The 72,089-nt window shown below is 48.9% G+C and overlaps 1 protein-coding gene across 2 annotated transcripts; it reads right to left on the bottom strand.

The window, feature by feature from the left end:
* Positions 1-9,508: 9,508 nt before the first annotated feature.
* On the bottom strand, positions 9,509-45,581 carry LOC116956500 (G-protein coupled receptor 20-like). 2 transcript variants are annotated; one of them, XM_032978173.2, is made up of 2 exons: positions 45,444-45,581; positions 9,509-15,131 (listed from the first exon to the last, which is right to left on the bottom strand). In XM_032978173.2, exon 2 carries the CDS (start codon positions 15,122-15,124, stop codon positions 14,033-14,035), a length of 1,092 nt encoding a protein of 363 aa, XP_032834064.2. In that variant the 5' UTR covers positions 15,125-15,131; positions 45,444-45,581; the 3' UTR covers positions 9,509-14,032. The 2 variants fall into 2 exon arrangements, with proteins under 2 accessions (XP_032834064.2, XP_075910372.1); XM_076054257.1 differs by lacking the exon at positions 45,444-45,581 and adding an exon at positions 45,359-45,377.
* Positions 45,582-72,089: the final 26,508 nt, after the last annotated feature.

Consider the following 72,089-nt stretch of genomic DNA (forward strand, 5'->3'; position numbering starts at 1 on the left):
CATCCACAGAGGCACCCCTTGACAATGGGCTCCCCCCTATCTCCGGTTGTAGCCAACGTATTCATGGAAAAAATTGAAACTGACGCCATCCAGACTGCCACTCTACGCCCGACCTTATGGAAGAGGTACGTGGATGACACCTTTGTCATCTGGCCACATGGCCAGCCTGCTCTAGACCAATTCCGCGACCACATCAATTCCATACACCCAGCCATCAGATTTACCATGGAGGTCGAAAAAGAAAAAAGATGGCAAACTACCCTTTTTGGATGTCTTAATTAAAAGGAGACATGATGGTTCAATGAGCCACTCTGTCTACAGGAAAGCCACCCATAAAGATGCTTACTTGAAACCGTTAATAAAAAACGCCACTTTCTTGCTGTGGTTTTCACACCTGATGATAATTGCTTGTGTTGCAGTCGAAACGTCGTGAGAATGTTATTGTTTTATATTTTTATCATTTTATTGTTTCCCTTCTACGTGACTTTACCGAAAGAACCAAGAATATGAATCCCTGCAGTCACGAAAGCTTTAAATCAATTGCCCATAGACTTACCATTACCCGTAGACTTAACATTACCCATAGACTTAACATTACCCATAGACTTAACATTACCCATAGACTTAACATTATCCATAGACTTAACATTACTAGTAGACAACCTCGATGTCACGCTCTGTTGCTGCTGCTGGCCACCGCGAGAGGGCATCATCATCATCATCAGAGAGAGTGTCATGTCGCTGTTCCGCCTCCTCCGTTGAAGTAGCGTAGAACACAGTGGGTTCACTGTGCCGTCCCTATGGGTCTCTACGTATCTCTATTGGTGTCTCTATGAGTCTCTGTGTGACTCTGTGGGTTTACTGTGGGGTCAGTAGCGTTGGTGGCATGGCCACACTCGCACCGCTGTGTCTGTCTTTAATACATATATGTATGTATCTATTGGGCTTTATATACTCTCTATGTACTCCGATGCGTTTCTATATGTATAGATGAGTCTGGCAGTTCTATGGGTCTGTATGTGTCTCTGTGTGTGTCTGTGGGTTCGCTAAGTCGTCCATAGTTTGGGTTTCATGGCCACAGTGGCACTATTGTAGCTGTTGGGTCTCTATGTATTTATATGGGTCTCTATGTATCTCTATGGGTCTCTATGTATCTCTATGGGTCCCTTTGCATCTCTGTGGGTCTCTGAGTATCTCTATGGGTCTCTATGTATCTCTATGGGTCTCTTTGTATCTCTATGGGTCTCTATGTATCTCCATAGGTCTTTATGTATCTCTATGGGTCCCTTTGCATCTCTGTGGGTATCTTAGTATCTATATGGGTCTCTATGTATCTATATGGGTCTCTATGTATCTCTATAGGTCTCTATGTATCTCTATGGGTCCCTATGGGTCTGTATGGGGTCACTCGCATGGCCACAATCGCACCACTTTGGTTTGTTTTTAATGCATCTCTATGTATCTCTATGGGTCTATATGATTCTCTATGGGTCTCTTTATATATCTATGTATCTCTATGGATCTCTGTATCCCTATGGGTCTCTATGGGTTCACTGTGCGGGTTGCATGGACACAATCGCACCACTTTGGTTTGTATTTGATGCATCTCTATCCATCTCTAAGCGTCTAAACTGTATATATATCTCTCTATGGGGACATGTGTGTCTCTCATACAGTATGTGCCTATGCATCTGTTGATTATGTCGTTTATTGTGAAAATTCGGTCACAGTTCCTATGATCACTGTTACATTGCTTTTATGGCTTTATTTTGGTGATTTCGTTTTTTGGTTTGGCCATGTTTGTTGTAGTACAGAGTTAGTCTGATGGCCTTAATCTAAGTTGTCTTGTGGTTGTTGTTTGACTTGCATCCCTCTGGGATTTTTGCACACAGCGTTGGTGTATGGTGCTTTTTCAGGAATATTTTGCTGTTTTTTTCCTGGATTTTCTGTTTGCCTAGTCACACATAGTCACTTTAAGATGTTTTCTTGTTCATGTTTTTTGTTTGTTGCGGTTGCATCCGATTCAAGAGCCGAATGGCTCACAGGGCTATACCAAATAAATGAAAACTGAAACTGAAATCTCTGCGCGTGGCTATGCATTCCAACGGGCCACGTGCCGCTCGGTTTATCCGCGTGTCATCATCGGTTCGCCACGTGATCGCCACGTGGTCGCCGCGTGATCGCCACGTGGTCGCCACGGTGTGACTTGTGGTCGCGTCGATTTGACCCCTTCGCGATGGGAGGCCGTTTTGCGTATCGGCGGCTTCTTGACGATGCTCCCCGCGGCCAGAAGTTAAAAAAAAAACAACAACCTCACCGTCCTAGACACGAGAGTGCTTTATTGTTGAATATCAAATACGGTGAAACACGCACACACATACACACACGTGCAACATGTATATGTTATATACCAGTAGTTTTCAACCTGGGGTGCATCTCCCCAGGGGGTGGGGAGGGTGAGAGAAGTGGCCAGGTTTGAAGGTAAATCATCGAAAACACAAATTAAGCACGGCCACGTCAGGACACAACTTTATTGATGTCATTTGTAAAAAAAATAATATACGATTGAGAACCAAAGGCGTGCAAGACTGCAGTGAAGGTTAAGAGCCACTGGTCTATAGAGTGTGTGTGATCTATAGTGTAGTGTATAGTGTAGTTTCTAGTGTAGTGTATAGTGTAGTCTATAGTGCAGTCTATCGTCTATAGTGTAGTCTATAGTGTAGTCTATAGTATTGTCTATAGAGTGTGTGATCTATAGTATAGTGTATAGTGTAGTCTCTAGTGTAGTCTATAGTGTAGTCTATAGTATTGTCTATAGAGTGCACCTTGTGAGTGAGCTACACTTGTGGGTGAGGCAAGCGCACTGTGTTTGTAGTCTATAGTGTAGTGTATAGTGTAGTCTATAGTGTAGTGTATAGTATAGTATATAGTGTAGTGTATAGTGTAGTCTGTAGACTATAGTGCTGTGTATAGTGTAGTGTATAGTGTAGTGTATAGTGTAGTCTATAGTGGAGTGTATAGTGTAGTCTATAGTGTAGTCTATAGTGTAGTGTATAGTGTAGTCTATAGTGTAGTCTATAGTCTATAGTGTAGTCTATAGTGTAGTCTATAGTGTAGTGTATAGTGTAGTCTATAGTGTAGTCTATAGTCTATAGTGTAGTCTATAGTGTAGTCTATAGTATTGTCTATAGAGTGCACCTTGTGAGTGAGCTACACTTGCGGGTGAGGCAAGCGCACTGTGTTTGTAGTCTATAGTGTAGTGTATAGTGTAGTCTGTAGACTATAGTGCTGTGTATAGTGTAGTGTATAGTGTAGTGTATAGTGTAGTCTATAGTGGAGTGTATAGTGTAGTCTATAGTGTAGTCTACAGTGTAGTGTATAGTGTAGTCTATAGTGTAGTCTATAGTCTATAGTGTAGTCTATAGTGTAGTCTATAGTGTAGTGTATAGTGTAGTCTATAGTGTAGTCTATAGTGTAGTCTATAGTGTAGTCTATAGTATTGTCTATAGAGTGCACCTTGTGAGTGAGCTACACTTGCAGGTGAGGCAAGCGCACTGTGTTTGTAGTCTATAGTGTAGTGTATAGTGTAGTCTATAGTGTAGTGTATAGTGTAGTGTGTAGTGTAGTGTGTAGTGTAGTATATAGTGTAGTGTATAGTGTAGTGTATAGTGTAGTCTGTAGACTATAGTGTAGTCTGTAGACTATAGTGTAGTGTATAGTGTAGTGTATAGTGTAGTCTATAGTGTAGTGTAGTCTATGGTGTAGTCTATAGTGTATTGTATAGTGTAGTCTATAGTGTAGTGTATACTGTAATGTATAGTGTAGTATATAGTGTAGTGTATAGTTTAGTGTGTAGACTATAGTGTAGTCTATAGTGTAGTGTATAGTGTAGTCCATAGTGTAGTCTATAGAGTAGTCTATAGTGTAGTGTATAGTGTAGTCTATAGTGTAGTCTATAGTGTAGTCTATAGTCTATAACAGTGGCTCTTAACATGGGGTGCGAAAAGCCCTTTCTGGGGGGTTGTGCGAGACATGGCCGACATTTTGTTTTAGAAGGCAAATAATCGAAAGCAAATTAATCACGGGGCAAGGTAAGTACACAACTTACTTCGTTTCATCAACACCCTCGACGCTAGTTATTAACATTGTGCCTTTTTTTACCATTGAGAACCAAAGGGATGCAAGGCCTCAGCAAAAGGTCAAGAACCACTGGAGCCGACATCTATTTATAGCCACGTGTGAGCGTGCGTCCTACACAACACGCAGCTGTAACAGGCCCGACGCAATGCCAAGTACCGACATCGCGAATGAATGGACACAGCGTGCCGATTTTGAATCGGCGACATGTTAAAGAGGGGAGGGGGGGGGGCACTGATAGCCCCTGCAACTGCCCCGCTCACACCAGGAGACCCCCCTAACAGACGCAGCCAATCACCATCCACACGTCTGAAATGCCCCAACCACCATTCCCATGTCTGGAATGCCCCAACCACCATCCACACCTCTGGAATGCCCCAACCACCATTCCCATGTCTGGAATGCCCCAACCACCATTCCCATGTCTGGAATGCCCCAACCACCATCCACACGTCTGGAATGCCCCATCCACCATTCCCACGTCTGGAATGCCCCAACCACCATCCACGCCTCTGGAATGCCCCAACCACCATCCACGCCTCTGGCATGCCCCAAACACCATCCCCACGTCTGGAATGCCCCAACCACATCCCCATGTCTGGAATGCCCCAACCTCCATCCCCACCTCTAGAAATGCCCCAACCACCATCCACACCTCTGGAATGCCCCAACCACCATCCACACCTCTGGAATGCCCCAACCACCATTCCCATGTCTGGAATGCCCCAACCACCATCCACATGTCTGGAATGCCCCAACCACCATCCACACCTCTGGAATGCCCCAACCACCATCCACACCTCTGGAATGCCCCAACCACCATTCCCATGTCTGGAATGCCCCAACCACCATCCACATGTCTGGAATGCCCCAACCACCATCCACACCTCTGGAATGCCCCAACCACCATCCACACCTCTGGAATGCCCCGACCACCATTCCCATGTCTGGAATGCCCCAACCACCATCCACATGTCTGTAATGCCCCATCCACCATTCCCATGTCTGGAATGCCCCAATCACTATCGCAACCTCTGGAAATGCCCCAACTACCATCCACACGTCTGGAATGCCCCAACCACCATCCACATGTCTAGAATGCCCCAACCACCATCCACGCCTCTGGCATGCCCCAAACACCATCCCCACGTCTGGAATGCCCCAACCACCATCCCCATGTCTGGAATGCCCCAACCTCCATCTCCACCTCTAGAAATGCCCCAACCACCATCCCCATGTCTGGAATGCCCCAACCACCATCCCCACGTCTGGAATGCCCCAATCACTATCGCCACCTCTGGAAATGCCCCAACCACCATCCCCACGTCTGGAAATGCCCCAACCACCATCCACACCGCCTCGACAGACGGTAATTTGGCAGACAATGTTACAGGGTGACCTACAACGTCCCCTTTGCATGCAATGGTGGTTGTTTGTCGTTTGTTGTTGTTGTTGTTTTTGTCAGGTTTCTTTTGGCTTCGGATCGGATCCCAATCATCCCAATCCATTGTCCACTCCCAATTCCTGATCTGAGCGGACAATCCACTGACCAGGCCACGAGCAGAGTTCGATTCCCGTCCTCGGCCATCACCAAACCTAGGTCGACTCAGCCTCAAATGAGTACCCTGGTTACGGGGTGTAAACACCGCCACTGGGGGGGGGGGGGGGGAGACAAAGGCGGCCGGGGCTCGGTGGTTCTGGCCACCCAGGTTGACCGTGCCAGCCCTTCACATGGAGTGGGTCGCGACTCGCGAACGGCACTCGCTCAAGTATGAACACAAATCAGGAACAGGGAAACGGGAAGTGTGTTATGATTATCAAACACCAAATAGATTCCTCTTGCAGGGAATAAAGTTACTGCATTGAGCAACACGGTATTTGTGGTGAGCATGCAAACAAACATGCTCTGACGATATCGTGTGTGTTGTGCATTTGTCTTTGAAACTGATCGGCCTGCGCCAGAGACAGCCCGTTGTTGACACTTCACCAGCGGTGTCAAGATCGGCCTCTGTGGAGGAGGAGGCTCGTGAAGGACGCTGCTGCTGCTGGGCAGGTGGAGGCAGTCGCCCCTCCAGCAACAACGGAGGGCGGAGGGAGCGACGCTCACAACAACGAGGGGGAGCGCCGGGCGGCTAAAACCCAGCTAATTGGGCACGGTAGGGGAGGCACAGGGTGGTGCATCTGCCCAGTCAACTCAGTCAGTCGACCTGTGACACCTGCTGCGTCTGCCCCGTGACCTCCTGGTGCACCTAGCCTGGCACAGTAGGGGGACACAGGTGGTGGATTTGCCCAGTCATCTCAGTCAGTCGACACGTGGCACCTGCTGGGTCTGCCCCGTGACCTCCTGGTGCACCTAGCCTGGCACAGTAGGGGGGCACAGGGTGGTGCATCTACCCAGTCATCTCAGTCAGTCGACCCGTGGCACCTGCTGGGTCTGCTCCGTGACCTCCTGGTGCACCTAGCCTGGCACAGTAGGGGAGGCACAGGTGGTGCATCTGCCCAGTCATCTCAGTCAGTCGACCTGTGGCACCTGCTGCGTCTGCCCCGTGACCTCCTGGTGCACCTAGCCTGGCACAGTAGGGGAGGCACAGGTGGTGCATCTGCCCAGTCATCTCAGTCAGTCGACCTGTGGCACCTGCTGCGTCTGCCCCGTGACCTCCTGGTGCACCTAGCCTGGCACAGTAGGGGAGGCACAGGGTGGTGTATCTGCCCAGTCATCTCAGTCAGTCGACACGTGGCATCTGCTGGGTCTGTCTCGTAGACGTCCTGGTGCACCTAGCCTGGCACAGTAGGGGGACACAGGGTGGTGCATCTGCTCAGTCAACTCAGTCAGTCGACCCGTGGCACCTGCTGCGTCTGCCCCGTGACCTCCTGGTGCACCTAGCCTGGCACAGTAGGGGAGGCACAGGTGGTGCATCTGCCCAGTCATCTCAGTCAGTCGACACGTGGCACCTGCTGGGTCTGTCTCGTAGACGTCCTGGTGCACCTAGCCTGGCACAGTAGGGGAGGCACAGGGTGATGCATCTGTCCAGTCATCTCAGTCGACACGTGGCACCTGCTGGGTCTGCCCCGTGACCTCCTGGTGCACCTAGCCTGGCACAGTAAGGGAGGCACAGGGTGGTGCATCTGCCCAGTCATCTCAGTCAGTCGACAGGTGGCACTTGCTGGGTCTGCCCCGTGACCTCCTGGTGCACCTAGCCTGGCACAGTAGGGGGATACAGGTGGTGCCATCTGCCCAGTCATCTCAGTCAGTCGACACGTGGCACCTGCTGGGTCTGCCCCGTGACCTCCTGGTGCACCTAGCCTGGCACAGTAGGGGGACACAGGGTTGTGCATCTGCCCAGTCATCTCAGTCGACCCGTGGCACTTGCTGGGTCTGCTCCGTGACCTCCTGGTGCACCTAGCCTGGCACAGTAGGGGAGGCATAGGGTGGTGCATCTGCCCAGTCATCTCAGTCGACACGTGGCACCTGCTGGGTCTGCCCCGTGACCTCCTGGTGCACCTAGCCTGGCACAGTAGGGGGACACAGGGTAGTGCATCTGCCCAGTCATCTCAGTCAGTCGACCCGTGGCACTTGCTGGGTCTGCCCCGTGACCTCCTGGTGCACCTAGCCTGGCACAGAAGGGGGACACAGGGTGGTGCATCGGGCCAGTCATCTCAGTCAGTGGACACGTGGCACTTACTGGGTCTGTCCCGTGACCTCTTGGTGCACCTAGCCTGGCACAGTAGGGGAGGCACAGGGTGGTGCATCTGCCCAGTCATCTCAGTCAGTCGACACGTGGCACCTGCTGGGTCTGTCTCGTAGACGTCCTGGTGCACCTAGCCTGGCACAGTAGGGGGACACAGGGTGGTGCACCTGCCCAGTCATCTCAGTCAGTCGACCCGTGGCACTTGCTGGGTCTGCCCCGTGACCTCCTGGTGCACCTAGCCTGGCACAGTAGGGGGACACAGGGTGGTGCACCTGCCCAGTCTTCTCAGTCGACACGTGGCACCTGCTGGGTCTGCCCCGTGACCTCCTGGTGCACCTAGCCTGGCACAGTCGGGGAGGCACAGGTGGTGCATCTGCCCAGTCATCTCAGTCAGTCGACACGTGGCACCTGCTGGGTCTGCCCCGTGACCTCCTGGTGCACCTAGCCTGGCACAATAGGGGGACACAGGGTGGTGCATCTGCGCAGTCAACTCAGTCAGTCGACCCGTGGCACCTGCTGCGTCTGCCCCGTGACCTCCTGGTGCACCTAGCCTGGCACAGTAGGGGAGGCACAGGTGGTGCATCTGCCCAGTCATCTCAGTCATTCGACCCGTGGCACTTTCTGGGTCTGCTCCGTGACCTCCTGGTGCACCTAGCCTGGCATAGTAGGGGGACACAGAGTGGTGCATCTGCGCAGTCATCTCAGTCGACACGTGGCACCTGCTGGGTCTGCCCCGTGACCTCCTGGTGCACCTAGCCTGGCACAGTATGGGGACACAGGTGGTGCACTGCCCAGTCATCTCAGTCAGTCGACACCTGGCACCTGCTGGGTCTGCCCCGTGACCTCCTGGTGCACCTAGCCTGGCACAGTAGGGGAGGCACAGGGTGGTGCCATCTGCCCAGTCATCTCAGGCGACACGTGGCACCTGCTGGGTCTGCCCCGTGACCTCCTGGTGCACCCAGCCTGGCACAGTAGGGGGGCACAGGGTGGTGTATCTGCCCAGTCATCTCAGTCAGTCGACACGTGGCACCGGTTGGGTCTGTCTCGTGACCTCCTGGTGCACCTAGCCTGGCACAGTAGGGGAGGCACAGGGTGGTGCCATCTGCCCAGTCATCTCAGGCGACACATGGCACCTGCTGGGTCTGCCCCGTGACCTTCTGGTGCACCTAGCCTGGCACAGTAGGGGTGCACAGGGTGGTGCATCTGCCCAGTCATCTCAGTCAGTCGACACGTGGCACCTGCTGGGTCTGCCCCGTGACCTCCTGGTGCACCTAGCCTGGCACAGTAGGGGAGGCACAGGTGGTGCATCTGCCCAGTCATCTCAGTCAGTCGATACGTGGCACCTGCTGGGTCTGTCCCGTGACCTCCTGGTGCACCTAGCCTGGCACAGTAGAAGTTGCCCACGCTTCACCCTTCACCCACACCACCGTTGGCACTGCCACGCGCTGTCCCACCGAACTCTTCTGCTGCCGCGTGGTTTGGAGAGGCGCTAAGAACCTGGCACGGGTTTCAGCTGCCGCGCCCGGAGATCGACGGGGGGGGTGACCGATCGCTGGCAAGGGCAGTGTTGTGTTTAATCCGTTACACCTCAGCAGCACTTTCATACACGTATATATATAAAAAAACACACAATATTTATCGTGGAGGAATCCGATGATCCATTAAGCTCTTTGTCACAGATGTCCAGGAGGGTGAATTTAATTTCCCGAGCAAGAACAACAACAACAACAGCAGCAGCAACAACAACAACAGCAGCAGCAACAACAACAACAGCCGTTCGCCACTCAGTGTCGGTGACGTCTGTCACGGCGCTTGTGCCAAGGCTAGGTGCACTTCGAGGCGGTCACGTGGAGTTTCGAAGGCTCTAGCTGGCTGGCAAGAGGTCACGGGACAGACTCGGTTGTCATGGGTTGACCGACGGACGCGCGTGGCATTTTATCCGCCCGGCGCTCCGCTCGTTGTTGTGAGCGTCGCTCCCTCCGCCCTCCGTTGTTGTTGTTGTTTGGAGGGGCGACTGCCTCCAACTGCGCATCAGCAGCAGCAGCAGCAGCGTCCTTCACGAGCCTCCTCCTCCTCCACAGAGGCCGATCTTGACACCGCTGGTGCCACGGTCATCGGCAAGTCCACTCAGCTCCACGTCCTCCTGAACCCGCACCAGCTCCCATCTCTTCTCTAGCCCCGTGGCGCTGGGGGCATGCGGGCTACGTGACCCAAGCCAACACCGGGGAGCCATGAGATATGCTTCACACAAACAATGTAGCGGCAACACATTGTGCTTGTTGGCTGACGTTCCATGCTGCGGCGAAGCGTTCAAGATGAGTGACGATGCCTCGATTACAATGTTATTGTTCTGGTTTGATTCGAGCGCGTGTAGCGCGTGTTGTATTATAATGTCCGTGCGTGTGACCCCGACAGACAATATGAGGCCGTCCATAAATGACGTCACGCACCTAGGGTGGGCGGGCGGGGGGGTCAGACATTTGTGACGATCACGTATGTAGAAATACAATAAAATTATATTAAAACATACGTGACTTTACCGAAAAAAAAAAGAATGAGTAATTTTATGCAGTCACGAAAGCTTTAATACTTTATTATTTGTGACGATGTGTGACGAGGAGGGGGGTGAGAAATGTGACGTCACATCGAAATGCGCAACTTTAAATAAATATAGAATTGTTATAACAACACTCCTACAACATCAGAGTGCAGCGCCGCATTAAATACGCTCAACAATGACGATAGTTTAACGCGATTTGAAGCATGTTTTATTTTCAAAATGGAAATGTGGTTTGGGGGGGGGGGGGGGTCAGAGCTTTGTGACGTCATATTTGAGGGGTCTTACTTTTTGTGACGCCGTGTGACGAGGGGGGGGGGTCAAAATCGTCCAAAATCGCGTGACGTCATTTATGGACGGCCCTTATAGGCCGCTACGTTCAGCAGGAATGTTATTACAAAATAATATTATCACAGTATATATAAAAACAAGATCAATTGTGCAATGGTTACGAAATCATGACGAAGCCACGTGGCTGGGCGCGAGTAGGGTGGGGGTTGTACAGAGCTCGGATTAAACTACACACAGAGTGAACACACTACTACACAGCGTGAACACACTAGGGTTAAACTACACACAACGTGAACACACTACACACAGGGTGAACACACTAGGGTTAAACTACACACAGCGTGAACACACTACACACAGCGTGAACACACTAGGGTTAAACTACACACAGCGTGAACACACTACACACAGGGTGAACACACTAGGGTTAAACTACACACACCGTGAACACACTACACACACGGTGAACACACTAGGGTTAAACTACACACACCGTGAACACACTAGGGTTAAACTACACACAACGTGAACACACTACACACAGGGTGAACACACTAGGGTTAAACTACACACAGCGTGAACACACTACACACAGCGTGAACACACTAGGGTTAAACTACACACAGCGTGAACACACTACACACAGGGTGAACACACTAGGGTTAAACTACACACACCGTGAACACACTACACACACGGTGAACACACTAGGGTTAAACTACACACACCGTGAACACACTACACACACCGTGAACACACTACACACACGGTGAACACACTAGGGTTAAACTACACACACCGTGAACACACTACACACAGGGTGAACACACTAGGGTTAAACTACACACAACGTGAACACACTACACACAGCGTGAACACACTAGGGTTAAACTACACACAACGTGAACACACTACACACAGGGTGAACACACTAGGGTTAAACTACACACAGCATGAACACGCTACTACACAGCGTGAACACATATGGGTTAAACTACACACAACGTGAACACACTACACACAGCGTGAACACACTACTACACAGCGTGAACACACTAGGGTTAAACTACACACAGCGTGAACACACTACACACAGGGTGAACACACTAGGGTTAAACTACACACAGCGTGAACACACTAGGGTTAAACTACACACAACGTGAACACACTAGGGTTAAACTACACACAACGTGAACACACTACACACAGCGTGAACACACTAGGGTTAAACTACACACAACGTGAACACACTACACACAGGGTGAACACACTAGGGTTAAACTACACACAACGTGAACACACTACTACACAGTGTGAACACACTAGGGTTAAACTACACACACCGTGAACACACTACTACACAGGGTGAACACACTAGGGTTAAACTACACACAGCATGAACACACTACACACACCGTGAACACACTAGGGTTAAACTACACACACCGTGAACACACTACACACAGGGTGAACACACTAGGGTTAAACTACACACAGCGTGAACACACTACTACACAGGGTGAACACACTAGTGTTAAACTACACACAGCGTGAACATACTACACACAGTGTGAACACACTAGGGTTAAACTACACACAGCATGAACATACTACACACACCGTGAACACACTAGGGTTAAACTACACACACCGTGAACACACTACACACAGGGTGAACACACTAGGGTTAAACTACACACAGCGTGAACACACTACTACACAGCGTGAACACACTAGGGTTAAACTACACACAACGTGTGGAGTAGCCAAGGGGGTTCATGTGGAGTAGCCAAGGGGGTTCATGTGGAATAACCAAGGGGGTTCATGTGGAGTACCCAAGGGGGTTCATGTGGAGTAGCTAAGGGGGTTCATGTGGAATACCCAAGGGGGTTCATGTGGAGTACCCAAGGGGGTTCATGTGGAGTAGCTAAGGGGGTTCATGTGGAATACCCAAGGGGGTTCATGTGGAGTAGCTAAGGGGGTTCATGTGGAGTAGCCAAGGGGGTTCATTTGGAGTAGCTAAGGGGGTTCATGTGGAGTAGCCAAGGGGTTTCATGTGGAGTAGCCAAGGGGGTTCATGTGGAGTACCCAAGGGGGTTCATGTGGAGTAGCCAAGGGGGTTCATGTGGAGTAGCCAAGGGGGTTCATGTGGAGTAGCCAAGGGGGTTCATGTGGAGTACCCAAGGGGGTTCATGTGGAGTAGCCAAGGGGGTTCATGTGGAGTACCCAAGGGGGTTCATGTGGAGTAGCCAAGGGGGTTCATGTGGAGTAGCCAAGGGGGTTCATGTGGAGTAGCCAAGGGGGTTAATGTGGAGTAGCCAAGGGGGTTCATGTGAACGCTGTTGAGGGGACCTCAGCATTGAACCAGGGCCCTACGCTCTCCTCGTGCCCGTTAGTGCTGCTGTGGTGCTGGTGGTGTGGTGGTGGTGGTGTGGTGGTGGTGTGGTGGTGGTGGTGGTGTGGTGGTGGTGTGGTGGCGCTTTGGTGCTGGTGGTGTGGTGGTGGTGTGGTGGTGCTGTGGTGCTGGTGGTGTGGTGGTGGTGGTGTGGTGGTGTGGTGGTGGTGTGGTGGTGTGGTGGTGGTGCTGGTGTGGTGGCGGTGTGGTGGTGTGGTGGTGGTTATAGCGTGGTGCTGGTGGTGTGGTGGTGGTGGTGTGGTGGTGTGGTGGTGGTGTGGTGGTGCTGGTCTGGTGGCGGTGTGGTGGTGTGGTGGTGGTGTGGTGGTGGTGTGGTGGTGGTTATAGCGTGGTGCTGGTGGTGTGGTGGTGGTGGTGTGGTGGTGTGGTGGTGGTGTGGTGGTGGTGGTGGTTATAGTGTGGTGCTGGTGGTGTGGTGTCTGTAGTGGTGTGGTGGTGGTGCTGGTGTGGTGGTGTGGTGGTGGTACTGGTGTGGTACTGGTGTGGTGGTGGTGTGGTGGTGGTGCTGGTGTGATGCTGAATTGGTGCTGGTGGTGTGATGGTGGTGCTGGTGTGGTGGTTGTTGTGGTGTGGTGGCGTGGTGGTGTGGTGGTGCTACTTCCTGTCCTACCGCACGGCTCTCTCCAACCCTACTCGCTCGCTCCTCCTCCTCCTCCACCTCACACGGCCCTCGCCTTTGCTCCGATTCATCCTCTTGCCTCCTTCCTGTCTTCCTCCTCCTCCACGTCATCTCTCCTCCTCTCTCCTCCTCCGTGTCCTCTCCTCCTCCTCTTTCCTCCTCCTTCTCCTCTCTCCTCCTCCTCCTCCTCCGTGTCCTCTCTCCTCCTCCTCTGTCCTCCTCTTTCCTCCTCTCTCTCCTCTCTCTCTCCTCCTCTCTCATCCTTCTCTCTCCCTCCTCCTCTGCCTCTCCCCCTAACCCACACCCACCCACACCGCGAGGCATCACATATCCGTCTCGGACGTCGCCTGCCCGCGACTGACGTCCGTCGCGGTGACGCCGGTCGCCTCGCCGGCGACGGTCCCCTGCGCCGCGTCCTTCTCGACCGTCGCAGCCGAAGCCCCCCCGCGTTTGGGGCCGCGGGCGAACAGCGAGCGCAGCGCCGCGCGCGACCGCTTCGTCACGAAGCAGTAGACGACGGGGTCCAGGACGCAGTTGAAGCTGCTCAGCGTGAGCGTCACGTGGTAGGCGACGAGCGCCGTGGACTCGTCGACGGCGTCGTGGCCGAAGAGGACCACCTGGCGCACGTGGAATGGCACGAAGCAGACGGCGAAGACGACGAAGACGGCGGCGAGGAGGCGCACGGCGCGCCTCAGCTTCTCACGGGAGCCCGCGGAGCCGCCGACGCCGCCGCCGCGTCGGAGGGCGCACAGCATGCGCGCCGTCACGAACGCCGTGACGGCGAACGGGAGGAAGAACTCGAAGAGCGACAGCATGAAGAGCTTGAAGTAGCAGCAGGCGGAGAACTTGATGGCCATGGTGAGGACCGAGGTGGTGATGACCGTGGCGAGGGTCCAGAGGACCGCGCTCAGCGCGACGGCGAAGAGCGGCCGCCGCCAACGCTTCGAGGCGAGCGGGTGGACGATGGCCATGTAGCGGTCGACGCCGATGCAGGTGAGGAAGAAGACGCTCGCGTACATGTTCACGAAGTAGACGAACACGTGCGCGTGCGAGCAGGCGAGGCAGCGGCCGCGGCTCGCGTACATGAGGACGCGCGCCGGGATGGCGAGGCTCAGCAGGAGGTCGGCGGCGACGAGGTTCAGCGTGTAGATGACCGGCGCCGTCTTGGAGCGCGTGCGGCAGCTGAACACCCAGAGGGCGGCCGAGTTGGCCGCGAGGCCCGCGAGGCTCACGACGACGCTCACGGCGAGCAGCGTGAGCCACAGGGCGTGGTACTCGTCGAAGAGCTCCTCGTCCAGGTGGGCCAGCTTGTGCATGTAGGGGCGCTTGATGAGGGCCGTGCTGTTGGCGCGCGCGCCCGGCGGGGCCGCCAGCCAGCTGGCGTTCGACGGCGGCGACTCGCTGTGGATGCCCATGGTTGCTCTGATGGTGGGGGGGGGGGGAATTGGTTGTGGTGGGGGGGGGCAGAGGAGGTGGGTGGGGTGGTTAGTGAAGTGTGATGAGAATGAGTTTGAAAAGGGGAAGGTGGGAATTCGCCTAGGCACCCCCCTCCCACACCTCAACCCCCCCCCCCACCATCCCCCCACCATCCCCCCACCTTCCCCCCTACCCCCAGCCCAGTGGAAGCTGCCCCTGTGCGGCACGAGGTGACTCAGCACACCTGGCTTGCAAACGGGCGTCAGACTGGTGCCCGACAGAAGTTCAACATTCACACAGAGGGCTTTAAACATTCATACAGAGGGGTTCACCATTCATACAGAGGGGTTCAATATTCATACAGAGGGGTTCAACATTCATACAGAGGGGTTCAACATTCATACATAGAGGTTAGACATTCATACAGAGGGGTTCAATATTCATACAGAGGGGTTCAACATTCATACAGAGGGGTTCAACATTCATACATAGAGGTTAGACATTCATACAGAGGGGTTCAACATTCATGCAGAGGGGTTCAACATTCATACAGAAGGGTTCAACATTCATTCAGAGGGGTTCAACATTCATACAGAGGGGTTCAACATTCATACAGAAGGGTTCAACATTCATACAGAGGGGTTCAACATTCATACAGAGAGGTTCAACATTCATACAGAGGGGTTCAGCATTTATACAGAGGGGTTCTACATTACCACTAGGGAGACAAAGGCGGTCGGGCGTGGTGCTGGCCACCCACCCCCTTGTGTACCGTTCCGGCCTTCATAGGTGCTCGCTAACAGCACTTGCCCCTACAGTCTGTTAAGGCTATATGGGGGATCTTTGTGTTTTTGTTTGCGTGTGTGCGTGTGTGTGCGTGTGTGCGTGTGTGTGTGCGTGTGTGTGTCTGAGTGCGTGTGTGTGTGTGAGTGCGTGTGTCTGAGTGCGTGTGTGTGTGTGCGTGTGTGCGTGTGTGCGTGTGTGTGTGTGCGTGTGTGTGTGCGTGTGCGTGCGTGTGTGTGTGCACGTGTGTGTGCGTGTGTGTGTCTGAGTGCCTGTGTGTGTGCGTGTGTGTGCATGTGTGTGTCTGAGTGCGTGTGTGTGTGTGAGTGCGTGTGTCTGAGTGCGTGTGTGTGCGTGTGTGTGCGTGTGTGTGTGTGCATGTGTGTGTCTGAGTGCGTGTGTGCGTGTGTGAGTGCGTTGGCTGGGTCATGTAGCTCACATGCTCAGCCACCGCATGCCGAAACAGCTTTTGTTCAGCCGGATCGAGGGGGCTAAACGGGCGCGGCACGGGCTAGAGAAGAGATGGAGTGATGTGGTACAGGAGGACGTGGAGCTGAGTGGACTTGCCGATGACTGGTACCAGCGGTGTCAAGATCGACCTCTGTGGAGGAGGCTCGAAAAGGACGCTGCTACTGGGCAGTTGGAGGCAGTCGCCCTCCAACAACAACGGAGGGCGGAGGAGCGACGCTCACAACAACGAGCGCAGCGCCGGGTGGCTAAAGCACAGCAGGTTGGCACAGTAGGGGGCACAGGTGGTGCATCAGCCAGTCATCTCAGTCAGTCGACCCGTGGCACCTGGGTCTGCCCCGTGACCTCCTGCCAGCGGGCGTTCGACACTTCATGTGGCCTCAAGGTGCACATAGCCTGGCACAAGCTTCGTGGTCACGTCACCGCCACTTAGTGGCGAATGGCGGTTGTTGTTGTGAGTGCGTGTGTGTGTGCGAGTGTGTGTGCGTGTGTGAGTGCGTGTGTGGCTGAGTGCGTGTGTGTGTGTGCGTGCGTGTGTGGCGCGTGTGTGTGTGTGCATGTGTGTATCTGAGTGCGTGTGTGTGCGTGTGTGTGTGTGCATGTGTGTGCGTGTGTGTGTGCGCGTGAGTGCGTGTGTAAGTGCTTATGTGTGTGCGTGTGTGTGTGTGTGTGCGTCTGTGCGTGTGCGCGTGTGTGCGTGTGTGTGTGCGCGCGCGTTTGCGCATTAGTGTGTGTGTTATAAACATTCAGGCTGGCCTGCCTACGATCCATCCTGGGTTTAACCAGGCTGGATTGTTTGATGCGCTTACAAATCCTTAAAAGATCACATTGGTGAGCTCCTCCGGCAGGCAAGGCTGCGTTGGCTGGGTCATGTAGCCCGCATGCCCAGCCACCGCACGCCGAAACAGCTTTTGTTCGGCCGCATCGAGGGGGCTAAATGGGCGCTGGACGGGCTAGAGAAGAGATGGAGTGATGTGGTACAGGAGGATGTGGAGCTGAGTGGACTTGCCGATGACTGGTACCAGCGGTGTCAAGATCGGCCTGTGTGGAGGAGGCTCGTGAAGGACGCTACTGGGCAGTTGGAGGCAGTCGCCCTCCAACAACAACGGAGGGCGGAGGAGCGACGCTCACAACAACGAGCGGAGCGCCGGGCGGCTAAAACGCAGCGAATTGGCACAGTAGGGCGCACAGGTGGTGCACCAGCCACTCATCAGCCAGTCGTCTCAGTCAGTCGACCCGTGGCACCTGCTGGGTCTGTCCCGTGACCTCCTGCCAGCGGGCGTTCGACACTTCACGTGGCCTCAACGTGCACCTAGCCTGGCACAAGTGTCGTGGTGACGTCGCCACCACATAGTGTCGGTGCGTGTGTGCGCGCGTGCGCACCGCATCGCATGGGGAGCGGTGGCGCAGCGGTTTGGCTCGCCGCGCTGCCCCGGCCACCCGAGTTCGATTCCCGCTCCCCGCCACCGACAACGCCGGAGGCGACACGGGGGCCTCCCCTAGGTCGACTCGGCCGCAACTCAGAATCGGGTGCGTTGTGTTTTGTTGGAAAAAAAAAGACATCGCCCACTGTGGAGACAAAGGCGGCCGGGCGTAGTGCTGGCCACCCACCCCCTCGTGCGCCACAGTGCCGGCAGCCTTCTTAGGTGGTGCTGCTCGCTAACAGCACTTGCCCCAGCAGTCTGTTGCGGGCTACACGCGGTATTTTTGTGTGAGGGTGGCTGTGCGTGTCGTAGCGGCGTCCTCATTATCGCCGTAATGAGCACATCGCGTTCTTGCCAAGTCTAAACAGAGTAATGGCTGCAAGATGTGCAACTCCCTACAAACAACGAGGCAGCCGTGTTCCCCCCCACCCACCTCGCTCCGTCTCGCCGTCTCCGTATCTCTCTGTCTGTCCCCCTTCTCTCTCTCCCCGTCTCTCTCGGTCTCTCTCCCCGTCTCTCTCCCCTTCTCCATCCCCGTCTCTCTCTGTCTCTCCCCCCGTCTCTCTCTGTCTCTATCCCTGTCTCTGTCTCTCTCCCTGTCTCTCTACCCATCTCTCTCCCCGTCTCTCTCCGTCTCTCTCCCCGTCTCTCTCCCCTTCTCCATCCACGTCTCTCTCTGTCTCTCTCCCCGTCTCTCTCCCCGTCTCTCTCTGTCTCTCTCCCTGTCCCTCTACCCATCTCTCGCCTTCTCTCTCCTCATCTCCCCCCTTCTCTCTCCCCTTATCCATCCACGTCTCTCTCTGTCTCTCTCCCCGTCTCTCTCCCCGTCTCTCTCTGTCTCTCTCCCTGTCTCTCTCCCCTTCTCCATCCCCGTCTCTCTCTGTCTCTCCCCCCGTCTCTCTCTGTCTCTCTCCCTGTCTCTGTCTCTCTCCCTGTCTCTCTACCCATCTCTCCCCTTCTCTCTCCTCGTCCCCCCCCCCTTCTCTCTCCCCTTATCCATCCCCGTCTCTCTCCCCTTCTCTCTCTTTTGTTTACGATCAGAGGAAACAAGAAGATGCTCGGTGTAGTCGGCACTTTGCTTCGTTCAACATTTCGTTTTTTGGGTTTTTTTTTGCAATGCTTTGCTTTACGTAACCCCTCCCCGCCCCCCACTGTTTAAATGAACGATTTCACGAAAGATATCACGCTCTGCTCTCCTCCTTCTCTCATCTTCTTTCTCCCCGTCTCTCTCCGTGTCTCTCCCCTTCTCCATCCCCTTCTCCCTCCCCGTCTCCCCCTCCGTCTCTCTCTCTCTCTCGTGGATTTAAGGCGTTTGTTTATTTGTGTTGCTGGTGACTTTGTGTGTTGTTTGTGTTGCTGGTGACTTTGTGTTGTTTGTGTTGCTGGTGACTTTGTGTATTTGTGTTGCTGGTGACTTTATGTGTTGTTTGTGTTGCTGGTGACTTTATGTGTTGTTTGTGTTGCTGGTGACTTTGTGTGTTGTTTGTGTTGCTGGTGACTTTGTGTATTTGTGTTGCTGGTGACTTTGTGTATTTGTGTTGCTGGTGACTTTGTGTATTTCGTATCGGAATCGCCTCCAGTGGCTGTTGCTGCTTTTTTCGGCAATAAAAGTTGTTCAAAAGTCAAAACAGTCTCCGCTCTCACCGCCACGCGCATTCGCGGAATTTAATCGGCATGGTGCTCGCAACGCCCTCGCTGCGTTCGCCACTCTAAATATGCACAAAATATTCACCGCGCGCGTCAAAGACCGCCCAGGGGGCCCAGAGGCCACACTGGGGTACAGCTTAGAACCCTCCCCCTCGACACCCACTCTTGGTCTCTCTCTCTCGGTTCATGTGAAGGTGCATTGCCCGAAACGTCGCCCAGTGTATATATATTTGTCACATGAAGGCCACACACACGCGCACGTGTTATTGTTGTTGTTATTGGCTGTACTTGTGCACCACAACCACTCCCAACGCAGCAGCGTCGGTAGAATTCACGTGCGTCTGCACACGTGATGATAATGTTGTTGTTGTTGTTACGGGGACTGCTCTATTTACGAACAAGGTAGGTGCCAGAGGTCTGTTCGTCAGTCGATTTAAGTCCAACTTTACTCTTTGTCGATTCCAAACGTGCTGTACGGCGTGTACACTAAACACGGGGGTATGGCTTTAACAGTTCTATAATCTCCTGCAGATGTAGATGCCACTGGTTCTTCACGTTCTGCAGATGTAGATGCCGCTGGTTCTTCACGTTCTCCAGATGTAGACGCCACTGACTCTTCACGTTCTGCAGATGAAGGTGCCACTGGTTCTACACGTTCTGCAGATGTAGATGCCACTAGTTCTTCGCGTTCTGCAAATGTAGATGCCACTGGTTTTTCACGTTCTACACATGTAGATGCCACTGGTTCTTCACGTTCTCCAGATGTAGATGCCACTGGTTCTTCACGTTCTACAGATGTAGGTGCCACTGGTTCTTCACGTTCTACACATGTAGATGCCACTGGTTCTTCACGTTCTACACATGTAGATGCCACTGGTTCTTCACGTTCTCCAGATGTAGATGCCAGTGGTTCTTCACGTTCTGCAGATGTAGATGCCACTGGTTCTTCACGTTCTGCAGATGAAGGTGCCACTGGTTCTTCACGTTCTGCAGATGTAGATGCCACTAGTTCTTCGCGTTCTGCAAATGTAGATGCCACTGGTTCTTCACGTTCTACACATGTAGATGCCACTGGTTCTTCACGTTCTACACATGTAGATGCCACTGGTTCTTCACGTTCTCCAGATGTAGATGCCACTGGTTTTTCACGTTCTGCAGATGTAGATGCCACTGGTTCTTCACGTTCTACACATGTAGATGCCACTGGTTCTTCACGTTCTGCAGATGAAGGTGCCACTGGTTCTTCACGTTCTGCAGATGTAGATGCCACTAGTTCTTCGCGTTCTGCAAATGTAGATGCCACTGGTTCTTCACGTTCTACACATGTAGATGCCACTGGTTCTTCACGTTCTCCAGATGTAGATGCCACTGGTTCTTCACGTTCTGCAGATGTAGGTGCCACTGGTTCTTCACGTTCTACAGATGTAGATGCCACTGGTTCTTCACGTTCTACACATGTAGATGCCACTGGTTCTTCACGTTCTCCAGATGTAGATGCCACTGGTTCTTCACGTTCTGCAGATGTAGGTACCACTGGTTCTTCACGTTCTACAGATGTAGATGCCACTGGTTCTTCACGTTCTACACATGTAGATGCCACTGGTTCTTCACGTTCTCCAGATGTAGATGCCACTGGTTCTTCACGTTCTGCAGATGTAGATGCCACTGGTTCTTCACGTTCTACACATGTAGATGCCACTGGTTCTTCACGTTCTCCAGATGTAGGTGCCACTGGTTCTTCACGTTCTACAGATGTAGATGCCAGTGGTTCTTCATGTTCTGCAGATGTAGATGACACTGGTTCTTCATCTCCTGCAGATGTAGATGCCACTGGTTCTTCACATTCTACAGATGTAGATGCCACTGGTTCTTCACGTTCTGCAGATGTAGATGCCACTGGTTCTTCACGTTCTACACATGTAGATGCCACTGGTTCTTCACGTTCTGCAGATGTAGATGACACTGGTTCTTCATCTTCTGTAGATGTAGATGCCACTTGTTCTTCACGTTCTGCAGATGTAGATGCCACTGGTTCTTGACGTTCTGCAGATGTAGATGCCACTGGTTCTTCATGTTCTGCAGATGTAGATGCCACTGGTTCTTCATGTTCTGTAGATGTGGATGCAACTGGTTCTTCGCGTTCTGTAGATGTAGATGCCACTGGTTCTTCACGTTCTGCAGATGTAGGTGCCACTGGTTCTTCACGTTCTGTAGATGTAGATGCCACTGGTTCTTCACGTTCTGCAGATGTAGATGTCACTGGTTTTTCACGTTCTGCAGATGTAGATGCCACTGGTTCTTCACGTTATGCAGATTTAAATGCCACTGGGCCTTCACGTTCTGTAGATGTAGATGCCACTGGTTCTTCACGTTCTGCAGATGTAGATGCCACTGTTTCTTCATGTTCTGTAGATGTAGATGCCACTCGTTCTTCACGTTCTGTAGCTGTAGATGCCACTGGTTCTTCACGTTCTGCAGATGCAGATGCCACTGATTCTTCATGTTCTGTAGATGTAGATGCCACTGATTCTTCATGTTCTGTAGATGCAGATGCCACTGGTTCTTCATGTTCTGTAGATGTAGATTCCACTCGTTCTTCACGTTCTGTAGCTGTAGATGCCACTGGTTCTTCACATTCTGCAGATGCAGATGCCACTGATTCTTCATGTTCTGTAGATGTAGATGCCACTGATTCTTCATGTTCTGTAGATGCAGATGCCACTGGTTCTTCACATTCTGCAGATGCAGATGCCACTGATTCTTCATGTTCTGTAGATGTAGATGCCACTGATTCTTCATGTTCTGTAGATGCAGATGCCACTGGTTCTTCACGTTCTGCAGATGCAGATGCCACTGATTCTTCATGTTCTGTAGATGTAGATGCCACTGATTCTTCATGTTCTGTAGATGCAGATGCCACTGGTTCTTCATGTTCTGTAGATGTAGATTCCACTCGTTCTTCACGTTCTGTAGCTGTAGATGCCACTGGTTCTTCACATTCTGCAGATGCAGATGCCACTGATTCTTCATGTTCTGTAGATGTAGATGCCACTGATTCTTCATGTTCTGTAGATGCAGATGCCACTGGTTCTTCACGTTCTGTAGACGCAGATGCCACTGGTTCTTCATGTGGCATCTACATGTCATACGGACAGGTTTGCTTTTGAAAGTTCTAAAGTCGAATGTTCGTAAGTCGAGGAGTCGCTGTATTTGTAACTTTTAAAGTCACGTTGGACACCTCCGATGAGCACTTATGCGCTTTGTACGTTGCGAAAGAAGTTCAGCGTACATGCGACAGAGGGAGCACAATGGTGACACAGCATGAAGCAGTGCCTGGGTTCCATTGCGACTCGGGCGCTGTTGTGTGTGGAGTTGGCAAATTCTCTCCCTATTCTGTGTATGTGTTTGTGCGTGGTTTTCTGTGTGTGTGTTTGTGCGTGGTTGTCTGTGTGTGTGTGTTTGTGCGTGGTTGTCTGTGTGTGTGTGTGTTTGTGCGTGGTTGTCTGTGTGTGTGTGTTTGTGCGTGGTTGTCTGTGTGTGTGTTTGTGTGTGCGTATGTGTGTGTGTGAGTATGTGTATGTTTGTGTAAGTGTGTGTGGTGAGGGGAGAGGTAGTGTAGCGGTTAGCGCGCTGCGCTATGAACCTGGCGACCCGGGTTCGTTTCCCGCTCACGGCCAACACCAGTGACGATTATCTGAACCGGTCCTGGGCCTCCCCTAGGTCGACTCAGCCTCAAATGAGTACCTGGTGCGGTGGATAAAAACATTGCCACTAGGGAGACAAAGGCGGTCGTGCGTGGTGCTGGCCACCCACCCCCTCGTGTACCGTTCCGGCCTTCATAGGTGCTGCTTGCTAATAGCACTTGCCCCTACAGTCTGTTAAGGCTATATGGGGTGCCTTTGTACCTTGCACAGAGTGTAGTACCATATCCATCGCACTATGTGAGTTGCGCGATTCTCGGAATCATCCGATTTGCCAGATGTCATATCGTCATGTCGTCGTGTCGTCATATCGTCGTGTCATCATATCGTGATGTCTTTGTGTCATCATATCGTCGTGTCATCATATCGTCGTGTCATCATATTGTCATATCGTCGTGTCATCATATCGTCGTGTCATCATATCGTCATGTTTTCGTGTCGTCATATCGTTGTGTCATCATATCGTCGTGTCGTCATATTGTCGTGTCATCACATCGTCATGTCTTCGTGTCGTCATATCGTGTCGTGTCTTCATACCGTAATATCGTCATACCGCGATCATCGCAGCTCTCGCTTGTTGACCGTTCACTTCACCCGGGCCGATTTAAAACTAAACATTTGTCTCTCGCGGCGAGATAACACAAACAGGGGAAATTAAGTTCGCAAAATAAACATCGCTAATTATTTACAACGCGCGCTTCCCCCCACCGCTGTTTACTCCTGAGACAATCTCGAGGGCTCGGGGTCTTCATTGAAATCTGTCCAAATCAATGTCTCGCGGGATTTGCCTCGTGACAAATCCTGTAAATCGCCCGGCATCGACGCGCTCACTCCGGCCGCCCTTCGAATCGAACTCGAGCAAGGGATCGATGCCCACAGGGGTTCCCCGCCTCCGATATTTTCGGGTCGCCCGCAACAACAACATCAGCGGTGGCGGCGGTGGAATCGAATTCGGATCCCCCCCCCGCCCCCCCGCGCCATCTCACCGGTGGGGTGGCACGTGCCCCCCCCACCCCCCCCCCCACCACCCCCAATGATCCGATCGAAATCCCTCAAATTCGATCGGATCATTGGGGTTTATTAGTAATAAATCGGTATTTTGCGAACAACCCCACTGCCACCGTGTAGCAGATTATTACGTCGCCAGGGACTCTATGAGATGATAGGACAATAGTCTGAGTCCGTAATTGGCGATAAGTAACGGCAAAGCGGTTATAAGCGACTCACAGAATTGTGCGCAGTTGCGTCTACAGAGTCCACGACTTCCCTGAAGGCATCGACACCTTCAGCTAGCGCGATGCCGATCACTAACAACGCGGTTCGCAATTCGACTCTCGATCGATGGCTGCCCCATCGCCGCACACGCGTCGAGTAACAAGCAAGGGACAAGTCCTTACTTATTACTCACAACTTCTTACTAACTCCTTACTTACTAACAACTCCTTACTAACTAGCAACTCCTTACTTGCTAAGAACTCCTTACTAACAACTCCTTACTTATCAACAACCTCTTACTAACAACTCCTTACTAATAAGCTCTTGCTTAATAACAACTCCTTACTAATAACTCCTTGGTTACTAAAAACGCCTTACTAACAACTCCTTACTTACTAACAACTTCTTACATACTAACAACTCCTTACTAATAACTCCTTGCTTACTAACAACTTCTTACTTACTGACAACTCCTTACTAACAACTCCTTACTTATTAACAACTCCTTACTTACTGACAACTCCTTACTAACAACTCCTTACTTATTAACAACTCCTTACTGACAAACTCCTTACTTACTAACAACTCCTTACTTACTAACAACTCCTTACTTACTGACAAACTCCTTACTAACAACTCCTCTATAATTTTTCATTGCTGGAGGGGTTTCCCCCCCTCCCCCTACCTGAAACTCCTCGCTCCCCCATGGGGGTGGCTTTGATGGAGCGACGACCCCAGCCAACTGCGACCCACCACCGCCGTGTTGGGTTCAAATCCCACGCGGTTGACCGACGAGCGCCGCCCGGCCGCCTTTGTATCCCCAGCCCCCCCCCTCCCCCCCTACACACCCAGCGAGGTGGGCTCCCTAACCGGTCCAGCTATTGCCCGGGGGTTTCGTTGAGGCTGCCGCGCGAACGTCCACTGCCAAAACGTCCCACGGACGTTCGCCAAATGACTCCTCTGCGCCGTCCGCATCGAAAGTCGGGCGCGAGGTGGACGGTGGGGGGGAGTCGGTGCGGTCACTTTGTCAAGAACGCGGAGAGTGAGAGAGGGAGGACGACTCAGAGAGAGGACGACTCAGAGAGAGGACGACTCAGAGGGAGGGAGAGAGGACGACTCAGAGAGAGAGAGGACGACTCATAGAGAGAGAGAAGACGAATCAGAGAGAGAGAGAGTGGACGACTCAGAGAGAGAGAGTGGACGACTCAGAGAGAGAGGGAGGGGACGACTCAGAGAGAGAGAGGACGACTCAGAGAGAGAGAGGACGACTCAGAGAGAGGGATAGAGGACGACTCAGAGAGAGGGAGAGAGGACGACTCAGAGAGAGAGGGGACGACTCAGAGAGAGAGGACGACTCAGAGAGAGGACGACTCTGAGAGAGGACGACTCAGAGAGAGAGGACGACTCAGAGAGAGAGGACGACTCTGAGAGAGGACGACTCAGAGAGAGAGGACGACTCAGAGAGAGAGGACGACTCAGAGAGAGAGAGAGGACGACTCAGAGAGAGAGTGAGGACGACTCAGAGAGAGAGAGAGAGGACGACTCAGAGAGAGAGTGAGGACGACTCAGAGAGAGAGGGGACAACTCAGAGAGAGAGGGAGGGGACGACTCAGAGAGAGGGAGAGAGGACGACTCAGAGAGAGGACGACTCAGAAAGAGAGGACGACTCAGAGAGAGAGAGAGAGAAGACGACTCAAAGAGAGAGAAAGATGACGACTCAGAGAGAGAGGACGACTCAGAGAGAGAGGACGACTCAGAGAGAGAGAGGACGACTCAGAGAGAGAGGACGACTCAGAGAGAGAGGGAGGGGACGACTCAGAGAGAGAGAGAGAGAGGACGACTCAGAGAGAGAGGGAGGCGACGACTCAGAGAGAGGGAGAGAGGACGACTCAGAGAGAGGACGACTGAGAGATAGGACGACTGAGAGATAGGACGACTCAGAGAGAGGACGACTCAGAGAGAGGACGACTGAGAGATAGGACGACTCAGAGAGAGAGGACGACTCAGAGAGAGAGGACGACTCAGGGAGAGAGAAGACGACTCAAAGAGAGAGAGGACGACTCAGAGAGAGAGAGGACGACTCAGAGAGAGGACGACTCGGAGAGAGAGAGGACGACTCAGAGAGAGGACGACTCAGAGAGAGGACGACTCAGAGAGAGGACGACTCAGAGAGAGAGGACGACTCAGAGAGAGGACGACTCAGAGAGAGAGGACGACTCAGAGAGAGGACGACTCAGAGAGAGAGAGGACGACTCAGAGAGAGAGAGAGGACGACTCAGAGAGAGAGGACGACTCAGAGAGAGAGGACAACTCAGAGAGAGGACGGCTCAGAGAGAGAAAGAGGACGACTCAGAGAGAGAGAATGAGCCAGAGAGAGAGGACGACTCAGAGAGAGAGGACGACTCAGAGAGACAGAGGACGACTCAGAGAGAGACAGAGGGCTACTGAGAGAGAGAGGACGACTCAGAGTGAGGACGACTCAGAGAGAGAGGACGACTCAGAGAGAGGACGACTCAGAGAGAGGACGACTCAGAGAGAGAGAGGACGACTCAGAGAGAGGACGACTCAGAGAGAGGACGACTCAGAGAGAGAGAATGAGCCAGAGAGAGAGGACGACTCAGAGAGAGGACGACTCAGAGAGAGAGAGAGGACGACTGTAGGCGCAGCTTTCTTGTACCCGAAAATAAACTACGCCTTAAACTTGTGGGAGCAATAAGTCTGGCGCGTGTTTGAGGTGTCTTCAATCAAACTGTTTCTTTATTATTTAGTTGCACGAAAATCGAGCGTTTTCTAAAGTTATATCTTCGCCTGTTCACGCACTGTGTCACTTCGTCGCACGGTCAAAGACTCTATCCACTCGCTCCCCACTCGGAACTTCACATAGCTTCCCGTTCATACTGTGACTTTACCGAAAGAACCAAGAATATGAACTCCTTACTTACTAACAACTCATATTCTTAGTTCTTTCGGTAAACTCACGTTGAAGGGAAACAACAAAATAATACAATATATATTACGTTGAAGGGAAACAACAAAATAATAAAATATATATTTCATATATTTAGTTGTTTCCCTTCAACGTGACTTTACCGAAAGAACTAAGAATATGAATTACTGCAGTCACGAAAGCTTTAAATCAAAATACTAACAACTCCTTACTTACTAACAACTCCAAATTTACTAACAACTCAAATTTTTTGTAAAAAAAAATTCTTGCTGTGGTTTTCACACCTGATAATGATTGCTTGTGTTGCAGTCGAAACGTCGTGAGAATTTTATCGTGTTATATTTTTTTTGTTTATTTTATTGTTTCCCTTCTACGTGCTGACTTTACCGAAAGAACCAAGAATACAAATATAACCAGTCCGTCAATAAATGTATGACAGATGCACATCAAATGTATACACAGAAATAACACATTGGCTCTTACGTTGACATTTTTTGGAGTGCGACGTTTCGCTGTACTCGCCGTACTCAAAAAACTGTAAATGCTGTCGATTCACTCACTCTTCAACACACCGGTGAACTATTTTGTCTTTTATAAACGTGACACGTTTTTTTTTAATGATTGGCCGTGTCGGGTCGTGAAGGGTTACGACACATCTATAATTAACGCGATCTAACCCAGAAACGTTTATTATGGAGAAGTGATAATGGTGATGGAGACAACGATGATGATGATTACGGTGGTGGGGGGAGCGGTGGTGCAGCGGTTAGCGCTACGCTGCGCTACGGAGCTCGGTGACCCGAGTTCGATTCCCGCTCACGGCCAACACCGTTGACAATTGCTTTGAACCGGTCCTGGGCCTCGCCTAGGTCGGCTCAGTCTCAAATGAGTACCTGGTGCGGTGTGTTAACATCGCCACTGGGGAGACAAAGACGGCCGGGCGTGGTGCTGGCCACCCAGCCACCTCGTGTGCCACAGTGCCGGCCTTCATAGGTGCTCGCTAACAGCACTTGCCCCTACAGTCTGTTGAGGCTACACGGGGGATCTTTGTCTCTTTTTAAGATGGTGGTGGAGATAACGATGATGACGGTGATGGTTACAGATGATGTCGGTGATGATGGACAGATGATGATGATGATGGAGACGTATGTACGTTGAACTTCTTTCGCACCGTACGTGCGAGCCAACCGTGCTAATCGGAGGTGCGGAGACAGATGATGATGATTGAGACAGTTGTGATGATGGTGATGGTAATGATGGTGGTTATTGGATACAGATATGATGATGGTGATGTTGATGGTGATGCTGATGGTGATGCTGATGGAGACAGATGTGATGATGGTGATGGTGATGATGGTGATGATGATGGTGGTGATGATGATGATGGAGACAGATGTGATGATGGTGATGTAGTAACTGATGATGATTGTATGATGATGATGTAGGAACTGATAATAATTGATGATGATGATGATGTAGGAACTGATGATGATGGTATGATGATATGTAGGAACTGATGATGATTGTATGATGATGATGACGATGTAGGATGTGATGATGATTGCATGATGATGATGAAGGAACTGGTGATGATTGTATGATGATGATGATGATCTAGGAACTGATGATGATTGCATGATGATGGTGATGATGTTGGAACTGATGATGATTGTACGATGATGATGATGATGATGATGTAGGAACTGATGATGATTGTATGATGATGTAGGAACTGATGAAGATTGCATGATGATGGTGATGATGTACAAACTGATGATGATTGTATGATGATGATGATGATGGAACTAATGATGATTGTATGATGATGATGTAGGAACTGATGATGATTGTATGATGATGATGTAGGAACTGATGATGATTGTATGATGATGATGATGTAGAAAATGATGATTGCATGATGATGATGGAGGAACTGATGATGATTGCATGATGATGATGTATGAACTGATGATGATTGCATGATGATGATAATGATGATGTAGGAACTGATGATGAAAGTATGATGATGATGTAGGAACTGATGATGATTGTATGATGGTGATGATGATGATGTAGGAACTTATGATGATTGTATGATGACGCTAATGATGATGTAGGAACTGATGATGATTATATGATGATGACGATGATGTAGGGACTGATGATGATGTAGGGACTGATAATGATGATTGCATGATGATGATGATGTAGGAACTAATGATGATTGTATGATGATGATGTAGGAACTGATGATGATTGTATGATGATGATATAGGAACTGATGATGATTGTATGATGATGTAGGAACTGATGATGATTGTATGATGATGACGATGATGTAGGAACTGATGATGATTGTATGATGACGATAATGATGATGTAGGAACTGATGATGATTGTATGATGATGATGATGTAGGAACGGATGATGATTGTGTGATGATGATGATGATGTAGGAACTGATGATGATTGTATGATGATAATGTAGGAACTGATGATGATGATGATGATTGTATGATGATGTAGAACTGATGATGATTGCATGATGATGATGTAGAAACTGATGATGATTTTATGATGATTATGTAGGAACTGATGATGATTTCATGATGATGATGATGTAGGAACTGATGATGATTGCATGATGATGATGAAGTACGAACTGATGATGATTGCATGATGATGATGATGTAGGAACTGATGATGATTGTATGATTATGTAGGAACTGATGATGATAGTATGATGATGATGTAGGAACTGATGATGATTTGATGATGATGATGATGTAGGAACTGATGATGATTGTATGATGATGATGTAGGAACTGATGATGATTGTATGATGATGATGATAAAGTAGGAACTGATGATCATGATGATGATGTAGGAACTGATGATGATTGTATGATGATGTAGGAACTGATGATGATTGTATGATGATGATGATGGCGGAACTCAGGATGATTGTGTGATGATGATTATGATGTAGGATCAGATGATGATTGCATGATGATGATGATGATGAAGGAACTGATGATAATTCTATGATGATGAAGATGATGTAGGGATTGATGATGATGTAAGGACTGATGATGATGATTGTATGATGATGATGATGTAGGAACTAATGATGATTGTATGATGATGATGATGATGATGTAGGAACTGATGATGATTGCATGATGATGATGATATAGGAACTGATGATTGTATGATGATTATGTAGGAACTGATGATGATTGTATGATGATGATGATGATGTAGGAACTGATGATGATTTTATGATGATGATGTAGGAACTGATGATGATTGTATGATGAGGATGATGTAGGAACTGATGATGATTGTATGATGATGATGTAGGAACTGATGATGATTGTATGATGATGATAAAGTAGGAACTGATGATTGCATGATGATGATGTAGGAACTGATGATGATTGTATGATGATGATGAAGGAACTGATGATGATTGCATGATGATCATGGTGTTGGAACTGATGATGATTGCATGATCATGATTATGTAGGAACTAATGATGATTGCATGATGATGATAATGATGATGTAGGAACTGATGATGAAAGTATGATGATGTAGGAACTGAAGATGATTGTATGATGATGATGACGATGATGTAGGAACTGATGATGATTGTATGATGATGATGTAGGAACTGATGATGATTTTATGATGATGATGATGTAGGAACTGATGATGATTTTATGATGATGATGTAGGAACTGATGATGATTGTATGATGAGGATGATGTAGGAACTGATGATGATTGTATGATGATAGTGTTGGAACTGATGATGATTGCATGATCATGATGATGTAGGAACTAATGATGATTGCATGATGATGATGTAGGAACTGATTATGAAAATATGATGATGTAGGTACTGATGATGATTGTATGATGATGATGATGATGTAGGAACTGATGATGATTGTATGATGACGCTAATGATGATGTAGGAACTGATGATGATTATATGATGATGAAGATGTAGGAACTAATGATGATTGTATGATGATGATGTAGGAACTGATGATGATTGTATGATGATTATGATGTAGGAACTGATGATGATTGTATGATGATGATGTAGGAAAAGATGATGATTGCATGATCATGATGAAGGAACTGATGATGATTGCATGATGATGATGATGATGTTGGAACTGATGATGATTGCGTGATCATGATGATGTAGGAACTGATGATGATTGCATGATGATGATAATGATGATGTAGGAACTGATGGTGAAAGTATGACGTCAATGTAGGAACAGATGATGATTGCATGATGATGACAATGATGATCTAGGAACGGATGATGATAGTATGATGATGAAAATGATGATGTAGGAGCTGATGATGATAGTATGATGATGACGATGATTGCTTGTGGATAATGAATACGACATTGGCGTCACTTAGGAGGTAAAAGTCCGTTAGAAAAATAAAGGAATTCCTTCTTGACCAACTTGGAGCTGCTCGCCCCCCCCCCCCCCACCCATCTGTGGGTGGAGACCTCCACGCCTCCTCCTCCACCTCCTCCTCCTCACAATGAGGCCCCCTGTGCGTGAGTCGAACCCGGCCGTTAGGGGAGTGCGGGGGGCGGGACTCGACGCGGCGCCTCAATGACCCCCTCTGTGTGCGCGCGGCTGGAGCGGGCGAGGGGAGGGAGAGAGGTGGGGAGGGAGGGGTGGAAGGGAGGGAGGCAAGGAGGGATGGAAGGGAGGGAGGGAGGTGGGGGGGGTGGAGGGGAGTGGATGGAGCGCCGTGACGTCGTCTCGCCCCAGCCGCGGTGCCCCCAGCGCCTTGAGGTGTTGGGGGCACCGCGGAGTCGTCGCTTCGTGGCGGGCGCCGAAAGATCCCCGCGAGAGCGGTCCCCCCGCCCCCCCCCCCACAGCCCCCACCCCCGCCCCCCCCGATTCCCCACCCCGGGTCCCCCGTGACAACAAGCATCTCTAAATATGTGAGTTTGTCAATCTAGATGATCATTTTAAAGTGGATAGCTCCCAGTGGCTTACTAACACGGTATCAGAAGGACAATAAGTACAGGAAGGGACTCCTCTACTTAGGACATACGAACTTAGGAACAAAACAGTGGCATCTACATCTACAGAACGTGAAGAACCAGTGGCATCTACACCTACAGAACGTGAAGAACCAGTGGCATCTACATCTACAGAACGTGAAGAACCAGTGGCATCTACATCTACAGAATGGGAAGAACCAGTGGCATCTACATCTGTAGAACATTAAGAACCAGTGGCATCTACATTTACAAAACGTGAAGAACCAGTGACATCTACATCTGTAGAACGTGACGAACCAGTTACATCTACAGCTGTAGAACGTGAAGAACCAGTGCCATCTACATCTGTTGAACGTGAAGAATCAGTGGCGTCTACATCTGCAGAATGTGAAGAACCAGTGGCATCTACATCTGTAGAACATGAAGAACCAGTGGCATCTACATCTGTAGACCATGAAGTACCAGTGGAATCTACATCTGTTGAACGTGAAGAACCAGTGGCATGTACATCTACAGAGCATGAAGAACTAGTGGCATCTACTTCAACAGAACAGGAAGAACCAGTGGCATCTACATCTGCAGAACATGAAAAATCAGTGGCATCTACATGTGTAAAACGTGAAGAACCAGTGGCATCTACATCTGCAGAACATGAAGAACCAGTGGCATCTACATGTGTAGAACGTGAAAAAGCAGTAGCATCTACATCTATAGAACGTGAAGAACCAGTGGCATCTACATCTGTAGAACGTGAAGTACCAGTGGCATCTACATCTGTAGAATATGAAGTACCAGTGGAATCTACATCTGTTGAACGTGAAGAACCAGTGGCATGTACATCTACAGAGCATGAAGAACTAGTGGCATCTACTTCAACAGAACAGGAAGAACCAGTGGCATCTACATCTGCAGAACATGAAGAATCAGTGGCATCTACATGTGTAAAACGTGAAGAACCAGTGGCATCTACATCTGCAGAACATGAAGAACCAGTGGCATCTACATGTGTAGAACGTGAAAAAGCAGTAGCATCTACATCTATAAAACGTGAAGAACCAGTGGCATCTACATCTGTAGAACGTGAAGTACCAGTGGCATCTACATCTACAAAACGTGAATAACCAGTGACATCTACATCTGTAGAACGTGAAGAACCAGTGGCATCTACATCTGTAGAACGTGAAGAACTAGTGGCATCTACAGCTGTAGAATGTGAAGAAGCAGTGGCATCTACATCTGCAGAACATGAAAAACCAGTGGCATCTACATCTGTAGAACATTAAGAACCAGTGGCATCTACAGAACGTGAAAAACCAGTGGCATCTATAGAACGTGAAGAACCAGTGGCATCTACAGAACGTGAATAACCAGTGACATCTACATCTGTAGAACGTGAAGAACCAGTGGCATCTACATCTGTAGAACGTGAAGAACTAGTGGCATCTACAGCTGTAGAATGTGAAGAAGCAGTGGCATCTACATCTGCAGAACATGAAAAACCAGTGGCATCTACATCTGTAGAACATTAAGAACCAGTGGCATCTACAGAACGTGAAAAACCAGTGGCATCTACAGAACGTGAAGAACCAGTGGCATCTACATCTACAGAATGTGAAGAGACGGTGGCATCTACATCTGCAGAACGTGAAGAACCAGTGGCATCTACATCTACAGAATGTGAAGAGATGGTGGAATCTACATCTGCAAAATGTGAAGAATCAGTGGCATCTTAATTTACATAACATGAACAACCAGTGGCATGAACTTCTACAGAACATGACCAACCATTGGCATCTACATCTGCAGGACATGAAGAATCAGTGGCATCTACATGTGTAGAACGTGAAGAACCAGTGGCATCTACATCTACAGAACATGCAGAACCAGTGTCATCTACATCTACAGAACATGAAGAACCAGTGACATCTACATCTGCAGAACGTGAACAACCAGTGGCATCTACGTCTACAGAACATGAAGAACCAGTGGCATCTACATCTGCAGAACATGAAGAATAAGTGGCATCTACATCTGCAGAACGTGAAAAACCAGTGGCATCTACATCTGCAGAATGTGAAGAACCAGTGGTATCTGCATCTACAGAAAATGAAGAACCAGTGGCATCTTCATCTACAGAACATGAAGAACCAGTGGCATCTACATCTACAGAACATGAAGAACCAGTGGCATCTTCATCTACAGAACATTAAGAACCAGTGGCATCTACATCTACAGAACATGAAGAACCAGTGGCATCTACATTTGCAGAACGTGAAGAACCAGTGGTAACTACATCCGCAGAATGTGAAGAACCAGTGGCATCTACATCTGCAGAACATGAAGAACCAGTAGCATCTACATCTGTAGAACGTGAAGAACCAATGGCATCTACATCTCCAGTACATGAAGAACCAGTGGTATCTACATCTTCAGAATGTGAAGAACCAGTGGCATCTACATCTGCAGAACGTGAAGAACCAGTGGCATCTACATTTGCAGAACAAGAAGAACCAGTGGCATCTACATCTGCAGAACGTGAAGAACCAGTGGCATCTACATTTGCAGAACGTGGAGAACCAGTGGCATCTACATCTGCAGAACGTGACGAACCAGTGGCATCTACATATACAGAACATGAAGAACCAGTGGCATCTTCATCTACAGAACATGAATAACCAGTGGCATCTACATCTACAGAACATGAAGAACCAGTGGCATCTACATCTACAGAACGTAAAGAACCAGTGGCATCTACATTTGCAGAACGTGGAGAACCAGTGGCATCTACATCTACAGAATGTGAAGAGACGGTGGCATCTACATCTGCAGAACGTGAAGAACCAGTGGCATCTACATCTACAGAATGTGAAGAGATGGTGGAATCTACATCTGCAAAATGTGAAGAATCAGTGGCATCTTAATTTACATAACATGAACAACCAGTGGCATGAACTTCTACAGAACATGACCAACCATTGGCATCTACATCTGCAGGACATGAAGAATCAGTGGCATCTACATGTGTAGAACGTGAAGAACCAGTGGCATCTACATCTACAGAACATGCAGAACCAGTGTCATCTACATCTACAGAACATGAAGAACCAGTGACATCTACATCTGCAGAACGTGAACAACCAGTGGCATCTACGTCTACAGAACATGAAGAACCAGTGGCATCTACATCTGCAGAACATGAAGAATAAGTGGCATCTACATCTGCAGAACGTGAAAAACCAGTGGCATCTACATCTGCAGAATGTGAAGAACCAGTGGTATCTGCATCTACAGAAAATGAAGAACCAGTGGCATCTTCATCTACAGAACATGAAGAACCAGTGGCATCTACATCTACAGAACATGAAGAACCAGTGGCATCTTCATCTACAGAACATTAAGAACCAGTGGCATCTACATCTACAGAACATGAAGAACCAGTGGCATCTACATTTGCAGAACGTGAAGAACCAGTGGTAACTACATCCGCAGAATGTGAAGAACCAGTGGCATCTACATCTGCAGAACATGAAGAACCAGTAGCATCTACATCTGTAGAACGTGAAGAACCAATGGCATCTACATCTCCAGTACATGAAGAACCAGTGGTATCTACATCTTCAGAATGTGAAGAACCAGTGGCATCTACATCTGCAGAACGTGAAGAACCAGTGGCATCTACATTTGCAGAACAAGAAGAACCAGTGGCATCTACATCTGCAGAACGTGAAGAACCAGTGGCATCTACATTTGCAGAACGTGGAGAACCAGTGGCATCTACATCTGCAGAACGTGACGAACCAGTGGCATCTACATATACAGAACATGAAGAACCAGTGGCATCTTCATCTACAGAACATGAATAACCAGTGGCATCTACATCTACAGAACATGAAGAACCAGTGGCATCTACATCTACAGAACGTAAAGAACCAGTGGCATCTACATTTGCAGAACGTGGAGAACCAGTGGCATCTACATCTGCAGAACGTGACGAACCAGTGGCATCTACATATACAGAACATGAAGAACCAGTGGCATCTTCATCTACAGAACATGAATAACCAGTGGCATCTACATCTACAGAACATGAAGAACCAGTGGCATCTACATCTACAGAACGTAAAGAACCAGTGGCATCAACATCTGCATAACGTGAATAACCAGCGGCATCTACACCTGCAGAACGTGAAGAACCAGTGGCATCTACATCTACAGAATGTGAAGAACCAGTGGCATCTAAATCTACAGAATGTGAAGAACCAGTGTCATCTACATCTGCAGAACGTGAAGAACCAACGGCATCTACATCTGCAGAGCGTGAACAACCAGTGGCATCTACATCTACACAATGTGAAGAACCAGTGGCATCTACATCTGCAGATCATGGCGAACCAGTGGCATCTACATCTGCAGAACGTGAAGAACCAGTGGTATTTACATCTGCAGAACGTGAAGAACCAGTGGCATCTACATCTGTAGAACGTGAAAAACCGGCGGCATCTACATCTGCAGAACGTGAAGAACCAGCGGCATCTACATCTGCAGAACGTGAAGAACCAGTGGCATCTACATCTACAGAATGTGAAGAACCAGTGGCATCTACATCTACAGAATGTGAAGAACCAGTGGCATCTACATCTGCAGAACGTGAAGAACCAGCGTCATCTACATCTGCAGAACGTGAAGAACCAGTGGCATCTACATCTACATAATGTGAAGAACCAGTGGCATCTACATTTGCAGATCGTGACGAACCAGTGGCATCTACATCTGCAGAACGTGAAAAACCAGTGGTATCTACATCTGCAGAACGTGAAGAACCAGTGGCATCTACATTTGTAGAACGTGAATAACCAGCTGCATCTACATATGCAGAACTTGAAGAACCAGTGACATCTACATCTTTAGAACGTGAAGAACCAGCGGCATCTACATCTGCAGAACGTGAAGAACCAGCGGCATCTACATCTGCAGAACGTGAAGAACCAGTGGCATCTACATCTACAGAACGTGAAGAACCAGTGGCATCTACATCTACAGAACGTGAAGAACCAGTGGCATCTACATCTACAGAACGTGAAGAACCAGTGGCATCTACATCTGCAGAACGTGAAGAACCAGTGGCATCTACATCTACAGAACGTGAAGAACCAGTGGCATCCACATCTGCAGAACGTGAAGAACCAGTGGCATCTACATCTACAGAACGTGAAGAACCAGTGGCATCTACATCTGCAGAACGTGAAGAACCAGTGACATCTACATCTACAGAACGTGAAGAACCAGTGGCATCTACATCTACATAACGTGAAGAACCAGTGGCATCTACATCTACAGAACGTGAAGAACCAGTGGCATCTACATCTACAGAACGTGAAGAACCAGTGGCATCTACATCTGCAGAACGTGAAGAACCAGTGGCATCTACATCTACAGAACGTGAAGAACCAGTGGCATCTACATCTGCAGAACGTGAAGAACCAGTGGCATCTACATCTACAGAACGTGAAGAACCAGTGGCATCTACATCTACAGAACGTGAAGAACCAGTGGCATCTACATCTGCAGAACGTGAAGAACCAGTGGCATTTACATCTACAGAACGTGAAGAACCAGTGGCATCTACATCTACAGAACGTGAAGAACCAGTGGCATCTACATCTGCAGAACGTGAAGAACCAGTGACATCTACATCTACAGAACGTGAAGAACCAGCGGCATCTACATCTGCAGAACGTGAAGAACCAGCGGCATCTACATCTGCAGAACGTGAAGAACCAGTGGCATCTACATCTACAGAATGTGAAGAACCAGTGGCATCTACATCTGCAGAACGTGAAGAACCAGCGTCATCTACATCTGCAGAACGTGAAGAACCAGTGGCATCTACATCTACAGAACGTGAAGAACCAGTGGCATCTACATCTACAGAACGTGAAGAACCAGTGGCATCTACATCTACAGAACGTGAAGAACCAGTGGCATCTACATCTGCAGAACGTGAAGAACCAGTGGCATCTACATCTACAGAACGTGAAGAACCAGTGGCATCTACATCTGCAGAACGTGAAGAACCAGTGGCATCTACATCTACAGAACGTGAAGAACCAGTGGCATCTACATCTACAGAACGTGAAGAACCAGTGGCATCTACATCTGCAGAACGTGAAGAACCAGTGGCATCTACATCTACAGAACGTGAAGAACCAGTGGCATCTACATCTACAGAACGTGAAGAACCAGTGGCATCTACATCTGCAGAACGTGAAGAACCAGTGACATCTACATCTACAGAACGTGAAGAACCAGTGGCATCTACATCTACAGAACGTGAAGAACCAGTGGCATCTACATCTACAGAACGTGAAGAACCAGTGGCATCTACATCTACAGAACGTGAAGAACCAGTGGCATCTACATCTGCAGAACGTGAAGAACCAGTGGCATCTACATCTACATAACGTGATGAACCAGTGGCATCTACATCTACAGAACGTGAAGAACCAGTGGCATCTACATCTACAGAACGTGAAGAACCAGTGGCATCTACATCTGCAGAACGTGAAGAACCAGTGGCATCTACATCTACAGAACGTGAAGAACCAGTGGCATCTCCATCTGCAGAACGTGAAGAACCAGTGGCATCTACATCTACAGAACGTGAAGAACCAGTGGCATCTACATCTACAGAACGTGAAGAACCAGTGGCATCTACATCTGCAGAACGTGACGAACCAGTGGCATCTACATCTACAGAACGTGAAGAACCAGTGGCATCTACATCTACAGAACGTGAAGAACCAGTGGCATCTACATCTGCAGAACGTGAAGAACCAGTGACATCTACATCTACAGAACGTGAAGAACCAGTGGCATCTACATCTGCAGAACGTGAAGAACCAGTGGCATCTACATCTACAGAACGTGAAGAACCAGTGGCATCTACATCTACAGAACGTGAAGAACCAGTGGCATCTACATCTGCAGAACGTGAAGAACCAGTGACATCTACATCTACAGAACGTGAAGAACCAGTGGCATCTACATCTACAGAACGTAAAGAACCAGTGGCATCTACATCTACAGAACGTGAAGAACCAGTGGCATCTACATCTACAGAACGTGAAGAACCAGTGGCATCTACATCTGCAGAACGTGAAGAACCAGTGGCATCTACATCTACATAACGTGATGAACCAGTGGCATCTACATCTACAGAACGTGAAGAACCAGTGGCATCTACATCTACAGAACGTGAAGAACCAGTGGCATCTACATCTGCAGAACGTGAAGAACCAGTGGCATCTACATCTACAGAACGTGAAGAACCAGTGGCATCTCCATCTGCAGAACGTGAAGAACCAGTGGCATCTACATCTACAGAACGTGAAGAACCAGTGGCATCTACATCTACAGAACGTGAAGAACCAGTGGCATCTACATCTGCAGAACGTGACGAACCAGTGGCATCTACATCTACAGAACGTGAAGAACCAGTGGCATCTACATCTACAGAACGTGAAGAACCAGTGGCATCTACATCTGCAGAACGTGAAGAACCAGTGACATCTACATCTACAGAACGTGAAGAACCAGTGGCATCTACATCTACAGAACGTGAAGAACCAGTGGCATCTACATCTACAGAACGTGAAGAACCAGTGGCATCTACATCTGCAGAACGTGAAGAACCAGTGACATCTACATCTACAGAACGTGAAGAACCAGTGGCATCTACATCTACAGAACGTGAAGAACCAGTGGCATCTACATCTGCAGAACGTGAAGAACCAGTGACATATACATCTACAGAACGTGAAGAACCAGTGGCATCTACATCTACAGAACGTGAAGAACCAGTGGCATCTACATCTACAGAATGTGAAGAACCAGTGGCATCTACATCTGCAGAACGTGAAGAACCAGCGTCATCTACATCTGCAGAACGTGAAGAACCAGTGGCATCTACATCTGCAGAACGTGAAGAACCAGCGTCATCTACATCTGCAGAACGTGAAGAACCAGTGGCATCTACATCTGCAGAACGTGAATAACCAGTGGCATCTACATCTGCAGAACGTGAAGAACGTGTAACAGGAGAGCGTTCCAGACGGCCACAGGAGCACGTCTGAGTGCGCAAGCGATGCCATGGCCATCGTCTTTGTTAGACACTCGCCGGTGTTGCTGCTGCGAGCATGAGCGGTGGAGTTGGCGTGGTGATGGTTTGTGATGATGATGGTTTGTGATGATGGTTTGTGATGATGATGGTTCGTGATGATGGTTTGTGATGGTGATGGTTTGTGATGATGGTTTGTGATGATGATGGTTCGTGATGATGGTTTGTGATGGTGATGGTTTGTGATGATGATGGTTTGTGATGATGATGGATTGTGATGATGGTTTGTGATAATGATGGTATGTGATGATGATGGTTTGTGATGATGGTTTGTGATGATGATGGTTTGTGATGATGATGGTTTGTGATGATGATGGTTTGTGATGATGATGGTTTGTGATGATGATGGTTGGTGATGATGGTTTGTGATGATGGTTCGTGATGATGGTTTGTGATGATGATGGTTTGTGATGATGATGTTTGTGATGATGATGGTTTGTGATGATGATGGTTTGTGATGATGGTTTGTGATGATGATGGTTCGTGATGATGATGGTTTGTGATGATGGTTGGTGATGATGGTTTATGATGATGATGGTTTGTGATGATGGTTCGTGATAATGATGGTTTGTGATGATGATGGTTTGTGATGATGATGGTTTGTGATGATGATGGTTTGTGGCGATGGTTCGTGATGATGATGGTTCGTGATGATGGTTTGTGATGATGGTTTGTAATGATGGTTTGTGATGATGATGGTTTGTGATGATGGTTCGTGATGATGGTTTGTGGTAATGATGGTTTGTGATGATGATGGTTTGTGATGATGATGGTTTGTGATGATGATGGTTTGTGATGATGGTTTGTAATGATGGTTTGTGATGATGGTTTGTGATGATGATGGTTTGTGATGATGATGGTTCGTGATGATGGTTTGTGATGATGGTTTGTGATGATGATGGTTTGTGATGATGATGTTTGTGATGATGATGGTTGGTGATGATGGTTTGTGATGATGGTTCGTGATGATGGTTTGTGATGATGATGGTTTGTGATGATGGTTTTTGATGATGATGGTTCGTGATGATGGTTTGTGATGATGATGGTTTGTGATGATGATGGTTTGTGATGATGGTTTGTGATGATGATGGTTTGTGATGATGATGGTTTGTGATGATGGTTTGTGATGATGGTTTGTGATGATGATGGTTTGTGATGATGGTTTGTGATGATGGTTTGTGATGATGATGGTGTGTGATGATGATGGTTCGTGATGATGGTTTTTAATGATGGTTTGTGATCATGATGATGGTTTGTGATGATGATGGTTCGTGATGATGGTTTGTGATGATGATGGTTTGTGATGATGGTTTGTGATGATGATGGTTAGTAATGATGATGGTTTGTGATGATGATGGTTTGTGATGATGATGGTTTGTGGCGATGGTTCGTGATGATGATGGTTCGTGATGATGGTTTGTGATGATGGTTTGTAATGATGGTTTGTGATGATGATGGTTTGTGATGATGGTTCGTGATGATGGTTTGTGGTAATGATGGTTTGTGATGATGATGGTTTGTGATGATGATGGTTTGTGATGATGATGGTTTGTGATGATGGTTTGTAATGATGGTTTGTGATGATGGTTTGTGATGATGATGGTTTGTGATGATGATGGTTCGTGATGATGGTTTGTGATGATGGTTTGTGATGATGATGGTTTGTGATGATGGTTTGTGATGATGATGGTTTGTGATGATGGTTTGTGATGATGGTTTGTGATGATGATGGTTTGTGATGATGGTTTGTGATGATGGTTTGTGATGATGATGGTTTGTGATGATGGTTTGTGGTGATGGTTTGTGATGATGGTTTGTGATGATGATGGTTTGTGATGATGGTTTGTGATGATGATGGTTTGTGATGATGGTTCGTGATGATGGTTTGTGATGATTATTGTTTGTGATGATGGTTTGTGATTATGATGGTTCGTGATGATGGTTTGTGATGATGATGGTTTGTGATGATGGTTTGTGATGATGATGGTTAGTAATGATGATGGTTTGTGATGATGATGGTTTGTGATGATGATGGTTTGTGGCGATGGTTCGTGATGATGATGGTTCGTGATGATGGTTTGTGATGATGGTTTGTAATGATGGTTTGTGATGATGATGGTTTGTGATGATGGTTCGTGATGATGGTTTGTGGTAATGATGGTTTGTGATGATGATGGTTTGTGATGATGATGGTTTGTGATGATGATGGTTTGTGATGATGGTTTGTAATGATGGTTTGTGATGATGGTTTGTGATGATGATGGTTTGTGATGATGATGGTTCGTGATGATGGTTTGTGATGATGGTTTGTGATGATGATGGTTTGTGATGATGGTTTGTGATGATGATGGTTTGTGATGATGGTTTGTGATGATGGTTTGTGATGATGATGGTTTGTGATGATGGTTTGTGATGATGGTTTGTGATGATGATGGTTTGTGATGATGGTTTGTGGTGATGGTTTGTGATGATGGTTTGTGATGATGATGGTTTGTGATGATGGTTTGTGATGATGATGGTTTGTGATGATGGTTCGTGATGATGGTTTGTGATGATTATTGTTTGTGATGATGGTTTGTGATTATGATGGTTCGTGATGATGGTTTGTGATGATGATGGTTTGTGATGATGATGTTTGTGATGATGATGGTTTGTGATGATGGTTTTTGATGATGATGGTTCGTGATGATGGTTTGTGATGATGATGGTTTTGTGATGATGGTTTGTGATGATGATGGTTTGTGATGATGGTTTGTGATGATGATGGTTTGTGATGATGATGGTTTGTGATGATGGTTTGTGATGATGATGGTTTGTGATGATGATGGTGTGTGATGATGATGGTTCGTGATGATGGTTTTTAATGATGGTTTGTGATGATGATGATGATGGTTTGTGATGATGGTTTGTGATGATGGTTTGTGATTATGGTTTGTGATGATGATGGTTTGTGATGATGATGGTTTGTGATGATGATGGTTTGTGATGATAATGGTTTGTGATGATGATGGTTTGTGATGGTGATGGTTTGTGATGATGATGGCTTGTGATGATGGTTTGTGATGATGATGGTTTGTGATGATGATGGTTTGTGATGATGATGGTTTGTGATGATGATGGTTTGTGATTATGGTTTGTGATGATGGTTTGTGATGATGATGGTTTGTGATGATGATGATTTGTGACGATGGTTTGTGATGATGATGGTTTGTGATGATGGTTTATGATCCTCGCTGTGACACTCACCACCCTCGCTGTGACACTCACCACCCTCACTGTGACACTCACCACCCTCGCTGTGACACTCACCATCCTCGCTGTGACACTCACCTCCCTCGCTGTGACACTCACCACCCTCACTATGACACTCACCACCCTCGCTGTGACACTCATCACCCTCGCTGTGACACTCATCACCCTCACTGTGACACTCACCACCCTCGCTGTGACACTCACCACCTTCGCTGTGACACTCACCACCCTCGCTGTGACACTCACCACCCTCGCTGTGACACTCACCACTCTCGCTGTGACACTCACCACCCTCACTGTGACACTCACCACCCTCGCTGTGACACTCACCACCCTCGCTGTGACACTCACCACCCTCGCTGTGACACTCACCACCCTCGCTGTGACACTCACCACCCTCGCTGTGACACTCACCACCCTCGCTGTGACACTCACCACCCTCGCTGTGACACTCACCACCTTCGCTGTGACACTCACCACTCTCGCTGTGACACTCACCACCCTCGCTGTGACACTCACCACCCTCGCTGTGACACTCACCACCCTCGCTGTGACACTCACCACCCTCGCTGTGACTCTCACTACCTTAACTGTGACACTCACCACCCTCGCTGTGACACTCACCACCCTCGCTGTGACACTCACCACCCTCACTGTGACACTCACCACCCTCGCTGTGACAATCACCACTCTCGCTGTGACACTCACCACCCTCACTGTGACACTCACCACCCTCACTGTGACACTCACCACCCTCGCTGTGACACTCACCACCCTCGCTGTGACACTCACCACTCTCGCTGTGGCACTCACCACCTTCGCTGTGACACTCACCACCCTCGCTGTGACACTCACCACTCTCGCTGTGACACTCACCACCCTCGCTGTGACACTCACCACCCTCGCTGTGACACTCACCACCCTCGCTGTGACACTCACCACCCTCGCTGTGACACTCACTACCTTAACTGTGACACTCACCACCCTCGCTGTGACACTCACCACCCTCGCTGTGACACTCACCACCCTCACTGTGACACTCACCACCCTCGCTGTGACACTCACCACCCTCACTGTGACACTCACCACCCTCACTGTGACACTCACCACCCTCGCTGTGACACTCACCACCCTCGCTGTGACACTCACCACTCTCGCTGTGGCACTCACCACCTTCGCTGTGACACTCACCACCCTCGCTGTGACACTCACCACCCTCGCTGTGACACTCACCACCCTCGCTGTGACACTCACCACCTTCGCTGTGACACTCACCACCCTCGCTGTGACACTCACCACCCTCGCTGTGACACTCACCACCCTCGCTGTGACACTCACCACCCTCGCTGTGACACTCACCACTCTCGCTGTGACACTCACCACCCTCGCTGTGACACTCACCACCCTCGCTGTGACACTCACCACCCTCGCTGTGACACTCACCACCCTCGCTGTGACACTCACCACCCTCGCTGTGACACTCACCACCCTCGCTGTGACACTCACCACCCTCGCTGTGACACTCACCACCCTCGCTGTGACACTCACCACCCTCGCTGTGACACTCACCACTCTCGGCAGTGACACTCACCACTCTCGCTGTGACACTCACCACCCTCGCTGTGACACTCACCACCCTCGCTGTGACACTCACCACTCTCGGCAGTGACGCTCGAAGTCTGTGCGATGAACGGAGCCGAATCCGCGCAGCTTCACCCTCCTGAGTTCGATGCCTGGCGGAGGGAGTCGCGATGTTCGCCGGCAGCGCGTGTCCAGCCCCGGCCTCGAGTGCCGACACAGAGCAGGAACGCACCGCGATTTTGTCACTCGGGAGAGGAGGGAGGGCGGAGGAGGAAGAGGTTGGAGGAGGAGGAGGAGGAGGAGAGGGAGGGGAGGTGGAGGGAGAAGGAGGAGGAGCAGGAGGAGAGGGCGGAGGGGGTAGAGGAAGAGGGGTAAGGAGGAGGAGAGGGAGGAGAGGGATGAGAGGGAGGATTAGGGGGAGGAGGAGGAGGGGGAGGAGGAGGAGGGGGAGGAGGAGGAGAGGGAGCAGAGAGAGGGAGGGGGGATGGAGGAGAGGGAGTAAGGGGAGAGGGAGGAGGGGGAGGAGAGGGAGGAGGAGGAGGGGGAGGAGGAGGAGGGGGAGGAGGAGGAGGGGGAGGAGGAGGAGAGGGAGGAAGGGGAGAGGGAGGAGGGGGGGGAGGAGGAGGAAGAGGAGAGGGAGCCGTATGGAAATGATCGCTGTGTTCCACTTGGGTTCAGTTTCCCAACCCGCACCACCACCACCACCACTACTACTACTTCCTTTCTTCCTTCGCCCCCCTTTCCTCCCTTCCCCCCCTCATTCCTCCAGCCCCTCACATCCCCACTAGCCGCTGTCCCCCCTAACCCCTCCACAACCCCCCCCCCCGGGACTTCGCCTCTCCGCTTCCCGCAACCCCTGCCTCGAGTCGCGTGCGTCACGGGGGTTACGCAAACCCCGGGGCATCGGATCGGTTGCGAGAGCGAGGAATTTTGCTTTTGAATCTCCATCCTCTCCCCCCTCTCTCTCTCTCTCTCTCCCTCGTGCTCTCTCGTAGAATGAGGATGTGTGTGTGTGTGAGCGCTGTGTGACACTTCCACCACCACCACCACCAACATCATCATCATCAATCAGCATCCTTCACAGTCGAGCGCACGTTGAGATGACGCAACCCTCGAGATTTTTCTGACAGATGTTGCGATTGCGATTTGATTTGCGATTAAATAAAAAAAATCAAGCTTCAGTTCAATATTCACCGTGTAATAGATTTAAAACACGTGATGGAGCATTACCACGTGATACCATGAAATATGAACTGCTCCATATATTCTAATGCAAGGATGGGAATTTTTTACCTACGTGACTTTACCGAATAGAACCAAAGAGTTAAGAGATATGCTTCCAAAATGTATTTATTAAAATGCTTTAATTGAAATAAAACTATCAAACATAGAATAATTGTTAAGTTAAATAAAGTTATAAAAATTATAACAAAAATTTAACAATTCCAATAAGAAAGTAATAGGACTTTTCAAATCGCATGATGCAGGGTGGAGAATGATTCAGGGTGGTGGATGATTCAGGGTGGACGATGATGGAGGGTGGAGGATAATGGAGGGTAGAGGATGATGCAGGGTGGAGGATGATGCAGGATGATGCAGGGTGATGCAGGGTGGAGGAGGTGAGGTATACCGAGACGGGGAGTGGAGTGGTACCCCAGAGGTCGGTGACCCAGGGGAAGAGAAGACCTAAAGCCGGACGGTGGCGGTGGTAGCGGTGGTGGCGGTGGCGTAGTTTCGCGGTAGTTGAATTGAAGTTGGCACAGTAGGGGACACAGGTGGTGCATCGGCCCAGTGAACTCAGTAAGTCGACCCGTGGCACCTGCTGGGTCTGCCCCGTGACCTCCTGGTGCACCTAGCCTGGCCCAGTAGGGGAGGCACAGGTCGTGCATCGGCCACTCATCTCAGTCAGTCGACCCGTGGCACCTGCTGGGTCTGCTCCGTGACCTCCTTGCCAGCGGGCGTTCGACACTTCACATGGCCTTAACGTGCACCTAGCCTGGCACCACTTAATGGCGAATGGCGGTGGTTGTTGTTGGTGGTGGTGATGTTGGTGCGGTCAGTGTGGGGAGCGGTGGTGCAACGGTTAGCGCGCGAACCTGGCGACCCAGGTTCGATTCCCGCTCACGGCCAATACCAGTGGCGATTATTTGTACCGGTCCAGGGCCTCTCCTAGGTCGACTCAGCCTCAAATGAGTACCTGGTGCGGTGTGTAAACATTGCCACTGGGGAGACAAAGGCGGCCGGGCGTGGTGCTGGCCACCCACCCCCTCGTGTGCCGTGCCTGCCTTCATAGGTGCTGCTCGCTAACAGCACTTGCCCCAACAGTCTGTCAAGGCTACACGGGGGATCTTTGTCTTCGTGTTATGGGGGGTGTGTTCGGGTGTGTTCGTGTGTGTTCATATGTGTTGGTACGTGTGTGTGTGTTGGTGCGTTGCTGTATACACTACGCTATACACTACACCATACACTACACTGTACACTACACTGTTATACACTACACTCTACACTACGCTATACACTACTATGCACTAAATTATACACTACACTCTACACTACACTCTACACTACGCTATACACTACACTGCTATACACTACACTGCTATAACACTACACTACACTATACACTACACTATACACTACACTCTACACTACGCTATACACTACTATGCACTATGCATATACAGCAGCAGACGTCAGGGTCGTGATCGAACCCACGACCTCCTGTATACCAGGCGAGGTAGTTAACATCTCATAGCCACCGTGATCATGATGAGAGAGAGACACTCAAACTCCAAATATACAGGAAGGTTCAGGGTCGGGATCGATCCCACGACCTCTTGTATACCAAGGGAGGTAGTTAACATCCCCTAGCCACTGTGGTGATTATGAGAGAGAGAGACTTAAACTCCAAATATACAGCAGCAGGCGTCAGGGTCGTGATGGAACCCACGACACCCTGTATACCAGGCGAGGTAGTTAACATCTCCTAGCCACCGTGATCATGATGAGAGAGAGACACACAAACTCCAAATATACAGCAGCAGGCGTCAGGGTCGTGATGGAACCCACGACCTCCTGTATACCAGGCGAGGTAGTTAACATCTCCTAGCCACCGTGACACCCCACTGACCTCCACCTACCCCTTCACCTCGTGATAAACACGCGCCGTGGTTCGATCCCGGGGTCTGGGCGTCTCGCAGCAGCAGCAGCAGCAACAACAACAGCAGCAGCTGCTGTTGTTGTTGTGGTGTTGTGAGTGACCGCGGTTTGCTGTCAGATGGCCGAGCAGATAAGAGAGAGTGGAGTCTGGGTGCGTGAGCCACGCCCCGCCACGCCCTGGGCCACAACGCGCCACGCGGCCACAACGCGCCCGTACCACACCACGTCGGAGCACGCCACTCCACACCGCACCACGCCAGGGCACACCACGTCCCAACACAACACACCGCACTACGCCACAACCACGCCACAAACGCAGCACGCCACACCACACCGCACCACGCCACAACCACTCCACGTGGAAGCACGCCACACCACGCCGCACCACGCCAGACCACTCCACGCCACACCACACCGCACCACGCCACAACCACTCCACGTCGAAGCACGCCACACCACGCCGTACCACCCGACACCACAACACGCCACACCGCACGCCGTACCCAAGCCACGACCAGCTAGCGAGCTTTGCGTCACGTCGACAGAAGGTGGCCAATTCGTCACTGGAAGATCACCGCCGGTTGTGTGGCGGAGGGCGTAGCCACAACATGAGCGATCCGAGGGCGACGTTTAACGCCAGTAATGACAACCAGCTTCATCAGACGACGGCCCAAAAACAAGACGCAACAACAACAACAACTACAACAACAACAACTACAACAACTACAACAACTACCTGTACGATTGACGATATCGGTCGCGAAAGCCCCCTACCCCCCACCCCTTTACGTGTCGAGCTCCAAATGTCGAGCGGGCATCGTCAAGCAAGTCGCGAGCGATCGGAGTTGGTGGAGCGGAGCGCTGATGCGTGGGTGGGTTAGATGTCCGTGGGGGGCTGATGGTGGTGGAGAGAGGGGGGGCGGTGGCACGTGCCCCCCCCCACCCCCCATTGATCCGATCGAAATCCCTAATTTCGATCGGATCATTGTGGTTTATTAGTGATAAATCGGCATATTGCGACCACCCCACTGCCACCGTGTAGCATATTATTACGTGGCCAGGGACTCTACGAGATGATAGGACAATAGTCTGAGTGCACAATTGGCAATAAGTAACGGCACAGTGGTTATAAGCGACTCACAGAATTGTGCGCGGTTGCGTCTACAGAGTCCACGACTTCCCTGAAGGCATCGACACCTTCAGCGAGCGCGATGCCGATGATCACTAACAACGCGGTTCGCAATTCGACCCCTCGATCGATGGCTGCGTCATCGCCGCACACGCTGGAGAAATCCGAGTGATTTTTATTTATTTAAACAAACCAGAAAAAAGGGCAAAGCGCACAAAACGGAGCGCTTGAAGGGGAGCACTTTGATCGTGTCGCAGATGCGGTGAAGGGGAGTCGGAGCGACCGGGCTTTGGCTCACGTTGCCGCTAGGGCAGAGGTGGGGTTACGTCCGCCCCGCGGGCCGGACGAGGGCCCCGCGAAATCGTTTGGGTCTCTGGCCCTGCCAAGGTCAATCGCAGGCGGGACTCGAAATTCAATCAATCTAGGAGAGCAAAAACCCTGGGAAAGCAGTTGCGAGTTAGCGGCATCGTCGGTCAATAGCCGGCTAGCATCGTCACCGCGCCTCGCCGAAGAGAAGCAGTTCCAGCCCCATCGCAATTAGCGGCGAGTTCATTCCACGTTTGACCAAATGTAACGGGGCTAAAAAAAATTTAAGTTGATAATTTTGTATGGCCCGCGAATTATGTTATAGAAATATCCAAATGGTACCTGGGGCAGCAAAAAGGTTCCCCCATCCGTTGCGCTATAGGGCGAAGGCGCCGGACTCTGGTTGAGGCTGCTGAGTCGACATCGTCGCTATCACATTCCCGGCGTGAGAGTGAAATGGAAAATTTGTTGATCTCATGGGGAGCATGGAGGGGAGGGATTTTACAAAGGGCGTGCGCGGCCTCGGGTTCGATTCGCGCTCACGGCGAACTTCGGTGAAGACCGTGAGAATATATAGGTGGAGGTTTTTAACCCTCTCTGGCAATAAAAGAGTTGTGTTTAATAGGTTTAAACAACAAACTGAAACCTTTCGCAAGGAATCCTGTCTGCATTAACCAGGCGTAATTGTGGTGAACATGCAAAACATCACACACTCTCACACGATCACACTCTCACACTCTCACACCATCACACGCTCACACCATCACACACTCTCACACCATCACACTCTCACACTCTCACACCATCACACTCTTACACCATCACACTCTTACACCATCACACACTCACACCATCACACTCTCACACACTCACACCATCACACTCTCACACACTCACACCATCACACACTCTCACACCATCACACCATCACACTCTCACACCATCACATTCTCACACGAACACACTCTCACACTCTCACACCATCACACTCTCACACCATCACACTCACACCATCACACTCTCACACCCACACTCTCACACCATCACACCCCATCACACTCTCTCACACTCTCACACTCTCACACCATCACACTCTCACACTCTCACACCATCACACCATCACACTCTCACACACTCACACCATCACACCATCACACTCTCACACTCTCACACCATCACACCATCACACTCTGACACTCTGACACTCTCACACCATCACACCATCACACACTCACACCATCACACCATCACACCATCACACTCTCACACCATCACACTCACACCATCACACACTCACACCATCACACCATCACACTCTCACTCCATCACACACTCACACCATCACACACTCACACACTCTCACTACATCACACTCTCACACCCTCACACCATCACACACTCACAGCATCACACCATCACACTCACACCATCACACTCTCACACACACTCTCACACACTCTCACACCATCACACTCTCACACCATTACACTCTCACACCATCACACCATCACACTATCACACCATCACTCTCTCACACCATCACACTCTCACACCATCACACACTCACACACTCACACCATCATACTCACACCATCACACTCTCACACACACTCACACTCTCACACACTCTCACACATCACACACTCACCCCATCACACACTCACACTCTCACACCATCAAACTATCACACTCTCACACCATCACACTCTCACACCATCACACTCTCACACCATCACACCATCGCACTCTCACTCCATCACACACTCACACCATCACACACTCACACACTCTCACTCCATCACACCATCACACTCACACCATCACAATCTCACACACACTCACACTCTCACACCATCACACCATCACACCATCACACTCTCACACCATCACACTCTCACACCATCACACACTCACACTCTCACACCATCACACCATCACACCATCACACTCTCACTCTCACTCTCTCACACACTCACACCATCACACCATCACACTCTCACACCATCACACCATCACACCATCACACACTCACACTCTCACACCATCACACCATCACACACTCACACTCTCACACCATCACACACTCACACTCTCACACCATCACACCATCACACCATCACACACTCACACCATCACACACACACACACTCACACACTCACACTCTCACACACTCTCACCATCACACCATCACACTCTCACACACTCACACCATCATACTCTCACACCATCACACTCTCACACCATCACACTCTCACACCATCACACTCTCACACCATCACACTCTCACACTCACACCATCACACACACACTCACACCATCACACCATCACACCATCACACTCTCACACACACTCACACCATCACACCATCACACTCATCAGTAACGTGGGACCCTCGCTGTGACTCGCCGTGCCGAGCCGCTCGTCAGTCATGAAGTTGATTCTTTTCTTTGTGGGTTAAATCGCGTAAATATATCGATGTGTCGTTAAACCCGCCACCACCCGACACGGAAAATTAGTAAGATGTCAGTTTAACATGTTCGCGAACAATATAATCCATAATACAGCGGTTTTTTGGGGGTTAGATCGCGTAAATGTATAAATGTTATGTCGTTAAACCCGCCACCACCCGACACAGCCAACTAGTAAGGGTTGCCACGTAAACGGAACGTGGCCAATTCGTCACTAGTACAGCACTAGTGTATAGTGTAGTGTATAGTGTAGTGTATAGTGTATAGTAGTGTATAGTGGTGTATAGTGTATAGTAGTGTAGTGTATAGTGTAGTGTATAGTGTAGTGTATAGTTGTGTAGTGTATAGTGTAGTGTATAGTGCAGTGTATAGTGTAGTGTATAGTGTAGTGTATAGTAGTGTAGTGTATAGTAGTGTATAGTGTAGTGTATAGTAGTGTATCGTGTAGTGTATAATAGTGTATAGTGTAGTGTATAGTAGTGTTAAGTGTAGTGTATAGTAGTGTAAAGTATAGTGTATAGTGTAGTGTATAATAGTGTAGTGTAGTGTATAGTGTAGCGTATAAGTGTAGTGTATAGTGTAGTGTAGTGTATAGTGTAGTATATAGTAGTGTATAGTGTATTGTATCGTGTAGTGTATACTAGTGTAGTGTATAGTGTAGTATATAGTACAGCTCCACCGGTTGTGCGTTGGAGAGCCAAGCCACAACATTTACCATCTGAATACGACGTTTCGCCAGTAATTACAACCAGCTTCATCAGGCGATAGCCAGATGTGTGGAGAAGTCCACCTGTTTCATTCCCTATTTAGGGCTTCTCCTCCTCCTGTCACAAACCTCAAAATTGCTTACCCCTCATCCTCCTCCTCAACCCTGCACACCACTCGTCCCACCCATCACTGCCTCCTTCTTCACCCTGCACACCACGTGTCCCACCCATCATCACCTCCTCCACCCTGCACACCACTCATCCCACCCATCACCACCACCTCCTCCACCCTGCACACCACGTGTCCCACCCATCACCACCTCCTCCTCAACCCTGCACAACACGTGTCCCACCCATCACCACCACCTGCTCCACCCACCACACCACGTGTCCCACCCATCACCACCTCCTCCACCCACCACACCACGTGTCCCACCCATCACCACCTCCTCCACCCTGCACAACACGTGTCCCACCCATCACCACCTCCTCCACCCTGCACACCACACGTCCCACCCATCACCACCTCCTCCACCCACCACACCACGTGTCCCACCCGTCACCACCTTCTCCTCCCTGCACACCACGTGTCCCACCCATCACCACCTCCACCCACCACACCACGTGTCCCACCCGTCACCACCTTCTCCTCCCTGCACACCACGTGTCCCACCCATCACCACCACCTCCTCCACCCTGCACACCACACGTCCCACCCATCACCACCTCCTCAACCCTGCACACCACGTGACCCACCCATCACCACCTCCTCCTTAACCCTGCACACCACGTGTCCCACCCATCATCACATCCTCCTGCTGCTGTCCCCACCGTTGAGGCGCAGTGGAGCGCAAGGTCCCAGTGACTCCTCGCCACTCCGTCTCACGCTCCGTCGCTCCAGGATTTGCCAATCTCCCCCCCCCCCCCCCCCCCTAACTCACTTCCCGTGTTCACCACTGCATGACCTCAGGACGAGATGGTCACGATCCGGATAGATGTTCTCTTTCTCACTTCCTCCGCCTCCGACTTATCGGGACCGTGACCGCCCCCCCACCCCCCCCCGCCTTTCCCGCCTCGAGATCCAAACAACCAGCTGCCGCCACCTGGACATCGCTGAACAGAAAGCCACGACGGGCTTTTTCAATTTTTCTCCCGTACATTATGTATCTACACGTGTAGATACATAGGCTGACATTAAAGCCTACATGCGCTGTGAGTGGACTAGTGGCCAGGGGAGGTAATGACAGGGGAGTCAGCCTGCAGTGTGAGTGGACTGGTGGCAAGGGGAGGTAATGACAGGCGAGTCAGCCTACAGTGTGAGTGGACTAGTGGCCACGGGAGGTAATGACAGGGGAGTCAGCCTGCAGTGTGAATGCACTGGTGGCCAGGGGAGGTAATCACAGTGGAGTCAGCCTGCAGTGTGAGTGGACTAGTGGCCACGGGAGGTAATCACAGGGGAGTCAGCCTGCAGTGTGAATGCACTGGTGGCCACGGGAGGTAATCACAGTGGAGTCAGCCTGCAGTGTGAATGCACTGGTGGCCACGGGAGGTAATAACAGGCGAGTCAGCCTACAGTGTGAGTGGACTAGTGGCCACGGGAGGTAATGACAGGGGAGTCAGCCTGCAGTGTGAATGCACTGGTGGCCATGGGAGGTAATGACAGGGGAGTCAGCCTACAGTGTAAATGCACTAGTGACTATGGGAGGTAATGACAGGGGAGTCAGCCTACAGTGTGAATGGACTAGTGGCCACGGGAGGTAATGACAGGGGAGTCAGCCTGCAGTGTGAATGCACTGGTGGCCAGGGGAGGTAATCACAGGGGAGTCAGTTGCGAGTGTGAAGGGACCGGTGGCTACAGGAATGACCGAGAAGGGAGCGCGGTCAGGAGATGGAAGAGGACGGTGGAGTCTGCCGGTTGAGCGAGCGTCCAGAGTCAGAAAGAATGATCGAGAAGGGGGGCGTGGCCTCGTGTTGGGTATATAAGGAGGGAGATGCGCGGGAGACTCGGGGCTGTCGCAGTGGGGGTCTCCCGCCTGGTGTCAAGTGAACGCGCCTTCAATAAAGTGCCATCTCAAGAGAAGTGTGCCAAGCCGTCACTAACACACGGATAAAGATCTAGGCGCTCTGATTCGGACCACGGACGGAGTTCCGCAGCCGACTACGGCCGTTCCCACCGCTCCTTAATTGATTTAAATCGAACAACAACAACAACAAGAAAAATTCCTCGATGCATGCCGACTCCTCCCTTAAAGCGATTCGTGCACCCGGTGAAAAGTGGATGAGTTTGTGCCCCTGTTACCAGGCCAGGCGCTGGGAGCCACCCTATGCCAGGGATAGCTGCCACTTGAGGGTTGGGGGGGGTGAAGGGGTGGGGGTGTTTTGGCCACACGGCGGCGATCATCGCCAACCTGCCGGAGGGAGACCGGTGGCCGGTCGCAGGCCACGTGTATCGCAGAGATGCGCAGACCACATGGGTACATGCACCTAGGGGTACGTGCATGCCCGGGGTGTGTGCATACCAGGGGTACTATACACTGCACTATACACTGCACTATACACTACGCTATACACAATACTATACACCGCTACACACTACACTATACACTACACTATACACTACACTATACACTACACTATACGCTACACTATACACCGCTATACACTACTATACACTACACTATAGACTACTAAACACTACACTATACACTACACTATACACCGCTACACACTACTATACACTACACTATACACTACACTATACACTACACTATACACTACTATACACTACACTATACACGACACTATTCACTACACTATACACTGCACTATACACTACACTATACACCACTATACACTGCACTATTATACACTACACTATACACTACACTATACACTACACTATACACCGCTATACACTACTATACACCACACCAGCGGCCCCCAACATTTTTGGCACCAGGGACTGGTTTCGTGGAAGACAATTTATTCACGGGGGGGGAGGGGGGGTTCATCATTGGGTCTTTCTCCATTTCAAAGAAGCTGTCCAGCGACGTTTGGTTTTTACTCATTGTGGCAGCTTGTGGGCTTACCAACACCACGTGACTGAGACGAGTGCGCAGTGGGGAAAAAAGGCGCGGACGGAAGTGGTAAATAATAAAATATTGGGGGCGGGAAACGTGATTGGACTTCACCACTCTCACCTCCTGCTGCTGTGCCACGGATATTATACACTACACTACTATATAATACATTGTACACTACACTACTGTATAATACATTATACACTACACTACTATATAATACATTATAAACTACAGTACTATATAATACATTATACACTACACTACTATATAATACATTATACACTACGCTACCATATAATACATTATACACTACACTACTGTATAATATATTATACACTACACTACTATATCATACATTATACACTACACTACTATATAATACACTATATGCTACACTACTATATAATACATTATACACTACACTACTATATAATACATTATACACTACTATATAATACATTATACACTACTATATAATACATTATACACTACACTATTGTATAATACATTATACACTACACTACTATATAATACATTATACACTAAACTACTATATAATACATTATACACTACACTACATTATAATACATGATACACTACACTACTGTATAATACATTATACACGACACTACTATATAATACATTATACACTACACTACTATATAATGCCTTATACACTACACTACTATATAATGCATTACACTACTATATAATACATTATACACTACTGTATAATACATTATACACTACACTACTGTATAATACATTATACACTACACTACTATATAATACATTATACACTACACTACTATATAATACACTATACACTACACTACTATATAATACATTATACACTACACTACTATATAATACATTATACACTACACTACTATATAATACATTATACACTACACTACTATATAATACATTATACATTACACTACTGTATAATACATTATACACTTCACTACTGTATAATACATTATACACTGCACTACTATATAATACATTATACACTACACTACTATATAATACATTATACACTACACTACTATATAATACATTATACACTACACTACTATATAATACATTATACACTACACTACTATATAATACATTATACACTACACTACTGTATAATACATTATACACTACACTACTGTATAATACATTATACACTACACTACTATATCATACATTATACACTACACTACTATATCATACATTATACACTACACTACTATATAATACATTATACACTACACTACCATATAATACGTTATACACTACACTACTGTATAATACATTATACACTACACTACTGTATAATATATTATACACTACACTACTATATCATACATTATACACTACACTACTATATAATACACTATATACTACACTACTATATAATACATTATACACTACACTACTATATAATACATTATACACTATGTTACTATATAATACATTATACACTACTATGTAATACATTATACACTACACTACTGTATAATACATTATACACTACACTACTATATAATACATTATACACTAAACTACTATATTATACATTATACACTACACTACATTATAATACATGATACACTACACTACTGTGTAATACATTATACACTACACTACTGTATAATACATTATACACTACACTACTTTATAATACACTATACACTACACTACTATATAATAGATTATACATTACACTACTATATAATACACTAAACACTACACTACTATATAATACATTATACACTACACTACTATATAATACATTATACACTACACTACTATATAATACATTATACACTACACTACTATATAATACATTATACACTACACTACTGTATAATACATTATACACTACACTACTATATTATACATTATACACTACACTACTGTATAATACATTATACACTACACTACTATATAATACATTATACAATACACTACTATATAATACATTATACACTACACTACACTACTGAATAATACATTATACACTACACTACTGTATAATACATTATACACTACACTACTATATAATACATTATACACTACTATATAATACATTATACACTACACTACTGTATAATGCATTATACACTACACTACTGTATAATACATTATACACTACACTACTATATAATACATTATACACTAAACTACTATATTATACATTATACACTACACTACATTATAATACATGATACACTACACTACTGTGTAATACATTATACACTACACTACTGTATAATACATTATACACTGCACTACTATATATTACACTATACACTACACTACTATATAATAGATTATACATTACACTACTATATAATACACTAAACACTACACTACTATATAATACATTATACACTACACTACTATATAATACATTATACACTACACTACTGTATAATACACTACACTACTGTATAATACATTATACACTACACTACTGTATACTACACTATACACTACACTACTATATAAAACATTATACACTACACTACTATATAATACATTATACACTACACTACTATATAATACATTATACACTACACTACTGTATAATACATTATACACTACACTACTGTATAATACATTATACACTACACTACTATATAATACATTATATACTACACTACTGTATAATACATTATACACTACACTACTGTATAATAAATTATACACTACACTACTATATAATACATTATACACTACACTACTATATAATACATTATACACTACACTACTGTATAATACATTATACACTACACTACTGTATAATACATTATACACTACACTACTATATAATACATTATACACTACACTACTACATAATACATTATACACTACACTACTATATACTACATTATACACTACACCACTGTATAATACATTATACACTACACTACACTACTAAATAATACATTATACACTAAACTACTATGTAATACATTATACACTACACTACTGTATAATACATTATACACTACACTACTGTATAACACATTATACACTACACTACTGTATAATACATTATTCACTACACTACTATATAATACATTATACACTACACTACTATATAATACATTATACACTACACTACTATATAATGCATTATACACTATTATACCCTACACTATACACTACACTTTTGGGTCGCCGTCAAACAAAGACGGCCATCGTCATCATCGCGCGGCGCTTTCAGTTTCGCTGCTTCTGCGGCCGTCTGGAATGCTCCTGCTTTCGATATTAGCAAGCCACCGGGAGCTAATCGCTTTAAAATCATCTAGCCCAGTGGGTTTTTAACCTGGGGTGCACGCACACCCTTGGGGGTACGATATGCCCTTTCTGGGGGTAGCGAGACGTGGCCAGATTCTTCTGTAGAAGGTAAATAATCGAAGCCTCTATGTGGTTATTAATATTGTATTTTTTTACGATTGGAAACCAAAGGGGTGCCAGGCTGCATTAAAGGTTAAGAAGCACTGAACTACACTATACACTACACTACTATACACTACACTATACACTACACTACTATACACTACACTATACACTACACTACTATGCACTACACTATACACTACACTACTATGCACTACACCATACACGACTATACACTACACTATACACTTCTCTACTATACACTACACTTTACACTACACTACTATACACTTTTATACATTCCATTACTATACACCATACTACTATACACTACACTACTATGCACTACTATACACTACTATACACTACACTATACACTACTATACACTACACTATACACTACACCAGTGGTTCTTAAATAATCGAAAACACAAATTAAGCCACGAGGCAACGTAAGTCCACACCTTGCTTTGATTCATACGTGGTTATTAACATTGTCCTTTGTAACGATTGAGATATAAAGAGGTTACAGTAAAGATGAAGAACCACTGGCCTAGATTGACAAACTCACTTATCTAGAAATGCTTCTTCTTGTTGTGGTTGTGTTTAGTCTGTTGTCCTCCACAACAAAGACAAAGATCGCCCGTACAGCCTTAACAGACTTGTTCGGGCAAGTGCTGTTAGCGAGTAGCACCTACGTCGGCCGGCACGGCACTCGAGGGGGTGGGTGGCCAACAACCACGCCCGGCCGCCTTTGTCTCCCCCAGTGGGCGATGTTGACTACACACCGCACCAGGTGCTCATTTGAGGCCGAGTCAACCTAGGGGGAAGCCCATGACCGCTTCAGACAATCGTCACCAGCGGTGTTGGCCGTGAGCAGGAATGGAACTCGGTCCGCTCGGATTCGTAGCGCAGCGCGCTAACCGCTGCACCACCGCTCCCCACGAAGTTCAACGCGCACGCGCACAGATGCGTTGCGCAAGGATTGTGGTTTGGTATCCTGAGGTTTGTCGGTGCTGTAGAGTCCACCACGTGCGATGCGAAAGAGTGCACGTCAGCTGTTTAGGCCCGTGGGGGGGAGGGGGTCAGATAGGGGTCGCTGGGTCTGTGTGTGTGTGTCTGTGTGTGTCTGTTTGTGTGTGTGTCTGTCAATGCGGTTTCAGGAAAGGGTGGTCCTGCACAGATGCCATATTTTCTGTCCGTCTGCTACAGCAGAGGTGTAGGGAATTCCAACAAGACCTACATCTCTGCTTTATTGACCTGGTCAAGGCCTATGATACCATCAGTAGGCCTGGGCTCTGGGTCGTTCTTCGTGCTTTTGGAGTACCTGACCCTCTGCTCACGATCATTAAGGACCTTCATGATGGTGAGCGGGCCCGGGTAAAACTACGTGGCCGAGAGTCAGAGCCATTCCCTGTACACCTTGGGGTGCGACAGGGATGTCCTTTGGCTCCCACATTATTTAACATCTACTTTGACCACATAGTTCGTGAAGCCTTCAATAGCTGTACCGGGGGAATCTCCATATGGTACAGATATAATGGGAGGCTGATCGATGCCCGGGTGCGGTCAAGGGATGGCTCCCTATTGCTGAACCACGTTATGTATGCTGATGATTTGGTAATAGCTGCTCAGTCAGAGGAGGAGTTGGAGACGCTGCTGCTGAGACTGGAGCGTGCCACTAAGAGGTGGGGCCTTACCATTAGCCCCACCAAAACTAAGCACCTGCCTGGGTATTTTGTACCATCGGACACTCCACCCCCACAACTCCCAATCGGTGATGGGGCAGTTGTGGAGAGAGTGGAGAGTTTCCCATACCTGGGCAGCGTGCTTATGACTGGCTCCAGTTTAACAGCAGAGGTCTCACTCCGAATCAGTCGAGCGGCAATATCTTTTTATCGGTTGCGTAACGCTGTGTGGAAGCTACCTGGTCTGTCGCTCCGCACTAAGCTTCAGGTCTTCTCGGCCACGGTCATTCCCTCCCTTCTCTACGCTTGCGAAACGTGGACCCCCCTAATGGAACATCTTCGCCGGTTAGAAACATTTAGGCTGGGCTGCCTACGATCCATCCTGGGTTTAACCAGACTGGATTGTGTGAGGCGCTCACAAATCCTTGAAAGATCTGGGCAAGGTCCCATCGGTGAGCTCCTCCGGCGGGCAAGGCTGCGATGGCTGGGTCATGTAGCCCGCATGCCCAGCCACCGCATGCCGAAACAGCTTTTGTTTGGCCGGATTGAGGGGGCTGAGCGGGCGCAGTACGGGCTAGAGAAGAGATGGAGTGATGTGGTACAGGAGGACGTGGAGCTGAGTGGACTTGCCGATGACTGGTACCAGCGGTGTCAAGATCGGCCTCTGTGGAGGAGGCTCGTGAAGGATGCTACTGGGCAGTTGGAGGTAGTCGCCCTCCAACAACAACGGAGGGCGGAGGAGCGACGCTCACAACAACGAGCGGAGCGCCGGGTGGCTAAAGCACAGCAGGTTGACACAATAGGGGGCACAGGTGGTGCATCAGCCAGTCATCTCAGTCAGTCGACCCGTGGCACCTGGGTCTGCCCCGTGACCTCCTGCCAGCGGGCGTTCGACACTTCACGTGGCCTCAGAGTGCACATAGCCTGGCACAAGCGTCGTGGTGACGTCACCGCCACTTAGTGGCGAATGGCGGTTGTTGTTGTTGTTGTGTGTCTGTGTGTGTCGATGGCTGGGTCATATAGCCCGCATGCCCAGCCACCGCATGCCGAAACAGCTTTTGTTCGGCCGGATTGAGGGGGCTAAGCGGGCGCGGCACGGGCTAGAGAAGAGATGGAGTGATGTGGTACAGGAGGACGTGGAGCTGAGTGGACTTGCCGATGACTGGTACCAGCGGTGTCAAGATCGGCCTCTGTGGAGGAGGCTCGTGAAGGACGCTACTGGGCAGGTGGAGGCAGTCGCCCCTCCAGCAACAACGGAGGGCGGAGAAGCAACGCTCACAACAACGAGTGGAGCGCCGGGTGGCTAAAGCACAGCAGGTTGACACAATAGGGGGCACAGGTGGTGCATCAGCCAGTCATCTCAGTCAGTCGACCCGTGGCACCTGGGTCTGCCCCGTGACCTCCTGCCAGCGGGCGTTCGACACTTCACCTGGCCTCAGGGTGCACATAGCCTGGCACAAGCGTCGTGGTGACGTCACCGCCACTTAGTGGTGAATGGCGGTTGTTGTTGTGTCTGTGTGTGTGTCTGTGTGTCTGTGTGTGTCGATGCACGTTGGGCCGGACAGAGGGGGGCTAAACGGGCGCGGCATGGAGCTAGAGCAGAGATGGAGTGATGTGGTACAGGAGGACGTGGAGCTGAGCGGACTTGCCGATGAGCGGTACCAGCGGTGTCAAGATTGGCCTCTGTGGAGGAGGAGGAGGCTCGCTGCTGATGCTGGGCAGGTGGAGGCAGTCGCCCCTCCAGCAACAACGGAGGGCGGAGGAGCGACGCTCACAACAACGAGCGGAGCGCCGGGCGGATAAAGCACAGCAAGTTGGCTCAGTAGGCGGGCACAGGTGGTGCATCTGCCACTCATCTCAGTCAGTCCACCGATGGCACCTGGATCTGCCCAGTGCCGGATGATCCTAGTCGCACAAGTAGCTACTACACATGTAGCAGCTATATATGTAGCAGCTATATATGTAGCAGCTATATATGTAGTAGCTACTACACATGTAGTTACTATAACTACATGTGTAGTAGCTATAACATGTAGTAGTAGTAGCTACTATACGTGTAGCTACTACCACACGTGTAGTAGTAGCTACACGTGTAGTAGCTGCTACACGTATAGTAGCTACGGGCCCCGCACTTTCAAGGGCCCCGCGCTAAATGCTTTCAAGCTATCAATTCCGGTTCAGTGATTTGGCACTTGCTCTATTACTATAGTACTATACTGCCCTTCAACTTTTATGAACGACAGGGTATTTAAGGTTAGCGATTTGTCGTATTATCTGGGCCGTGTAACAAATACAAAAAAAAATACAATTACTTTACCGTGCAAGTTAGAAAAAAATTGTTTTAATATTTTTTAAAAAAATTTAGAGCCTCTTACTAGCTACATCCGTCACTGGATAAGAGGGGATGGAAGTGGAGGATCGCGAGCCTTGACTTAGCCCGGGGGGGGTGTTGGAGTTGAAGCGCCAGCGACCGCGATGACCGTGCACAAAAATAAAAAATTTTAACTTTCCTCTTGCACGTTGGAGGGGAAATTCCCGGCGACACTTGGCGGATATTGACACACGTCTCGCTCGGCACGAGGGAGTGACATGGCTAGCGGTGTGGGGGGGTGTGGGGTGGTGGGAGGGTTGGTGGGGGATGATGTGGGAGGGTTGGTGGGGGATGATGTGTGGGGGGGGGTGGTGAGGGTGGTGTGTGGGGGGGTTGGTGTGGTTAGGGTTGGTGGGGGTGGTGAGGGGGGGGGTGTGAGTTGTGGGGGGGGGGGGGGTTGATGTGAGTGATGTGGGGGGGGTAACTTCATTATCAGTGGCGTAGTGACTACATTATCAGCTCAGCGGGTAGAGCAATAACGCTACTAACTACGTTTTCATTTAACCAGGTAAGGCCCACCGTGGCTTCCCACGGGGACATTAACAGCTGCCAAACGACTCTGACCGTGTGGTGATGTCGGTTCTAAATGTGCAGGGATAAAATCCGACGCACCCGTAGACACCATCCACGCGACCACGGGGAGAGAGAGAGAGAGAGACACACACCGAAAACTCCAAATACACAGCAGCACGTGCCATGGGCAGGATCGAAGCCACGACCTCCTGTATACCAGGCGAGGTAGTTAACATCTCAGCGGCACCCAATCGCAAAGACAAAGATCCCCCCCGTGTAGCCTTAACTGACTGTCGGGGCAAGTGCTGTTAGCGAGTAGCACCTATGAAGGCCAGAACGGCACAACGAGGGGGTGGGTGACCAGCACCACGCCCGGCCGCCTTTGTCTCCCTGGTGGCGATGTTTTTTTACGCACCGCACCAGGTACTCATTTGAGGCTGAGTCGACGGAGGTAGGGGGAGGGGGGGGGGGCAGAGCTTTGTGACGTCATATTTGAGGGGGTGGGGGGGCCTGACTATTTGTGACGCCGTGTGACGATGGGGGAGGTTAAACATCGTCCAAAATCGCGTGACGTCATTTATGGCCGGCCCCTTAGTGTTTGTCGTGGGTTCCCTTGACGCCCCTGCTGCTGCTGTTGTCAAAGCTCATGGTGGTTATCAATGGGGACCCCCCCCCCCCACCCCAACTCGTAGCTTTGGCTACCACGGCGGGGGAGCGAGGGAGGGGGTAAGGCAGCCTGCCCCCCAAGCTAGTTATATTAATTCCAATTAATAATTGTCCATTCCTTCCTAGATTCCCAATGCGTTAGTTATAATAATTCCAATTAATAATTGCCCATTCCATCCTAGATTCCCAATGCGCTAGTTATAATAATTCCAATGTATAATTGCCCATTCCTTCCTGGATTCCCAATGCGCTAGTTATAATAATAATAATAATTCCAATTAATAATTGCCCATTCCATCCTAGAATCCCAATGCGCTAGTTATAATAATAATTACAATGTATAATTGCCCATTCCATCCTAGAATCTCAATGCGTTAGTTATAATAACAATTCCAATGTATAATTGCCCATTCCATCCTAGAATCCCGATGCGTTAGTTATAATAATAATTCCAATGTATAATTGCCCATTCCATCCTAGAATCCCAATGCGCTAGTTATAATAATAATTACAATGTATAATCGCCCATTCCATCCTAGAATCCCAATGCGTTAGTTATAATAATAATAATTCCAATGTATAATTGCCCATTCCATCCTAGTGTAGTGAGATACTAGGTGTCACTAGAGGGCAGCAATAGTACCAAGTGACGAATGGTACTATAGGGGCATGGCAACGTTGAGAGAGAGGGCGGGTGAGGACATGGCCCTTGGGTGAACCCGGGAGGACACGTGACCGGACGAGAGGGACACGTGATGGGGAGCCAGAACCCTCGAGAAGATTCTGGAATGGGGCGTGGCCAGGGGCATAGCCCGGCCACGGCGTGGCAGATAAAAGCCCGGTTGTCGTTGTGACTGTCCCAGGGAATGGAATCTGCCAGCCGGGTTCTCGGTCTTCAGTCTTCAGGTGTTGGACAAGCCGTCGAGAGCCGGGCAGCATGTTCGCTGACCCGGCCGATTATATAGTGTTCCCCGTGTGTGGTTATTTAGCTATCTGTGGTGGTCACCACCCTTAGTCGTTATCCCGTTAAGTGTAAACTTACCTGTTGTGTTGGTAAATAAAACGTGTTGCCTCCAGATTCCAGCATGCGCCTCAATAGAACCCACTACACTCGGATCCCAATGCGGTAGTTATAATAATTCCAATGTATAATTGCCCATTCCATCCTATGATCCTAGGGTCCCAGCGCGCTATGCACGAAGAGCAGGAAACAAAAAAAGAGAACCAGGGGGGCAAACTGAAGAGGGAAGAAGGCCAAACTCTAAAGTGATGGGGATTTCAAAGCAGACTTGAATATATCTACTGGCTCCCGATTGCCCTGATGTCAAGTGGCGAGGCGTTCCACAGCTTGTGGGTGCCACGCTCACACGAAAAAGCACCGATCGCCCAAAAAGAGCGCAACCCATAGAGGCCTGGCAAGTGACGAGCACTTGGAGATCAGAAGACCTTCAGGAGCCTCGATGGAATATATATGTAGTGCCGTGAATTCACTCGGACGACAACCACCTCTCTTCCACCATCACTTTTATTCCATCGTTCCGTACCACACAGTGATGCTCCTCTTCACGCTCCGCCAACTCGGACACTCCGAGTCACCTCAGCACCGTCCGCTCATCCTCCTTCCACACACAGCGGTTCTCCCTCTATCTCCTCACACACAGTGTCTCCGCTATCTCTTCACACGCAGTGACTTCCTCTATCTCCGCACACACAGTGGCTTGCCTGTCTATTCACACACAGTGACTTGCCTGTGTATTCACACACAGTGACTCTAGCTATCTCTGCACACACAGTGACTCTATCTGTAACTCTCCCTGTACCTATCTCCCCCGTAACTACCTCTCCGCTAACGCTAACTCTCCCTATCGCTATTTACTGACCTTTGGGTTCGGCTCTCAATCTATTCTTCCCTAACATTTGCCAGCTCTCCTCTTCGTATCTCTCCACCTCTCGCCAACAACTGCCCAACAACAACTCCACCTCTCAAATCACCTAGCGTTTTATCCCCTTTCCAATTAGCCTTAATTAATTGCCACGTGGCTCGCTGGCATTTTCCCGCCAGCTCGCACCTGTCCAACGGTCAGACTTTGCGACGCCGCCTCTCGACCAATCACAGCCCTCGTGCCATGACTCCTTGAATTACTTCGGTTTGTTTACGCCACCCGTGACTCGACCACCTGCTCGACCTTATGTGACCCACTCTGCTTGTATGTCTATGTATGTACTGTATGTGGCCAATTTACCTATGTGTATCGTTTACTCCACTACATATATAGTTGCACTTGTCACGCTAGTTTACAACAGCGGTCCCCAACCTTTTTGGCACCAGCGACCGGTTTCGTTGAAGATAATTTGTTCACGGACCAGGGCGGCGGGGGGGGGGGTCATCATTGGGTCTTTCCCCCTTTTCAAATGAAGCTCTCCAGCGACGTTTGTCTTTGACTCATCGTGGCTACTAGGGGGTTTGGCAGCTTGTGGGCTTACCAACACCACGTGACTGAGACTGAGTGCGCAGTGCGCTGGGAAAGAGGCGCGGATGGAAGTGGTAAATAATAAAATAATGGGGCGGGCCAGGTGATCGGACTTCACCGCTCTCACCTCCTCCTGCTGCTGTGCGGCCCGGTTCTTAACAGGCCACGGACCGGTACCGATTCGTAGCCCGGGGGTTGGGGACCCCCTGGGTTACAAGACAAGTGTTGTCTGTAACAGACTGTAGGGGCAAGTGCTGCCTGTAACAGACTGTAGGGACAAGTGCTGTCTGTAACAGACTGTAGGGGCAAGTGTTGTCTGTACCAGACTGTTGGGGCAAGTGTTGTCTGTAACAGACTGTAGGGGCAAGTGTTGTCTGTAACAGACTGTAGGGGCAAGTGCTGTCTGTAACAGACTGTTGGGGCAAGTGCTGTCTGTAACAGACTGTTGGGGCAAGTGCTGTCTTAACAGACTGTAGGGGCAAGTGCTGTCTGTAACAGACTGTAGGGGCAAGTGTTGTCTGTAACAGACTGTAGGGGCAAGTGCTGCCTGTAACAGACTGTAGGGACAAGTGCTGTCTGTAACAGACTGTAGGGGCAAGTGTTGTCTGTACCAGACTGTTGGGGCAAGTGTTGTCTGTAACAGACTGTAGGGGCAAGTGTTGTCTGTAACAGACTGTAGGGGCAAGTGCTGCCTGTAACAGACTGTAGGGACAAGTGTTGTCTGTAACAGACTGTAGGGGCAAGTGTTGTCTGTACCAGACTGTTGGGGCAAGTGTTGTCTGTAACAGACTGTAGGGGCAAGTGTTGTCTGTAACAGACTGTAGGGGCAAGTGCTGTCTGTAACAGACTGTTGGGGCAAGTGCTGTCTTAACAGACTGTTGGGGCAAGTGCTGTCTGTAACAGACTGTTGGGGCAAGTGCTGTCTTAACAGACTGTAGGGGCAAGTGCTGTCTGTAACAGACTGTAGGGGCAAGTGTTGTCTGTAACAGACTGTAGGGGCAAGTGCTGCCTGTAACAGACTGTAGGGACAAGTGCTGTCTGTAACAGACTGTAGGGGCAAGTGTTGTCTGTACCAGACTGTTGGGGCAAGTGTTGTCTGTAACAGACTGTAGGGGCAAGTGTTGTCTGTAACAGACTGTAGGGGCAAGTGCTGCCTGTAACAGACTGTAGGGACAAGTGCTGTCTGTAACAGACTGTAGGGGCAAGTGTTGTCTGTACCAGACTGTTGGGGCAAGTGTTGTCTGTAACAGACTGTAGGGGCAAGTGTTGTCTGTAACAGACTGTAGGGGCAAGTGCTGCCTGTAACAGACTGTAGGGACAAGTGTTGTGTGTAACAGACTGTAGGGGCAAGTGTTGTCTGTACCAGACTGTTGGGGCAAGTGTTGTCTGTAACAGACTGTAGGGGCAAGTGTTGTCTGTAACAGACTGTAGGGGCAAGTGCTGTCTGTAACAGACTGTTGGGGCAAGTGCTGTCTGTAACAGACTGTTGGGGCAAGTGCTGTCTTAACAGACTGTAGGGGCAAGTGCTGTCTGTAACAGACTGTAGGGGCAAGTGTTGTCTGTAACAGACTGTAGGGGCAAGTGCTGCCTGTAACAGACTGTAGGGACAAGTGCTGTCTGTAACAGACTGTAGGGGCAAGTGTTGTCTGTACCAGACTGTTGGGGCAAGTGTTGTCTGTAACAGACTGTAGGGGCAAGTGTTGTCTGTAACAGACTGTAGGGGCAAGTGTTGTCTGTAACAGACTGTAGGGGCAAGTGCTGTCTGTAACAGACTGTTTGGGCAAGTGCTGTCTGTAACAGACTGTAGGGGCAAGTGTTGTCTGTAACAGACTGTAGGGGCAAGTGTTGTCTGTAACAGACTGTAGGGGCAAGTGTTGTCTGTAACAGACTGTAGGGGCAAGTTTTGTCTGTAACAGACTGTAGGGGCAAGTGTTGTCTGTAACAGACTGTAGGGGCCAGTGCTGTCTGTAACAGACTGTAGGGGCAAGTGTTGTCTGTAACAGACTGTAGGGGCAAGTGCTGTCTGTAACAGACTGTAGGGGCAAGTGTTGTCTGTAACAGACTAGAGGCAAGTGCTGTCTGTAACAGACTGTAGGGGCAAGTGCTGTCTGTAACAGACTGTAGGGGCAAGTGGTCTGTAACAGACTGTAGGGGCAAGTGCTGTCTGTAACAGACTGTAGGGGCAAGTGTTGTCTGTAACAGACTGTAGGGGCAAGTGTTGTCTGTAACAGACTGTAGGGGCAAGTGTTGTCTGTAACAGACTGTAGGGGCCAGTGCTGTCTGTAACAGACTGTAGGGGCAAGTGTTGTCTGTAACAGACTGTAGGGGCAAGTGCTGTCTGTAACAGACTGTAGGGGCAAGTATTGTCTGTAACAGACTGTAGGGGCAACTGCTGTCTGTAACAGAATCTAGGGGCAAGTGCTGTCTGTGACAGACTGTAGGGGCAAGTGCTGTTAGCGAGTAGCTGCACCTATGAAGGCCGGAACGGAACACGAGGGTGTGGGTGGCCAGCACCACGACCGACCGCCTTTGTCTCCCCAGTGGCGATGTTTACACACCGCACCAGGTACTCATTTGCGGCTAAGTCGACCTAGGGGAGGCCCAGGACCGGTTCAGATAATCGTCACTGGGTGTTGGCCGTGAGCGGGAATCGAACCCGGGTCCGCCGGGTTCATAGCGCAGCGTAGCGCTAACCGCTACACCACCGCTCCCCACTGGTCAAGGCACAGGCGCACACACACACACACAAAAGATAAAGCTCCCCCGCATAGCCTGTAACAGACTGTCGGGGCGAGTGCTGTTAGCGAGCAGCAGCACCGATGAAGAAGGTCGCGGGACTGTGGCACACACAGAGAGGGGGTGGGTGGCCAGGGTCCAGCCAGGACGCTTCGTCTTCACGAAGCGACACTGTCAATCAGCGGCTCTATAAGCCTTGCCACCACCCCCCTTTGGTTTTCGATGGTTACAAAGAAATTGGACAACGTTCATGACTACATAGGGTTTAACAATAGGTGGCGCCCTTTCCGCCGATCGGACAGTTGTGTTAAGATTGTTTTAAACCACCAGACGGAAGCCTCTTTACAAGGAATCCTGTTTGCTTTAACCACGCAAACTTGTGGTGAACACGCATGCAAGCAAACACAACACACGTGCTCTGCTAGTATATGATGATGCATTGTCTATAAAACTTGATTGGTCCACACCAGAGACAGCTTTCTTTAAAGTCTCGTCTCAAAGAGTGCGATACCAGCGGACGCGGCCGAAAGGCGATTCCTTGAAAAACATATTCTGTTTTGCGTTTATCATCTGAACACAACTGTTTGATTGCCGGAAAGGGACACGACTCCTTGTTATATTTTGATACTGGCAAGAATGGTCCCATGTTACATATGGTTTGATTAAACTAACGTGTTACTTGCGTTGTACCAGGGAGTGCGTGTACCCCAGGTTAGAACCACTGCGTTCGACTATACAATACACTATAGTCTATAGACTACACTATACACTACACTATATACTACAATAGAGATTATAGACTACACTATAGTCTATAGACTACACTATACACTACACTAGAGATTATAGACTACACTATACACTACACTATAGTCTATAGACTACACTATACACTACACTATATACTACACTAGAGATTATAGACTGCACTATACACTACACTATAGTCTATAGACTACACTATACACTACACTAGAGATTATAGACTACACTATACACTACACTATAGTCTATATACTACACTATACACTACAGTATACACTGCACTATAGACTACTCTATATACTACACTATAGATGATAGACTACATTATACACTACACTATACACTACAGAGTATAGACTACACTATACACTACACTACACAATAGACTACACTACACTATACACTACACTATAGACTATACTATAGACTACACTATAGATTATAGGCTACACTATAGACTACACTATACACTACACAATACACTATAGACTACTCTATAGACGACACCATACACTACCCTATACACTACCTAATACATTACACTATACACTACACTACACAATAGACTACACTATATACTACACTATACACTACACACTCTATAGACTACACTCTACACTACACTACAGACTACAATATACACTACACTATACACTACACACTACACTATAGACTACACTATACACTACACTATAGACTACACTATACACTACACTCTATAGACTACACTATACACTATAGACCAGTGGTTCTTAACCTTTACTGCAGTCTTGCACCCCTTTGGTTCTCAGTCGTTATAAAAGATACAATGTTCATGACTACATCGAGGGTGTTGATGAAACAAAGTACAGTTGTTTACTTTTGCCCCGTGCAAAAACATGGTTTTTAGATTATTTAACTTCTATTACAATCTGATCATGTCTCACACCCCCCATAAAGGGCATCTCCCACCCCCAGGTTAAGAACCACTGGTGTAGTGTAAAGTGTAGTGTAGTGTATAGTGTAGTGTATAGTGTAGTGTATAGTGTAGTGTATAGTGTATAGGGTAGTGTATAGTGTAGTGTATAGTGTATAGTGTAGTGTATAGTGTAGTGTATAGTGTAGTAGTGGAGTGTATAGTGTAGTGAATAGTGTAGTGTATAGTAGTGTAGTGTATAGTGTAGTGTATAGTGGTGTAGTTTATAGTGGTGTAGTGTTTAGTAGTGTAGTGTATAGTGTAGTGTATAGTAGTGTAGTGTATAGTAGTCTAGTGT

This window comes from Petromyzon marinus, chromosome 65 (assembly GCF_048934315.1).
Source record: "Petromyzon marinus isolate PM22_M1 ecotype Great Lakes invasive population chromosome 65, UKy_Petmar_22M1.pri1.0, whole genome shotgun sequence".
In the NCBI taxonomy this organism is placed as follows: Eukaryota; Metazoa; Chordata; class Hyperoartia; order Petromyzontiformes; family Petromyzontidae; genus Petromyzon; species Petromyzon marinus.

Excerpts from the sequence above, each read along its gene's own strand:
- LOC116956500 (XM_032978173.2), bottom strand. The coding sequence starts at position 15,124 with ATGGGCATCCACAGCGAGTCGCCGCCGTCGAACGCCAGCTGGCTGGCG.